The sequence below is a fragment of the Pogona vitticeps genome, chromosome 3, assembly GCF_051106095.1.
Source record: "Pogona vitticeps strain Pit_001003342236 chromosome 3, PviZW2.1, whole genome shotgun sequence".
In the NCBI taxonomy this organism is placed as follows: Eukaryota; Metazoa; Chordata; class Lepidosauria; order Squamata; family Agamidae; genus Pogona; species Pogona vitticeps.
In genome coordinates, this window is record NC_135785.1 from 179,208,660 (window position 1) to 179,280,748 (window position 72,089).

At 41.7% G+C, this 72,089-nt stretch overlaps 1 long non-coding RNA gene across 1 annotated transcript; it reads right to left on the minus strand.

The window, feature by feature from the left end:
• Positions 1-19,441: 19,441 nt before the first annotated feature.
• On the minus strand, positions 19,442-53,101 carry LOC144588155 (uncharacterized). The gene is made up of 3 exons (XR_013543526.1): positions 51,516-53,101; positions 37,797-37,909; positions 19,442-20,996 (listed from the first exon to the last, which is right to left on the minus strand). It is a non-coding gene; the product is annotated as an uncharacterized LOC144588155 (long non-coding RNA).
• Positions 53,102-72,089: the final 18,988 nt, after the last annotated feature.

Consider the following 72,089-nt stretch of genomic DNA (forward strand, 5'->3'; position numbering starts at 1 on the left):
AAAACAGCTTTATATTTTGAAGATACATTATCCCTGTGCTCTCTGCAGTTGAGAGAGGGCATCATTCTGATTTACCCTCTAACACAGAGTACTCTTCTTCCTGAGGTACTGGACATTCCACTATTTCTAACAAAAGCTCGTGTTTCTCATGGACCATTCTAACAGGGACTTGGAGTCATGCTGCAGATTCTGGGTCATCCTCCAAACAAGAACACTCCAGTAGAGTCTGGGCAAGTTCTGTCACAAGGCTACTGTCATAGAGGTAGCAGAGCCACAATATGAATATCAGCTGTATCAGTTAGCAAGCATGACTGAATGACTGATGCATACAGTATATTTTCAAAACACAAATATAACCACTTTAATCCCCCTCGTTTCATATGGAGTAGTAGAAGGGGGGAAAGACTACCATTGCCTAAAAATAAGCTCCCTACAGGATGATGTACATGAGCTCCCAGCACACATTGTTATAATTTCACAGATACTGTTTGATTCCCTGTTTCCATATGTCAGAAATATTTAAAACCGCATGAAGTCTTATTGGATATGCATTAGAAGAAGTATGTTTGGTGACTTCCCCTCAAGAATCAGTAATATTTGCTATAATTACTTGTCATTTTCTTAATAACGCTGATGTTTATCCAGTTGATGAATGAATAAGTGCAATATCTGAAGTATTGTTCTACTGTCTCTCTAGAGCTAATTTGTCAAAACATCACAAAACATATCACTAAAGCAGTGGAAATCTGGTGGCAAAATGTCATTGTTTTTCCGGGCTATTCAAAATGAATAGCCTGACCTTCACAACCATCCATTTTGGGCATCGTTTTTTAATTAAAAGTGTGAATATAGCTCATAAAGCTTAATCTTTTCCCTAGATAAGTGATGAAATGTCTGCAAATAATAAAAGTGGTCCTGGAAGCACATAATATGAAATTGATCTATCTTCCTCCCCCCCTGCCGCATCCCAATATTGCCCTCAGCATTGGCCTGTGTGTTGCTAATGATGAAACCAAATTGTTAATTGCACCTGGGCACCAGATTCCTACTAATGAAGTTTATACCGACCATGTTTCTAGGCACCAATATTAGGAGATGTGTTTTCACCATTATGAAAAGTAGGTGCTTAATCTCTCAAGAGGAAAATGCCTCTTTGCCAGTCACAGACAACCCTCCCCTCACCCCCACTGATAATTTTTAAAGGAACAAAACATTTGCAGTAGTTTGTTCCAACTCTGTTTCATATTTTTGAGATTCTGGCCTGAAGAACCGCCCCCAGAGAGTGCAGCTTGGGGAGAGCGTTTTGGTCCCATGGAGTCTCAAATGTGGGGTTCCACAGGGGTCGATTATCTCCCCAATGCTGTTCAACATCTATATGAGGCCGCTGGGTTGGGTCATCAGGGGGTGTGGAGCATCGTGTCATCAATATGCTGATGACACCCAGCTCTACATCTCCTTTTCACCAAATGCAGGTGACGCCGTCCTGTCCCTCCAGCGCTGCCTGGGGGCTGTACTGCAATGCATGCAGGAAAATGGGCTGAGGCTGAACCTGGACAAGGCGGAAGTTCTGAGGGTGGGTGGCCCTGTGGATGGTGACTCCCTCATGTTTGGGGGGTGGCCCTGTCTGGGAAGAGTGGGGTCCGCAGCCTGGGGGTACATCTGGACTCGACGCTCACCATGGAAATGCAGGTGGCGTCGGTAGTCTGCAGCACCTTCCACCTTTTGCAGATTGCCTGGCTGCGACCTTACCTCGACACTCACTACCTTAGTACATGCACTTGTAATCTCTAGATTAGACTACTGTAACGCGCTGTACATGGGGCTCCCTTTGAAGCTGACACAGAAGCTTTAGGTGGTGCAGAATGCAGCAGCCAGACTCCTTACTGGAGTGAGAAAATACCAACATATCTCTCCTACTGTGGCCATGCTGCACTGGCTGCCCATCCGTTTCCGCATCGACTTCAAAGTGTTAATGCTTACCTATAAGGCCCTAAACAGTTTAGAACATCGATACTTGGCGGAACGCCTGCTCCCACCTAGATCTACCCGGATCACCCGCACGAGCCAGGAGGTGAGGCTGAAGAGCCTAACGCCGAGGGAGGCCCGGAAGGAAAGGACACGAAATCAGGCCTTCTCGGAGGTGTCTCCTTGCCTCTGGAATAACCTTCCTCTGGCGATCCGTGCCGCCCCTACGCTGGGCACTTTCAAGAGTCAACTAAAAACATGGATGTACATTCAGGCCTTTCCTCCTGTCAATACTTAATTTTTTCTTTATTTTTTCCCATGTATTATTTGCTTTATTATTGTATGCATTTGGATTGTTTGTTTTTATTGTATATATTTTTATTGGAAGCCACCCAGAGTGGTCGACCAGACCCGATGGGTGGGATATTAAATAAATAAATAAATAAATAAATAAATAAATAAATAAATAAATAAATAAATAAATAAATAAATAAATAAATAAATAAATAAACTGCAGCAGTGTGCTTCTGACACATTTCAAAACCATATAGGCCCCAAGCATATCAGATCATTATATAGAATCACATGGTTCGAAGTGTGTGATCCCCATTGGCTCCTCCTGAGCCCAGGATGGTGAGGCCAGGTCCTCTGCCATAGGTTACAATTATTCAGCATGTAACAGGTGCAACAGGTTTTAGTGGTATACTAAATAGTTCACAGAGGTTCTCTTTCCTAGTCCCTTCCCCAGTTCCCGTTAGTCCCTCGTCTTGGGCCCTGATTAGGTTAACTGGATCCAAATCCTTAACTGTCCACAGCTAGAACTGAATTGAAATCTTATGGCTGGTATGCCCAGGAGGATACTGACCCTCCCACCACAGCTCTTCCTTTCTCTCCTGAGCCAGCTGCACCAAAAGCTGGTGTGGACAATACTGCCTCCAGTGTTGCTTTTGAGTGTGGTGGTATGTCCCTGTTGAAGCATGGGGCCATCTAGACTTTCTTTTAGCTGGTCCTGGCAAGGTGGGTATAATATTGGGCTCACTATTCCTGTGAAAATATGTCATGCAAAAGGCTGGGCAGATGAATCCCAAGCCGGAATTAAGACTGCCAGAAGAAAGTGAGTAGGAATTAAAGAACATCTTAATGAGGGTGAAAGCAGAGAGGACAAAAAATAGTCTGAAGCTCAACATGAAAAAAACTAAGATCATGGCCACTGGTCCCATCACCTCCTGGCAAATCGAAGGGGAAGATATGGAGGCAGTGACAGATTTTACTTTCTTGGGCTCCAGGGTCACTGCAGGTGGTGACAGCAGCCACAAAAATAAAAGATGCCTGCTTCTTGGGAGGAAAGCAATGACAAACCTCGACAACATCTTAAAAAGCAGAGACATCACCTTGCTGACAAAGGTCTGCATAGTCAAAGCTATGGTTTTTCCTGTAGTGATGTATGGAAGTGAGAGTTGGGCCATAAACGTTGACCGCTGAAGAATTGATGCTTTTGAATTGTGGTGTTGGAGGAGGTTCTTGAGAGTCCCCTGGACTGCAAAGAGAACAAACCTATCCATTTTGAAGGAAATAAGTCCTGAGTGCTCACTGAAACTGAGGCTCCAATACTTTGTCCATCTCATGAGAAGAGAAAACTCCCTGAAGAAGACCCTGATGTTGGGAAAGTGTGAAGTCAAGAGAAGGAGGGGACGACAGAGGACAAGATGGTTGGACAGTGTCACTGAAGCTACCAACATGAATTTGACCCAACTCCGGGAGTCAGTGGAAGACAGGAGGGCCTGGCATGCTCTGGTCCATGGGGTCACAAAGAGTCAGGCACGACCTAACAACCAAACGACAACAACAATTCATGGCCTCAGGTGACAGTCACCCACACATCAATACAGAGGTACTACATCATGAAGAGTTCATCCACCCTTTCCACCCTTGAAGCACAGAATACTAATGGTTGTGCTTCTAGTGCCTCAAAACAGTCCCTCTACTCTTCCTTTTACTTGTTCTTTATTCCCCTCACCCAACTGGTCCCAAATGCTCCCACCAGCTATCCCAGTGCCTTTCTTCTGGATCTGTGGTTCATTTACCCCCCCCTTCCCCTGCCACCTCTTCTACCCTCCATTAGGCTACACTGGATCCAGGTTTTCAGGGATATCCTCCAGTGGGCAGGTGGATGATGTGGGCAGACCAATTGGGTCTATATAACTATCCTTTTTCTTCAGCACCATGGCATCATGAGTGTTGGCCTTTCAAATGCCCATGCATATGCATATGCAGATGTTGAAATGGTACAGAGTAACAGAGTCAACACTGGAGACAGGGTCAGCCCAGCACCTTAGTCATGCACCGTTCCTCATGTGTACTGTTTATATATCAATAACCCCTCTCCCCCAAAAAAAGAATGGCATAAAGACTACATCCCTGCGGTATGGGTGGGTTCTTTGATTCCAAAGAGGTAGCAAAGTGATGACAGAAACTAATCAGGCAGTTTAGAGGCACACAAGATTCTTTGCCTCCACGTGAGTGGGAGAAAAGGCATGCTATGTTATCCTCATCAGTGTCTCCAGAATTCACACTGACTGCCTTTTAACAAAACTAATGCTGTTTCACTTTAAAAAGCAAAGTGTGCACATGCACACACACAAGCATGCAGACACACAGCAAATGGATAAAGGCAGGGCATTTGCTCATGAAAAAAAGTAAATGACTCCCATTGTCAAGTTTAATGTTTGAACCCCCTGCAACAAAACAGCAATAATTGGAGGGGAGGGGGTCGCAACTTGGTTTATTTGCAGGCAACTATTTGTGCTATTTTTTTTCTTAAATTGTGCAAACATTCATTATTGCTCTTTTGTCAAGAGTGCCACAAAATCCCTTCCTTTCTTGTATGCCAGAGGAGTAATTTGTTATTTTTTATTCTTGCATGGGAGGATGAGACAAGCATCACTATTTGAATTGCTTTGTAATTCCATCCCATGAAAAGAGAAGTGTATGTGACCAAGTAAAACTACCTAATTGTAAGCTGGAGTTTTCAAGAACTCAGGGGTTGGGTTACCATTAATTGTAAATTTCTGAATAAATTCCAAAGTATTTTTAGACCAGCCAAAGTTGGATTAAGTAAAACTAGTACTAGACCAGAAAGGAACCTGTAAGAAGCAACTCCCAATTCAGTATTATTAAGAGACAGAAAAATACCCAGTGTGGTGTATTGCTAGAGCAGTGATTTCCAATATTAGGTCTCCATATATTCTTGAATTACAACTCCCAGAAATCCTGGCCAACAGAACTAGTGGTGAAGACTTTTGTGAGTTTTAGTCCAGTAACATCTGGGGACCAAAGATGTATTGTACTAGAATGATAGAGGATCCAGGAGGCCTGGATTTGTCCCCCAGCTCAGCCGTGAAAGTCAGTTCCTATTTGAGAGCACGTAATATAATAAATAAATAGAAGCAGTTCAGTGAAACCACTGTATAAACTAAGTTGTACAGTACTCTTTTTGGTAGTAGCCTTAAAGGGTATTGTAAAATCATGGTTCTTTTCCTATTGTATTCTGCTACTATACTTGCAATTTTGAAATGATTTTGACTTAATTTGATTAAAAATCAGAATATTAAAATGAGAAGGGAAGTCATATAAGTCTGTAACAGTAACATCCATAACAATGGAGGGTTTTAAAAGGAAAAGGAAAAAACCCAATACATTTTAATGAAAATTAAAAGGGGTATGTTTTCTTTTAAAAAGTAGGGGAGAAGGAAAAAAGTGCAGTAAATTTATATAATGTCTTATTAGCAGAGTCATAATACAGTGCAAATGTGGATTGCTGATTCATAATCATTTACAAGCTAAAATCAGTTTAATTTACTGTATTTGTTCATGTATAAGACATCCCCCACTTTTCTAACCCAAAATTAAGAAATCTATGCAATGCTTAGCAAAAGGAGGGGGAAAGGGATCAAAGCCACCCCGCTACTGCACAATCGTTTTGATCCCTTTCCGCCTTATACAGCCATGGGATTGCTTTGATCCTTTCCCCCTCCTTTTGCTAAGACCCATGGGATTTAGCAAGCAGAAGGGAAAGCAGGGATCAAAGTAATCCTGCAGCTCTTTGATCCCTGCTTTCCTCTCCACTTTTTATTCTCTCCTCAGCTTACTTCCGTGTATAAGACAACTCTCAATTTTTAGTCTAAACATTCTACACAAAACTATCATCTTATACAAGGAAAAATACGGTAAACACATCAGAGAAGTGACTTTTGCATTCATGTTTAAAGTATTTACCAGTAACATTTTCACCAAAGTCAACGGTGATATTTTCTGGGAAGTACGAAAGTTATTTCAGACAGACTGGGCCCATCAGCCCATAGAAGCATTTTTTATCATTGTAATCAATGTTACACATAATAGTTTTACAAGTGCTTAACTTCATTTGGTAGTATCAGACTCATCCTTTCCATATTTCAGGAGCTGAAGCCTTTCAAACATACAATCATGCTTGATTTCAAACTTCTGTCTCCACTGTTAGAGCACTTCTCTTGTTTCACCCTCATCCTGTGCACTGTCTTCTTATTCTTTAGATGACAACTGCAGAGAAGCATATCCAGAATGTGCTAAGTGAGGATATTGCTTACCATCTTACCTGAGACAATGTGTCAGCCAATCAGAACATGTCCAGCCTCAATGACAGCAGGCATTCCCATCCCACCACTCAGACCATCATAAGTAATAGGCTGTATCAGCAGTGATAAATCCAGGATAACCTATATAGAGTGAAATCAACCATTCTTAAAATTTTCAGTTAAGGCGGAGCCAAGAGAAAGGTAAGGAACTCAATTGTTTGTAAAAGTTTGCCTGGTTTTGCTTATGTAATTTGTAGTCATCAAGTTGACCATGAACTCGTCCAAATACCAAAGTGTTCTAGAGTCAAATGTGAAGCCATCCATCTGACAGCTAAAGCTTGGCCGAAATTGGGTCATGCAACAGGACAATGATCCCAAGCGCACCTCCAAATCTAAACAGAATGAGAGAAAAAGAAAAGAATCAAAGCGTTTCAATGGCACAATCAAAGTCCAGACCTCAACCCAATTGAAATGCTATGGCAGGATCTTAAAGATCCTTTTGTGCATAAACAAATGCCTGCAAATGTCAATGAACTGAAGCAACATTGTAAAGAAGAGTGGGCCAAAATTGCTTCACAACATTGTGAAAGACTGATAGAGTCATACAGAAAATGATTACTTCAAGTTATTGCTGCTCAAAGTGGTTCTACAAGCTATTGAATCATAAGTTGTATTTAGTTTTTTACACATGGCTTCTCCAATTGGGCTTTATTTTTATAAGATAAATCAGGACACAGTGTAATATGTCATGTGCTGTTGTTCATCTAAGGTTGTATTTATCGTACCTCATTTTCAGACCTGCTATGGACCAGATGATTTTTATTATGTCCTGATATGTAAGACCATAGAATTCAAAAAGAGTGCACTTTCTTTTTAACATTACTGTATTTAATGTACATATATAATGTATTTAAGGGCCAAAATCCTATTCATTTTCATATATAGTCATGGTACACCTTCATCGCATAATCAAGCATGTGACTAGTGATATGAATGAGACATGCACCAGCATTACATTCACTTCCTGTATTTAATCATTGGAAGTTATGCAAATACAAGTTGGATTCTGGCTGCAAACAGAACTTTTAATTACCTAGAAATAGAATCCTAAATATTCCTCTTTATTTCTTTAAATATGCCTCCTTCAATAAGAGTAAAGCAGAACCTCAAACCTAGGCAAACATATTTATTTTAAGACATAAATTAATAAAGCTTTTAAGTTTTAAAACATTGGATGGAATCCTATTGGCAATTTATGAGGTTAAATCATTTCTCTGCCCTAGATGGGCTACACTCCCCCTAAAGGACAGGGTCCGCAGCTTGGGGGTGAAACTTGACCCAGGTCTCACCTTGGAAGCTCAGGTGGACTCGGTGTCCAGGGGTGCCTTCTTACAGCTGCGGAGAATATATCAACTTTGCCCTTACCTGGATGAGCAGAGCCTGGCACAGTCACACATGCATTAGTAACAACTGGACTGGACTATTGCAATGTGCTATACATGGGGCAGCCTTTGAAGACGGTCTGGCAACTGCAACTGGCACAAAACCAGTCTGCGCGGCTCATATCACCCCGGTTCTGAAAAATTTAGACTGGCTGCTGGTTGCTGTTCAGGCCCAATTCAAAGTGATTACTTTGACATATAAAGCCCTAAATGGCTTAGGACCTGGTTACCTAAAGGACCACCGTCTTCCATATGAGCCTGCCTGTCCTCTAAGATCAGGCCAGGAGACCCTTCTGAAGGTGCCATCCTTGAAAGAGGTGAGGGGGTGGCATTGTCAAAATAGGGCCTTCTTGTCTGTTGCCCCCTAACTTTGGAACACCCTCCCTATAGAGATCCTCCTGGCTCCAACACTTTTGGCTTTTTGGCACCAGGCAAAGACCTTTCTGTTTAGCAAGCATTTTAATTAAATAGTATCCTTTAGCTGGCCATATGAGCAGCAGGATTTAGTAATGATAAATTGACTGTTTTAATATCGTGTACTATTATAATATTGCTTATTTTTAATTGTTTTAATGTTTTCTAGTTTTAATATTGTTGTACACCGCTCAGAGAGCATTGGTAATGGCGCAGCTAAAATATCTTGCAAATAAATAAATAAATAAATAAATAAATAAATAAATAAATAAATAAATAAATAAATAAATAAATAAATAATCAGGTAGTAAATTGCCACTAAGTATCGACGTGTCAGTCACATCCTCTGCCATCTGCCAACCACACAACAGGGCAGAAAACCAGAAGCACAAAAAGCATATTTTAAATTTCCTACTAATATTAATTATTTCAGTATAAATCACCAATACGATTCCAGTTATTAAAATGTTACCAAGAAGAAGTATCAGAGAACTGCAACTCTGTGGTTTCCTTATGCCTAAACAGTCCCTCACCATCAAGACATATGATGCAGAGAACAGACGTCAGATGCCAGGAAATATTTGAATACCTGTGTAAGACTTTTTCGTTAGCCAATTGATAAGAAATTCTAGTTTCAAGCATCAAAGAAGGCTATAAACATCAAACAAGTTAAAAGGAGAGTATGTACTGTCTTGAGGACTGTTCCAAATTCATGAAAGCTGCTGGAAAGCTGCCAGGTAACTGCTGTTCAGCTGTGTCTTTTAAAAAAATGTAGCTTCTGAACTAGGTTGTTCATGGTGTGCTTTGCCCATCACAACTGTATCTGCTAGAAGACCGCCATTTTGGAAATGTTTCCTTGTTTTCATCAAACAAAGAAAAATGCATGAGTAGCTACAATTTGGTAGCTTTTTCTTGAACTCAGTGTATTAGTGGTTTTGCATCAATCATTTTCAAATCATTGTTTACATAGGTGAATAGTTTCTCTTAGATCTTTTTTGGATGTATTTTAGGACATTAAAAAAGATGACCTCATCATCATAGGCATCCTTCAGTCTCGAGAGACTATGGTAACGTGCTCTGTATGGAGGACTTGGAACAGCATCTAGTGTTTTGACGCTGTACGAGAAGCTGGAGTGTCCTCTCCAGAGCACGAAGCCTGGGTACAATAATATGGAGGATAGGCTGTTACCCAACCAGCAAATCCCCCCTCTCCACATCACTGAAATAGTCCAATGGTAAGGCAAGAGCCAATACAACTGGTTTCAGCAATGTCGCAAGAGTTGACAGAAACTGCCTCCGGGACTCCGGCTCCGGATTTTGCCTCAAGGTTAACTCCTGAAGCCTTTTCCGTCAGTGGATATGGCCACAAGGCAGTGGAGATTTGAAATCAGAGTTTTCCTTCTCTTAGATGGGCTGCCTTCCAAGACTGAAGAGTTCCACCTACCCTATCAAGTAGCATAAATATAGAGTACAACTGCATGGATTTTACAAGATGCAGCATTAAGATGGCAAAGTAGCATTTATTATCTACTATTGGAAGATGCAAGAGAACATAAACAATATTGAAAAGAATCAAACAGCTGGGAATAAAGTAAAATGGGAGCCCAGAATATCACTGCATGTGAGGAAGAAAATGTAAGTGGCTGTGAGGAACTAAGCTCTGTGGGAACTGCAAAGAATTAGGGAACTGGTACTTTTTTTGAGATACACCTTGTACAGAGACTAATGGGCAGAGAGACTTTTGTTGTTTAGTTGTTTAGTTGCATATTTCTCCTACTCTGGCCATGCTGCACTGGCTGCCCATTTGTTTCCACATCGACTTCAAAGTTTTAATGCTTACTTATAAGGCCCTAAACGGTTTGGGACCTTGATATTTGGCGGAACGCCTTCTCCCACCAAAATCTACCTGGATCACCTGCACAAGTCAGGAGGTGAGGCTGAGGGGCCTGATGCTGAGAGAGGCCTGGAAGGAAAAGACACAAAATCGGGCCTTCTCAGCAGTGGCTCCTCTCCTGTGGAACAATCTCCCTCCAGAGATTCGCCTGGCCCCCACACTGGGCACCTTTAAAAGTCAATTAAAAACATGGCTGTATATTCAGGCCTTCCCTCCAGCTAATATTTGATTTTCTTCTTATTTTTCCTTTATTTATTTCTTATTCTGTCTATGTATTGTATTTATTATTGTATGATTTATGTAATATTTTGTGTTATTTTATTGTTTTATGTTATATTGGAAGCCGCCTAGAGTGGTCGTATAGACCAGATGGGCGGAGTACAAATCAAATAAATAAATAAATAAATAAAATTTAGTCGTGTCTGACTCTTCGTGACCCTATGGATCAGAGCATGCTAGGGCTATCCAGTAAAATCTCTTAGGTCATGCTGACCCAGATTCTGAACTGCATTTGAATTCTATTTGAGACAGCTTGATAGCAAAAATGTAGGCACAGATTGTTATATCTCTTTTTAATCAAACATCAGATACTGGATCTAACTAGATATCTTTAGAAGCCTTTTGAAGTTCCACACAACTGCTGGTGCACCACAACGCAGCTGCTGCAGAGTGGCTCATCTCACCCCCCCCCCAAGAGGATTCCATGCTATGACCTGAAACTGTAGCTGAACTCTCAAACAGACAGGATATTTCTGTGAACAATCTCACACCTTCACACCTAATGTACTCTTCCTTGGTGCAGTATTTGTTTCCAGTATGCTTCTGTAAAAGGATGCAAAACTGCACAAAAGGAACTGGCTGTTGGTGGGGGAAAAGGACATGCATGTCTCTTCTGCTGAGCTACTTGTGCTGACACTCCCTGACCTTGATGGAATTGCCTGTCTTTGACTACTAGGGTGGAAATGCACAATCAAGCACCCACCTACATGAGGAGTGGGCAGCACTCCCCTCCCCATATTTGAATTTTGTCCCTTCCATGTGATGCCACTGTTATGTCATCAGTGACACACAGGAAAAAATTATTACTTAAAAAAAAAAACTATGGGAAGCAGAGTTGCATTCCTGGAAGACTCACAGAAGTGTGGTCCTAAATAAAAGCAAAATGCATGCCCATTGCTCACCACATGCCTTGTTTCAAAGGGAAATGATGGCCTCCTTTGCTCCCGGAAGTTGCCCAACTCTCATGACAAACCTGATAGGCCGAGGACCAACCTGTGGACTGAGGAACCAATAATGCCAGTGGAGGGGATAATAGGCTCAAGAACCTCGGAATGCCAGAGAACTCTGAAACCAAGACACTGGAAACTCCCAATCCCCAAACAGCAGAACCTCCTAAGATGAACCCACACCCAAGACCGAACGCTCATGAGCTTGACCATACCCAAATGCCATTTCCCCATCCTTAGTCTGCTTCCGTCATTTAGGCACAGTTACTCATTGCAAAGCAAAGGAGTTCTTTCTCTAGTTTTCAGGAAAAGATGCTGAATGAAGTTGGAAATAAATTGATTAGATTTGCTCCATTTCAGACTCTCACTGCAGCAGAGTGCATCCTGCCTCACAAGTACATGATGTACATTTGTGAGGTTGGTAGCATGTTCTAGAGAGGAAATTCCACCAAAAAACACACACCTGGGTACATTTTAAAGAATGTATGCAAGTAAGGATGCGTATGTTTGAAAAATTAGCATGAGTACGTTTTCGCCAAAAGAGAAAGTGCATTTAAAAATGCATACATTGGTAATATTTATAAGCCACAAAAATCCAAAAGGTCCTGCTTTAAGACCCATGAAGTCCACAACAATTTAGCCATCCATCTACTGAAAAGTGCATGTCCTGTTGAAGCAAACATGACTGTTCCAGAAAACACAAACAGGATCAGTCAAAATGACATATAATGGTCACTTTGCACTTTGAGTTGTCCTGCTATATGCATCCTACTGTGGCCTATATCTCGCAATTCTCTTATAAAGCAGACCCACTGGTTTAATGGGAATTCAACAAGTCACAACTCATGCAAGTTTTTCTAATTCAACACATCTTCACTAGTGTAGACTGTCTGACATTGGGTTTAGACCGGTGTGGCTTGTGGCATTTTTCTTTTATGTGCAAATATGTGCACCTTCTCCAGTCCCCAGGTTGATTAAAAATTGTAGGAGGGACAGCATCAAAATAACAAATCAGCTTAGGGAAAGAAAGGAAGAGAAGAGGAAATGGCAGGATTCCACCAGGCTTTACAAAAGCAAGAATTTGTGGAGCCAAGATGACAACCTTAGCCAGCAACTCTGCAATAACCTAAAAGATCCCTGATAATGTCTGCATTGAAATACAGTGGTACCTCGCTAGACAGTTACTCCGCATGACAGTTTTTCACTAGACATTGACTTTTTGCGATCGCTATAGCAATTCGCAGAACAGTGATTCCTATGGGGGAATTTTGCTGGACAATGTTTGGTCCCTGCTTCGCAAACCAATTTTCGCTAGACAACCATTTTGACAGCTCCCTCCGCGGTCGCAAAACAGGTGTTTTCGGGACCTAAGCTTCGCAAGACAGCTATTTAAACAGCTGATCAGTGGTTCGCAAACTGGCTTTCCTATGGCCGATCTTCGCTAGACAACGACGATTCTTCCCCATTGGAACACATAAAACAGGTTTCGATGCATTCCAATAGGGAAATGCTTTTCGCTAGACAATGAATTCGCTAAACAGCGATTTCAGTGGAACGGATTATCATCGTCTAGCAAGGCACCACTGTATATGAAACAATGTTACAATATCCTTAAAGTTTATTTTTTTTAAAAAAATCTATCTAATATCATTTATTTCTAAACCATACTTTAAAGTGTTTTTATGATTTATGTATGCCCATTTGGAGTGCGAGAGAAAGGAACATGCTTTCTATGATGCTAAAAATAACTATTAGAATGAGATTTTATCTCATGCACAGGGTAACAGGCAATGAACGAGAGAAAAACTGGGTTGTATTTTTGTTAAATTGACTTCAATTAAAGAGAGAGTCAGAGAGAAATGGGAATGGGGAAGGACTACATTCATTTTGGTAGAATATCAGCGATGGGCTGTAAGATGTTTTAAGAAATGTCAAGAACTCTTTTTGTGCTGGATCTTCCATCTTTCTGATACCAGCCCCCTGGCTTTGTTGCAGAATGAATGGCTGCCAAATAATCTGATGCCCTTGAATTTGTTCTCTGAGAAGACAGAAAATATTTAAACCTGGAAAGATCACAACAGTTCAAACAGTGATGAAGCATGAAAGGGCAAATACATTACGTTTTATCACTCCACTCTGAAAGGCATATGTGCCGGGTGTATTTCATCAGCTGCACAATGCCAGTGATTTTGCATATTAAAGCCCACAGAAGGTGCTCAGCACTGTATAATCACTCTGATGTTAAATGTGTTGCAAGACTGACAGATGTTGAATCTTTTCACTTCTCCTATAATGATTTCAAAACAAAGAGCTCTTTTCTGCAACTCATAAGATGCCTCATTGATTCCAGTGATATTACTCATGCCAGTAAGAATTATTCACACAAGCAAGGTCCATGGCAACTATTTTTCTTACTGCTATGTTCCCTAAACTGAAGATATACAGAATTTCAATCAAACTTCCCAGTGTGTATGTTTGCTTCCCCAAAAGTTGCTCACAGATGAAGAAAGCTTGATGCAGGTTCAGTGCCCGATGATTCAGGACAGTGCACACTCATTTCCTGCTGCCCTATGATGGGATGCCATGCATTTTTTCCAAGAGGGTGGGGTGTGAAAATGTCTGCACTGCCACCACATTTATTCTTCTAAACATACCCTTTTGTCAGGTAAATGAAATAACAATTTTCTTCTGTACAAGAGCAAGATCCAAGGGTGGGGTGAAAGCAGGGGGGAAAGGCCACTAGGAATGGAATGAAGGAAAAGAACAAGTTTCAAAAATGAAAATTAATGCTACCCGATGAATTTTTTTGCATCCTTGGCTGCTTTCTTAGGTCAATTTACAACAGGTTGAAAAATATTTTTTAAAAAAACAAACAAACAAACCAACTGTAAGAACTAGAATTGTGTATTGGTTTCAGAACCAGCCATCCAAACAAAGTGAAACAGTGATGTTTGTATATTATTTCAGCAGATATAAGTTGGTTTTAAAAGTCCCCAGTTATGCTTTGGTCTTATAGGGCACCCCTACAAATCACTGACATTTGCCTCAGCATATGCAGGCTTAAAAATGCTGAAATTTGAACAACACTCCAAACCAGTTGGTGTAGCAAAACATGGATGCACCAAAGCAGAATGAGGTTGACACTGACTCTTTATTACACATAGAAATGGGTGTATGTATGGATGTGGGATGAATGTGAATATCCAGCTTCTTCTCTATGGGGATGAGAGACTGGGGTGGGGGAAGAAAAATATCCTTTTCTTCTCTTCCTGAAGTTATCCTCCTTGAAGAGAAATCTGTCTGAAATGTCATGGGACTTCTTGGCTGTCTTGCACTATTCCCCTCTTGAAAGAAAAAAATGCCCTTGCCTTTGTTTGCTTTTAGAAATTAGCTTAGGAATTGAGGTTTATTGGTTTGGAAGAGGAGACAGCTTTTCTATTGACTGTTTTCTATCACGCTGAGAGCACTGGCTCAATCTTCTCTCAATGTCCTTTGTAAATCAAATATGGTTCTCCCCAATTCTTTGAAAAACACTGAGGAAACCTCTCTGTTTACTGGATTTTTTTCCCTTCATTTTTTTGTGAAACAAAACAGTTCTGTCATTGACAGATTCCCATTTCAGCTCCTGAAGGCAGAGGCTTATTCTCATCCCTATCCTGATCTCTTTGGGCCACAACCCCAGAATAAAGACACGAGACAAGAATTATGGATTAAAACATGGGCCACACTTTATAAAGTATAATCAATTTTGCCATCCTTTGGCAAAGGGGAGGCCTGCCGTAGTGTGGAATCAGGTTAAAGCGCAGAGGTCTTGAAGGACCCCCTAAGCAAGAAATGGGCGAATCCCTGGCTCCAAATTTAAAAGACAGCGAGAACTCGGCCTGCCGCAATTTGACCACTCCCTGGACCTCAAGCCAGCTTCTCCTTGTTGACTCTTGGTCCGCTTGTGGCCTCAACTGCATCTTTCCCCCCAAGCACTGCAATTGCATGATCCACAGTGCTGGTAGGTCAGATGGGCTACAGCTTACCTGAGTTGCTGGAGGGTCAGATGGGCTACAGCTTACCTGAGTTTGCAATGGGACTCACCAGAAAACCTGTTATATCCATACTACCCGCCACAGTATAGGGACTAGCTATGCTAAGTCCCATGCCCACCATCGAGTCAATCAAGCTCAGGAAGCAGGCCTCCCTTGATGTCTTCCAAGAAGACATTCAAACCCAAATCGGACAGATGTACACCATCATTCTGAAAAACTCAGGCCTATCCAAGTGGATCCTCTGGTGACCAATCACTGATCCAAGGCCGCCGCAGACTGCTCTGCAGACCTCCCGGTTAACACTCCTGCGTGCTGTGTTAATGGAGAAAAAATCCTGCCATTTCTCCATGCCAACTGAGGGACGATCATTGACCACACAATATGCATGGCTGGATACGTGGCCTTCAACCACTTTTAGGTCATGCAAAACGTCCAGGATCAATGCCTTTCCACGCTGTCTGGCCAGATCATTGCCACCCAGATGTATTACCAATAAATCTGGTGGAAATTGGCCAAATGCCACTGCCCTGCATAGCTGACTCCATAGCATTCCATGCAGCCATCTCCAAACAATGTGGGTTCTAGCTCTGAGGCCCAAGCTGCTCCACCATGGTTCAAGCCGCCTGACAGCTGTTATAACAACCTGGGTTGGGAGTGGCTGAGGTTTGCCCACCAGCCAGGATGAAGTGAAACTGACCTGTTACATCTTGGTGTGGAGATTTAAGGACACGCTTCTACGTGCTTGCCCACTTTCCTTTGGGGCTTACTATCATGTGTGGTGGAAATGCGAAAAGTCAAAAGATTTTGGATACAGGTGTGGGAAATGGCAAAAGAAATTGTTCAACAAAAACTAAAATTTAAACCTGAAATGTTATTATTGAATATCATGCCAGAAATTATTGATAAGAGAATAAAATATTGTCTACTGTATATACTTACAGCAGCTAGGTCACTCTGGGCCCAAAAATGGAAGAGCAAGGAGACCTCAACGATGGAGGAGCTTCTAAAGAATCTGTTGGATAGTGCAGAACTAGATACGCTATAGAAGCACTACGGGATCAACCAAGAGATTATGTAAACTAAAGCTGGAAGTTGATATATAATTGGGCCCAGGAAAAGACAGGAATTTAGGGGAAGATTTTTCAAAGCATTACAGTACTTTTTTTTAATGAGTCTTGTCTCTCTTGTCATGTCCAAAGTACAATAGACTTGGTTTAGTCACTTTACTTTCTAAGGAAATCTGATGCGGAGTCAAAAAAAATAAAATAAACCAAGTAGATAATGGGTTGGACTGCTGGTTATTCTTAGCAGCATTAGCTAGACATAAAAATGCAATAATGAGCCAAGGAAGAGACTATGTGAAAAGATAAAGAGATAATGTAAACAGTTTATATAAATGAAGTTGTAAGATTTTATGAACAAGAAAGCTATTATTACTGTAACAAAAAAGGGATTGTTCCGTTGTGCTATTTTGAATGGATTGAAATAAAGATTTAAGAATTTTTTTTAAAAAAAAGAAAACTTCAGACTTGATTTTGTCTAGAAACCATTTATTTGTCTTCTGAGCAATCCATGGTATTTGCAAAGTTAATACCATATCCCTCAACATCACATTTCAGATGTGTCACTCTTTTTTCCCATCAGCTCTCTTCATTGGCCAACTTTCTCATCTGCATATAATAATAGGGAATACCATGGTACAGATGGTCTTCCCCTTGTTGTCCAGTGACACATCTCTACATTTTAAGGATCTTTTCTAATTGCTTTGCAGCTGCCCCTCTAGAGTCTGACTTTTCTGATTTCTTGACTGCTTGACGATTGAACCATATAGAAAATCCTCGTTTCAATTTCTGCATTGTCAGTGTTAAAGTTATGTAATAGTGGTGCCTCATCTTGAAGTGGAGGTATGAAAATGCCCGTCTGCTGACACTATGGACTATGCTAGTTTTCACATTTTGAACCATGTTGCATACATCAGAAAAGGTCCTTTCTAAGTGATCAGCTGTTGTGAGATAATGAAATCAGATACCATGAACAGAAATACAGATGTTTTCAAGTTTTGGATAATAGGTGTGTGTGGAAACACCTGGCCATATATCCAAAGAGCATGTGTGTTATTGTCATCAAGTCACATCTGACCCATAACAATCCAAATTGGGTTCTTCCCCAAGCTAAATGAAATATTTAAGAAGTACCAGTGCCTCCGCCACCCCATGAGCTTCCATAGCTGAGCAGGGATTTGAAACCAGGTCATGTTTCAAATGCACACATTGTAGGAGACCTACAATGCTCCATGTTACTACCATATCTAAGATCAAACACTATTCTCATCCCCTCAACCCAAATGACAAGGGAAGATTATACAATATACACAACTGTAGCAAAATTTCAGAAATTTTTTTATCCTTAGTGGCATCTTTATATATATTTATATGGACCACATTTGTACACACAGCTTCTCCAATATACAACTGATTATATATATATATATATATATATATATATATATATATATATATATATATATATATATATATATATATATATATATATATATATATATATATATATATATATATATATATATATATATATATATATATATATATATATATATATATATATATATATATATATATATATATATATATATATATATATATATATATATATATATTATATGATTTTATATGATTACATATACAATCCTGTTGCATCCCACCTCTTAGCTGACATGTGCAGCTCCCATGCTAGATATCTCTCTCCTTTACATTGTTGATTTTCTATTTTATACAAAGAGGTATCTTAGCAATCAAATAAAAAAACCCAACTTTTCCAAGGTTATTTCCCTTGTTTTGATTTATGGACAACAGTGATAGAACCGGCGCTGCGTCATCTATGTGATGTATTCGTCCCTGCAAAGTATCTCTGAAAGGCACACAGCAATGAGAGGACTTGGAGATGCTGCCTGAGATTTCCTTTATGTACATCGGTCCTCCAAATGACAAAGGTGAGTTGGGAAGCCACAGAGGTGTTTTAAAATCTGTGCTAAAGGATAGTGAGAATGGGGAAGATAGTATCAAGGGGGATTTATGTGCTTGCATTTGCTTTTTGTCTCACTTGTTTGTTGCTACCGAGGGGACACAATAAAGTGAAGTTTAAGAGGAAAGAATCGAACAAAGCAGAGCTCTGTGCAACTTTCCTGATGTGGAAACTTGTAAAGAAGCCCTCTTCCCTCTGGAGAGATATTAAGTGTGCTCAGATTTTATTGGAGAAATCTGTCAACAATACAAAGTGTGAGTCCCTATTCTGTTGCCCAGCTATCATGATTTTGAATTATCCTACAAATCTAAGCACCCCCAAATCGCTTATAAACATACTGAACTGTTGTGCCAGAAATGCTTGGCAGGCACTATCAAGTCAATGAACGGCTTTGCTGTGTGACTTTAGCAATGCCGCCGTGGAAACCACAAAGCAGATTTGAAGCCCAGCAGAACAACACTGCAAGTTGCTTCACCAATACTTTGTCGTTTAGGGTGGGTAAGATGCTGGTTGATACTGGATTTCGACGCACTGCAGCCCTATATTAAATGTTGGTCATTTCAAGACAGCACCTGTACTTAGCAATTATGTGGAGCAAATGAAACAAGCTGGTAGCAGAAATCCCACTGTGACTGCTTTTTGTGTTGTTATTAAGGACTGGATGAGCCATTCTATAAGATAAAGTACCAACAAGGAATGACATTGTAGAAGACAACTAGCAACAACAAGCTGCCTTAGGTCCTTTTGGAGAGAAAGGAGGGCAAGACATATTTTAAATAAATAACTAAATAAATATATTCGCGGAGGCTTTTACGGCCAGGATCTAATGGTTGTTGTGGGTTGAGGGGGCAGCCCATGGCCACTCCATCTGTCTGTTCATAGAATTCATTATCCCACTGGAAATAGCTGGTTGTTAGGCAGTGTTGGAAGGAGCCCTTGATGTCTTCTGGAAAGATCTGCTGGATGAGCTTCAGGGTGTCCTTTATCGGTACCTTAGTGAACAGGGATACTACGTCAAAGCTGATCAGTCTGTCCCCAGGGTTGAGTTTTAGCGTGCTGATCTTGCTTATGAAATGTCCGGAGTCTTTGATGTAGGATGAGGTTTGTCCAACTACACCAGAGCACAGAGTGCTGTCCTCTGAAGATGCCAGCCACAGAGACTGGCAAAACGTTAGGAAGAGCAACCTTCAGAACACGGCCAAAGAGCCCGAAAAACCCACAACAACAACTAAATAAATATTTTGATAAGCTGCAGACAATAATGCAGTGGCACCCATTATCACATTTATACAGACCATATTTGCATGCACAGCTTCTCCAATATACAACTGAGATAGCATAAAAGGGATTGTCAGTCATCCTGAGGTAACAGCTAATAATCCATTTTTTAAAAATGGGCTGTGGCTAAGACGACAATGATCAGAAACAAGTCAGCATAGAAAGTCGAAAAGAGCACACTTCTTCCTTTTTAAAGCTGGTATTATCTACTTGAGTACATAATGATAATAATTAATATTTTACAATTGCACTCCTGAAGTTCTTTTCTTCCAAGTAATCCAGATTTCTCTACAACTCTTAATGATTTTTCATTACATTACCGTATGAATGGATTGGGAAGAGAAAGAGTTTAATACCTTGCTCACCCTGAGAAGCTGGATCTCTGTAAGAAAAAAAAGCTATTACTCTGCAGTTTGAGAATGGCTTCAGGTCAGCTATTCCATCAAGCTGCCTACTTATTCTACCATTGCTTTTAGGCATTTATTCTGCTACAGCAGACAATACCTCTGACTCTTCCATCAGTTTTGGCAGGGAGTTTCTGGGAGAATATTTGGAAGATTCTATTCAGAATGTAAGCTGCCCAGAGTAGATTCATTGAATCTAGATGGGCAGGGTGAAAGCTGGAAAAATAAAACAAATTAAAAGAGAGAAGGCAATGAAATGTATCCCCCCCCCGCCCCAAGCAATGGTTAATTTTTATACCATACAGAGTTGCACCAGACAACCTCACCATCAACAACAAACATCATGGCTTTGTAATCTATGCCTCAACATTATTACACCTTATATTGAGTCAGATGAAATAGAAGTGGCATCTGCTATTGAGACTGAACATTTCACACAGTAAAACAAAATATAAATTAATCAGGCTGAAAAATGTTGACACCTTCCGTCTCTAGGTAAACATGAAAGCTTGCCTCTGATTATCTCTCTGGGATGTGACATGAATTGGAGACCTCCTCAGAAACAGATGACAATTTCCCATCCACAACAAGTGTGTCTGTCTTGATGCTGTGATACAGTTTAAGCCAAGTGTGGCTGATCATTGTGTAGATGCTTCAGAGTCTAGCGGTGTTTACTTTCACCTGTTTGGAACAAGAAGGGGAAAAGCTCAGGAAACAAATATTGTGCACTACTAAGTGAACTCCAGAAACTGCATATACATAAATCACATTGAAATCTACAAGAAATAAGCAGACAACCACTTGACTTCCTGAGAAAATTACAAGAGCTTCTGTTTTATTTTGCTGAATTATGAAAGAAAAGATCTACCTCATCACATAGTATCCACAACTAATTGTTGTGGGGATGCTCACAGTGGGAAAACTGGGCAGTTATGATTTTTTTTCATAGTTACAGCTGTTGTTTTGGTATTTTGGAAAGAGTCCAGCAAAGATACTTTGGAAAAAGTCAAGTGTAGCCATGCTGTCCTTAAAGAAAACAAGAGAATCTGTGACCTTCTCATTAAATTTGCCCGTTTGTTTCATACACCACCTTTTTTTACCACCTTCTGGGGAAGCTCATAGCAATATACAGTAAAAATAAAACAACAACAACAACAAATATCAAAGTAAAGGCAATAGCTTAGGACAGTAAAAGCTGTAAAATTAGGTGAGACAGCATTTTGAAAATGCTGGAGACGTTCAAAAGATATTGGCCTTTTTGCTAGAAAGGCATTAAGACTTGGTGCCAGATGAGCTCCCTTATGTAGAATGTTCAGAATTAACTTGTCATAAGAGACTCTAGTCCTCTGCCATTCAGTCTCGGGGGGAAAAAGAAGCATTTAGAGGAAGGACTCCAAGGATATTCTTAGTACATGGTTAGGCTCATGAGAACAAGGTGGTCTATTAATCTAGAGCAGGGACATATTCAGCCTTCCAAGTGTCCCCATTTAGTCTTTGCTCCAGGCCCCTCCCCTTTGCCAAAGCTGATTGATTTGTCACTGAAAACTTGTCATAGAAGAAGAGGGAAAAGAATTTCCACTCAGATTTATTGCTGCAAGATGCTTGAAGTTGTAATTTCCAAGTGTTTCATTTAACCTTCCTAAAATGAAACGTGTGGAGTAAGAGAAGCCAGCTAAATTGATAGCCAGCACCTCAAGGTGCCTGAAACTTTAACAGTGGTACCAACAGGGAGCATCTTCTTTGTCCTTTTTTTTTTCATCACACACATCTTCCTTTTTGTTGATATATTAAACAGCCACCCTACTTGGTACCCCATCTTTGCCCACTGCTGGCATGGCGCTCTCAGAATGCTCCTTCATATGAAATGTACTGGCCAGGTTTTTAAAAAAAAACTTCCCCAGCTCTGCTCCAAATGGAACATGTTTCATTTATTTAGGCAGAATCGTATCACATGTAATGATTTCACTTCTTTCCACTTCATGAGGAAATCTTTTGCTAATATTCAGGTCACTAGAGAAGTAACTTCCCTGAAAACCTTGAGGTCTAAGATTTGTGCAAGGGGTGGAGAACAGGGAATTACTGATAGAAAATCTGATGCAAATTTTGAGAAATACTGTAAAGTAAATGATGTCAGAGGGTAACTCTTTCAGATATCCTTTATGACCTAAACAAAAATTGCAATTATTTTCCCTTCAGATGCCATTTTCCCTTGGGCTTTTCTGGAACTCTTTGCTCAAAACATCTTCTCCTGCGCCCACTTTGAAGTGAATTCTGACAGAAATTTATCAAAATGCATCTAGATGTTTGACACATTAGCAAATTAAGAATGAACAGTGGAGGCATCCTGACAGATATTTGCATGTTTGATCTCTCCTCAAATATATAAGACTTATTACAGTCCTTCTGATTAATTTTTTTAGGTGTTCTATTTTGAGAAAGGGGAAAAAAATCATGATTCGTCTTTATTAATTGAATGTCAGTGTGTGACAAGAAATGAATTATTCTGGTTATCAAAATGCATTAATATTCATGTTATATAAAGGAACAGAAACAGCTGGGTTGAAGTTTGGTGTATCCTCACCCACAGTGCAGAAATTACTGTATCTTGATTTACTCAAATTAGTAATTAAGAAAGCGTATAATTGCTCCAAATTACCAGACTTGCAATTTGCACACTTTCTTGGAAATGAGGATTGACAGATTCTAGACTGTAAGTTAAGTACTTAGAAACCAGAGAAAGTGACTTTAACCATTTCAATAAGAATATAATGTTTGCATTAAGGAAGTAGGCCAGGTTAAAACTTGAAAGAAAATTGAATACCAATTGAATAGCAAAGCACAATGGTCCTCTGATCTGATGTCTCTAAAGAGAACAGATATAATCCAGCCATGATTCAAATCCTTGTTAGTCACATAAATTCAAATGTAACAGTTGAGCTCATGTTCAAGGCTTTTTCACTGAAATCATTTACATGTGCTTAACATCAACTCATTGACACCAAGTAGCTCATTAGAGACCACAATTCAGATGATACCCACTGAGGTCAGCTAGAGTATTCAGGTATGTTCTTCAATGTCTTCCATGAGAGCTAGTAGAGTTTCCAAATGAGCCCTTGCTGGATCATGCACATTTTTAATAACTGTTTTGTACACATTTAGTAGCACCTACAATCCATCAATAGGGACGTGGTGGCGCTGTGGGCTAAACCGCAGAAGCCTGTGCTGCAGGGTCAGAAGATCCGGCAGTCGTAAGATCGAATCCACGCAACGGAATGAGCACCCGTCGCTTGTCCCAGCTCCCGCCAACCTAGCGGTTCGAAAGCATGCAAATGCGAGTAGATAAATAGGGACCACCTCGGTGGGAAGGTAAACAGCGTTCCGTGTCTAAATCACACTGGCCATGTGACCACGGAAAGATTGTCTTCGGACAAACGCTGGCTCTATGACTTGAAGAGCGGGATGAGCGCCGCCCCCTAGAGTCGGACACGACTGGACAAAAATTGTCAAGGGGAACCTTTACCTTTACCTTTACCTTACAATCCATCAATATAGTTAAAGTGAAGTGCCCATAGAGGTAACATGACTCTTTTCTCTTTGTGTCCACCAGAATCAATGAGAAGCACACTCTTGATCCAATTCCTTACGCATGGGCAATGATCCCCATCATGTAAGGAAGGAAAGCTAGAACTCAGTACTTGATGAAATAAGGCTTCATGGATGCAGAAAGTTAGCTGATGGTCAAGTGGAATATTTACTTTTCTTCTAGATCAGGGTGGGCAAAATGCAGCTTGTGGGCCAATGGGAGCCACATGTGACCCTATCACCAACCTCTCAACATCTTTGCAAAGTAAAATGTTTTAAAACCATTGTTTTTCAATTTACCATTAAAGAGTTAAAGAAAGTATGGAAGCAGGTACAGCCCTTCAACATTCAGGGGTGGGTGTGGCCAGTCTGCAGAGCTCTGGGAATTGCCTATCCCACTGCAAAGCCTGCTGAAAAACTCATAAACAGTGTGATCAACTACACTAGCACCCATGTGATAGATGAAAGTGAATTTCACCATTAGGCCTTCCCTCTGACAGACATTCAAAATGTAGAGCCTAACCAGCAAAATCATTTGCGTAAAGAGCTTTCTTTGAATATTTACGATACATACGATACGATATAACTTTATTGGCATTATACAAATACACAGGGGGAAGAGACACAATCAACACCAATGAGGAAGTACAAAATCATGAAAAACAAAAATGTTACCTGGAGAATGGGGCAAAGAGGAGTTCAACATCATAAGGCATCCATTAGGTTCAAAATTTCGGTTAAATAGTTTGCCTCTGCCTCAGTGAGGGGAGCACAGCGATCACTCAGGAAGATAGGGAGAAGATCAGAAAAGTAATCCAAAAAGGAGGTCAGCCAGTTGTCTAAAAAGACATTCCGAAGAGAATAGTGTGCTGGGCATCTAAACAGAATATGGTCTAAAGTGTCGGACAGCAGGTGGCAGAAAAGGCAGAGTTTTTATCTTTTGGGGTTTTGGAAAAAGGCCAAAATGCATGGCCGACGAGAATATATTAAACCGAGCTAGCATGAAAGCTCTCCACTGTGTGGGATTAGTCAATAAACTGAAATTATTTAATGGGTATTGTAAAACAGGAGATAAATCAAAAAATTTTGGAGATCATGTGGGATTAAGGAGTTCACTAAGATGTTCAAGCTCCCACTGATATAGCTTGGTTTTGATATAAGAATGAGTGAGAGATAATTCCAATTTGAAGAGTGATTCTATTGGACAATCAATGGATAACAGTTTAGAGTGGATAAGTTGAGTCCATTTGGGGGAGTAAGAATCTCTTAGCAGAGCACAAAGTAATGAATCCAAGGGATTGGTTAAAAACAAACGAAGTCAGTATTTAAAAGTGAGGGACCAAGCCAGGGTTGAGGGTAGATGGATCCCTAATTCAAGTAGGATAGAGGCAAGACAAATGGATTTTGGAAAGCCAAGGATCTTTCTAAAGAAAGAAATCGCTAAGCGGTCAAATTCGGAGTGGACAGATGCGTTTGGTATTTTTTTTTTTTTTTTGCTTTCTAGCAATCAGCATCGAACTCGATAGATAGATAGATAGATAGATAGATAGATAGATAGATAGATAGATAGATAGATAGATAGATAGATAGATAGATAGATAGATAGATAGATAGATAGATAGATAGATAGATAGATAACAGCTAGTTATAGCAGTACAAAATATAAACAGTTGATAATCACAATGTTCAAGGAACAAGGAGGTATAACTCCTACTTAACTGTTGTATAAAGCTAAAAAAACAGAGACAAGGAGATAAATAAGTACGCAAATGTTACTGGAGCTCCTTGGCAGCTATCAGCAGCAAGCAGCAAACCTCTGTTTTCTCAAAATAGGAAAGTTAAATGCAGAGGAATAGGAGTAATATACTCCAAGTTGAGACTCAGGCATAAATTGAAAGTCAAGGCAGTTAAAAAAGGATAAATAAAAGTTAAAACATCAAACAAAGCCTTGTCAGAGCTCTTGGCTAGAGCTGCTTGCATGTTGCCTGAATATTTGTAACAGGATCCTTAGAATGCCTATCTTTCATTTGTGGGAATTCTTCTGAATTCAGATGTGTGGTTAGGGCCAATGCAGGCATTAAAGTCACTCATTATAATTAAATGTGCTATGAGGAACTGGGTCTCCAAAATGAGTAAGTCGTTTGAGAGTTCCTCCCAAACATTATCATGATAATAGTTAGAATTCCAGGGTGGGATATACTGTGCATTTATCATGACATAAGGGATTTAACTGTAGAGATATTACCATAAACCAGGTTTGTAAACAACTAATCTGCTGGCTTCCTCCATTCAGCAAAGTCAACAAGCTAGACTACTCCAGGGTTACCAATGTCCTCTAGAGGAATTTTTAAGGGCTACAGAGGTTTTATAACCCTTTGGAAAAAGATGCCCAGTATACCATGTTTCCTGAAAATAATATATAAAATATATAAAATAATATCAAACAATTTAAGCTACATTCTTAATTATATAATATTTTGTTGTAGTCCAAGAGACACATTTCAGTGAATCCCCTGGGCCTCTTTGTTGTCAGAAAGAGCCACATGATCTGTTTGCTTGGAGTAACTTGAGTGATTTGATGAAGTGAAGGGTCCAAACACACTGCACCATTTGAGCTGAGAGTCACTTGCTGAGCAACAGTTTCATCTCGATAAAACACTAAGTCTGGTGGAGAGTTCAACATTTATATCAATCACCACTATTTTCTGATTTTTTGATGGCTCAGGCTGCCAGTTGGGATTTAGTTATGCAACAAGTTAGATTCAGTTAAAATGCTTTCAGTACTGTTTGATTCTACTGGGATGCCTTCCAAATTTGGTAGGTTAGTCCTTTCTGGAGAATTCTTTGTGAGATTAATCATGGCTTGGTTTGGAACACTGCGTACAATTCTGGGGCCTCTAGAATAAATAGCATTTACAATGTAGTTCTCCACTTATCTAGATGTAATTCACAGCAAGTCATAGTGGCAGCTTTAGCATTATATCTACATAACTTCTAAAGTCAAACTCCCAGGCAAACGTGGACGTATATGCTCACAGAAAATGAGAAACAAAAGGAAATAAAAGGAATGTTCATAAAAGTGTCACATCCCTAACTTGTCACTGAATTTTGTCTAAAGTCAAATCTGAAGTCAATTTTGCAGGTTTCTCCAGTGGGTAAACAGGAATGCATCAAACAATGAAACCAAAATAGTTTTGAGATAATTGGCTAGAATTTCTCAAGAGATGTTATATGTCTCTAATTGTAATCTTATTTTTGCCTGGCTTTTCTCTAATTGTAATCTTATTTTTCTCTGGCTTTTCTTCTTGTTAAGAAGACAAAGCTGAAGCAGAGGAAAAATCTTCTGATCGATTTTGTTTCAGGCTGATTGTAATGTTTATTTTGTGTTTCTTTCTCCATTTATTTCATGTCCAACAACTATTCAAGTGCTTGGCTGAATGCATGGGGGCTGCAACTATATAGGGAGACAGGGCCACAGACACTGGCTTACTGCTATCTTATTATTTGTTCTTATAATTATTATCATTATCATTAGTGATGGGAATGAACTGCAGTTGTGGTTTGACCACGTTGAACACTGTGCCTGCACAGGTGTTGTGCAGCACTGTGCACTTCCCTTTCCCACCCCCTCTACATGCTCACCCACCCTCCAGGTGATGCATGCTTCCCTGCCTGCCTTCCCAGCATGACTGCCCACTCACAGATCACAGTTGTGTTTCTCTCCTCTGCCTCCTCTGGCAGTTGCCCACTCAGATGAGGAGGTGGGGCAGGGAAATCAATAGCACTGCCTTTGAATAGGCAGCTTCCAGAGGAGGCAGAGCAGAGAAGCACATGATGTGGTCCATGAGTGTGCGATGTATGATGTTTGGCCTGGATTAGGTGAAGAACCAGAGAGAGTTAGGACACAAAAGATGGAGACCAACAAAACCCAGAGGGACTATGGGACTTTGTATTTCTAACTAAAAGCCTTCATTGTGAGAGATTCAACTTTTGGACTGCGAATGTTTTGAACTACGTTGACAAAAACCATCTGCTGAGGGAGTGGAGCAAACTCAAGGGTTAAGAAGAGCCTCGTAGGAGGATCCTCCTGAGCAAAGCAGATTCCACACCTGTCCACTAAGTGATGGAAGACATATTAAGCATTCCTTACTTTACAATAAGTATGTATCTAGGGGGAAACAAAGGAATCTCTACTGTGCATGTCTGTGAGCAATCTGAGATAAAGATCATGCATGCTCTACTAAAAAAAACTGCCTAAATAGAAGATAAGAAGAGGGGTCTGGGAAAATATTAGTTTGTCTGTTTGCTGAGACCAAAAGGCTTTTGGAACTAATTACTTTTTTTGGAACTTGGACAATGCAAATAAAGAATTCTTCTCTCTCTTTGGTGAGTATGTATGTGGTATGAATGTGCTGAATGCATGAAACCCCTTTATTTAGAATTGTTATCAATAAGTAATAAAGTATATTTATTTTTGCATTTATTAATGTGTCTTGTGAGGTTCTTTGCTGTTTAATATTGTTCTTTCTGGGATACAAAAGAACCAGTAGTCACTCTTTTGTGACACAAGGAGGGGAACATGTATTGCCTGGGGAATGGACACGCAGGTAGAGGAGGAAGGAGATGGGGATGTGTCGTGCCCATATAGTGCTTCCGTAGGTGTGGCACTGAATTTGGCCGAACTGTGGTTTGTGCCCATCTCTAATTATCATGATTGGCATGATTTAGTTATATAGTGTCATCAATGTACACATATGTACACTGAAAAGTTAAAATGAAATAAGAAAATTCTACCTTGAACAATATACTGTCTAAAGCACAGAATAAGAAACATAAGTAGGAGGGGGAGCACAATATGTCCACTGGCATAATGCAGCTGGAGTAAATCTTGCTGGTGATTTGCCACTAATATTGCCTCAACATTGATTGTTGTGTGCCAGCAAGTCATGTGACTCAGCACACAACAGCAAGTGCATATGATGTCTTCTTAATCTGTGGAAGATGGTTAATAAAACTTTCACCAACTATGCTATGCCAGCATAAGAACTAAATAGAATTTTGCCCATTTTATAATAATTCAGTTCTTCAAATAATCTCCAGTTTATGAATGTGGGATATTGTGCTTCTATACGTGTAAATCAAAAAGCCACAAAATAGCCTAATATTGCTACATAATGTTGCCAGTGTGAAAAAGGGTGCCAAACTTTATATAGCAAATAGCAGCCTGAATGTTGATGACACTAATGGCAGCCATCCACATGGTTTACAGGCAGGGTCCGAGTTACCACTAGGCGAACTAGGTGACCACCTAGAGTGCAGACCCGAGAGGGGTGCAAAACTGACCTCAGAGGGTCACAGAACTGACCTGAGGGGCGCCGAACTGAACTCAGAGGAGCGCAGAACTGACCTCAGAGAGGCACAGTTTTATACAGTGAGGGTACTGCAATGACTGCAAAGGAAGATAATGTTGTGTCCAGCTTGGATTACACTGATCCTGCGAACTGGCCTAACTATTGCAGTGATAATTTGCGACAGCTTATAGTACAATATGGACCACAGCAAGCTATTTATTTATTTATTTATTTATTTTATTTATTGGACTTATATACCACCCCATAGCGCTACAAGCACTCTCCGGGCGGTTTACAATTTTTAATTATACAGGCTACACATTGCCCCCCCAGCAAGCTGGATACTCATTTTACCGACCTCGGAAGGATGGAAGGCTGAGTCAACCTTGAGCCGGCTACCTGGGATTTGAACTATATCATGTGACTTTCCAAAAGACTCAAAAAAAAAAGAAGATTTTCTCCTATAAACTATAAGAGAGGACTAGCAAATGGTGAAGAGGTGTGTCATCAATGGCTGATATATTCCACCTCGAAAGGTGTGGGTTTTTTGTTTTTGTTGTAAGCTGTTCAACAAAGTAAAGAGTGCATCAATGCTACAAGGACAAGGTTGAAAAGACTGTAAGAACATTGGAGCAATTCTGTCTGCACATGAGAGAAATCCTCTCCATTTAGAAAACTATCAGACCAGGAGAGAACTTGAATTGTGCTTATATAAAGGAAAAACAGTTGATGAAATTAACCAGCAGAAAATTTAAAGGCAAGAAGAACAACATTGGCAACAAATCTTGGAATGCTTGATTATTTTGGTCAGACTTCTTGGCGTGCAAAACTTGGCATTTTGTGGTAATACTGAAAAGTTGTATATTGCTAACAATGGAAATTTTTTGAAGTTTGTAGAACATTTAGCCCTTTTTGATCTTATCATGAATGAACAAACACACAGAGTTAAAAATGAAGAAACAATTGGTCACTACTTAGGAAAAGATATCCAAAATGAACTTATACAACTTCTAGCAGGTGCTATAAAGCAGAAACTTTTAGCAGATATAAAGTCAGCCAAATACCAGTCAGTTATTCTGGATTGCATATCTGATGTTAGTCATACAGAACAAATAACAATGATTGTACATATTGTCAATGTGATCACACCATCAGATACTGAGATGTCCAAACCTGAGGTTATGATAAAAGAACATTTCTTGGGATTTGTTCCACTAAAGGGCACTACAGGTGCCTTTATAACAGAAACTGTTCTTAGACAGCTTGAGCAAATGGGATTACCAATTGAGGATCTGTATGGAGAAGGTTATGATAGTGGGGGTAACATGAAAGGTAAAGAAAAAGGTTACAAAAGAGAGTCCTAGATATAAATCCATGTGCCTTTTTTATGCTCTACAATGCACACTCTTTAAACCTGGTAGTCAATGATGCCGCTAAATGTTGTCTGGAAGCAACAAGTTTCTTCAGTTTGATTCAACAGATCTATAGTTATTTCTCTGCATCAAGCTGGCATTGGCAAATTCTAACTAACCATGTATCAGGCACAACTGTTAAGCCACTGAGTCAAACAAGATGGGAGACTCAGATCGATGCATTAAAACTCCTGAGATATCATCTTGGCAGTATACTGTATATGATGCTTTAATAGAGATCTTTGATGACACAAGCCTAAAGAATTTATCTGGAAAAACTTCTCAAATTGAAGCTAAGCCCCTTGCTGATGCAATTTGTAAGTTCAAATTTGTGGTATCCCTAGTTACATGGTACAACTTTCTTTTTAAAATTAATCTTACAAGCAAGCTGTTACAAAATAAGGAAAATTATTGAAAATTCAGCTACAAACCAATTGCAAGTGATTAAGAACTACCTTCTGTGCTGTAGTTGTGATGCGGGTTTTCAACAAGTTTTGATGGGTGCTACTGAGATTACAAAGGAGCTAGAAATAATACCAAACTTTGAGACAGAAAAAGTTACAAAAAACAGAACAAAAAAGCAGTTTGAATATGAAGCACAAGAGGAGGCGCCACAAGATCCAAAGCAGAAATTCAAAATAACTTTCTATTATGCTGTCTTAGACATGGCCATACAATCTGTTGAAGAGAGATTCCAACAGCTACAGCAATATAATTCCTTGTTTGGCTTCCTGTATGACATATATAAGTTCAACAAAAAAATGTACTGAAGATGTACTTAAGGCCTGCAAGAATTTGGAAAAATCATTGATGCACAATGGAAATAAAGATATTGATGCTGAAGATCTGTGCTGTGAACTTATAGCAATAGCTCGAAGACTTCCAAAGTCTATGCCACCACAAGGAGTACTTCTCTTCATCGTGCAACAAAAACTCCTGGATAATATGCTTAATGTTTCTCTTGCTCTAAGGATCTTTCTTTCTTCTCATTCTAGGGGACTGGAATGCTAAAGTAGGGAGCCAAGAGATAAAGGGTATAACAGGGAAGTTTGGCCTTGGAGTTCAGAACGAAGCAGGACAAAGGCTAATAGAGTTTTGTCAAGAGAATAAGCTGGTCATCACAAACACTCTTTTCCAACAACACAAGAGGCGACTCTATACATGGAAATCACCAGATGGGCAATACCGAAATCAGATTGATTATATTCTCTGCAGCCAAAGATGGAGAAGCTCTATACAGTCAGCAAAAACAAGACCTGGAGCTGACTGCGGCTCTGATCATCAGCTTCTCATAGCAAAATTCAAGCTTAGACTGGAGAGAGTAGGAAAAACCACTGGGCCACTCAGGTATAATCTAAACCAAATCCCCTATGAGTACACAGTGGAAGTAAAGAACAGATTTAAGGAACTAGATTTGGTGGACAGAGTGCCTGAAGAACTTTGGATAGAGGCTCGTAACATTGTCCAGGAGGCAGCAACAAAAACCATCCTAAAGAAAAGGAAATGCAAGAAAGCAAAATGGCTGTCCAACGAGGCATTAGAAATAGCAGAGAGGAGAAGGGAAGCAAAATGCAAGGGAGATAGGGAAAGTTACAGAAAATTGAATGCAGACTTCCAAAGAATAGCAAGGAGAGACAAGAGGGCCTTCTTAAATGAACAATGCAAAGAAATAGAGGAAAATAACAGAAAAGGAAAAACCAGAGATCTGTTCAGGAAAATTGGAGATATTAGAGGAACATTTCGCACAAAGATGGACATGATAAAGGACAAAAATGGGAGGGACCTAACAGAAGCAGAAGACATCAAGAAGAGGTGGCAAGAATACACAGAAGAATTATATCAGAAAGATGTGGATATCCCGGACAACCCAGACAATGTAGTTGCTGACCTTGAGCCAGACATCCTGGAGAGTGAAGTCAAGTGGGCCTTAGAAAGCCTGGCTAACAACACGGCCAGTGGAGGTGATGGCATTCCAGTTGAACTATTTAAAATCTTGAAAGATGCTGCTGCTAAGGTGCTACATTCAATACGCCAGCAAGTTTGGAAAACCCAACAGTGGCCAGAGGACTGGAAAAGATCAGTCTACATCCCAATCCCAAAGAAAGGCAGTGCCAAAGAATGCTCCAACTACCGCACAATTGCACTCATTTCACATGCTAGCAAGGTTATGCTCAAGATCCTCCAAGGTAGGCTTCAGCAGTATGTGGACCGAGAACTCCCAGAAGTACAAGCTGGATTCCGAAGAGGCAGAGGTACTCGAGACCAAATTGCTAACTTGTGCTGGATTATGGAGAAAGCCAGAGAGTTCCAGAAAAACATCTACTTCTGCTTCATTGACTATGCAAAAGCCTTTGACTGTGTGGACCACAACAAACTATGGCAAGTTCTTAAAGAAATGGGAGTGCCTGACCACCTTATCTATCTACTGAGAAACCTATATGTGGGACAGGAAGCAACAGTTAGAACTGGACATGGAACAACTGATTGGTTCAAACTTGGGAAAGGAGTATGACAAGGCTGTATATTGTCTCCCAGCTTATTCAACTTATATGCAGAATACATCATGCGGAAGGCTGGACTGGAGGAATCCCAAACTGGAATTAAGATTGCCGGAAGAAATATCAACAACCTCCGATATGCAGATGACACCACTCTGATGGCAGAAAGTGAGGAGGAATTAAAGAACCTTGTAATGAGGGTGAAAGAAGAGAGTGCAAAAAATGGTCTGAAACTCAACATAAAAAAAAAACTAAGATCATGGCCACTGGTCCCATCACCTCCTGGCAAATAGAAGGGGAAGATATGGAGGCAGTGACAGATTTTATTTTCCTGGGCTCCATGATCACTGCAGATGGAGACAGCAGCCACGAAATTAAAAGACGCCTGCTTCTTGGGAGGAAAGCGATGACAAATCTTGACAGCATGTTAAAAAGCAGAGACATCACCTTGCCAACAAAAGTCCGAATAGTCAAAGCTATGGTTTTTCCTGTCGTGATGTATGGAAGTGAGAGCTGGACCATAAAGAAAGCAGACCGCCGACAAATTAATGCCTTTGAATTGTGGTGCTGGAAGAGACTCTTGAGAATCCCCTGGACAGCAAGGAGAACAAACCTATCAATTCTAAAGGAAATCAACCCTGAGTGCTCACTGGAAGGACAGATCCTGAAGCTGAGGCTCCAGTACTTTGGCCATCTAATGAGAAGAAAAGACTCCCTGGAAAAGACCCTGATGTTGGGAAAGTGTGATGGCAAGAGGAGAAGGGGACGACCAAGGATGAGATGGCTGGACAGTGTCTGCGAAGCAACCAACATGAATTTGACACAACTCCGGGAGGCAGTAGAAGATAGGAGGGCCTGGCGTGCTCTGGTCCATGGGGTCACGAAGAGTCGGACACGACTAAACGACTAAACGAAAGGATCTTTCTCACACTTCCAGTGTCAGTGGCTAGTGGTGTATACAGTTTCTCAAAGCTCAAGCTTATAAAAACATATTTACGCTCAACAATGCTGCAAAGGAGACTAGTTGGTTTGGCAACTATATCAATTGAACATGTCAAAGCATCAGCAATTGACTTGAAAAAATCAGTGACAAAATTTGCAAAAGAAAAGGCATGCAAAATGAGATTTTGATGTGGCAAAAATAGAAACACTTAAGAGACATTACATTTCATAGGATTATTCAAAATGATATGTGCGCTAATACTGTTTTGTATTATCTATCTATCTATCTATCTATCTATCTATCTATCTATCTATCTATCTATCTATCTATCTATCTATCTATCTATCTATCTATCTATCTATCTATCTATCTATCTATCTATCTATTTATTTAGCTTATATGCCACCCACTCTACCCAAAGGTCTCTGGGTGGCTTACAACAATTAAAACACAATTAAAATGCAATAAAAGATAAAACAATTAAAATACAATTAAAATAAATACTCTAAAAATTGCCATCAGGACCCACAGTTGATGTTATTTCAATTAAAAGCCTTCTGGAACAGGAAGGTTTTGACCTGGCACCGAAATGTCATCAGCGTCAGCGCCAGACGAATCTCAGTTGGGAGGGCATTCCATAGTCTGGGGGCAGCTGCCATCTACAAGCGGCAGCTTGTCTACAAGCCGTCCCTCTCACCTCCTTGAGGGACGGCTCTTTCAAAAGGGTCCCCTGGCTAGATCTTAACTGCTGGGTAGGCTTATATGGAAGGAGGTGGTCCTTCAGGTATTTGAGAAAGAAAATTGAGGACTGTTCTATTACTTGTTTTCTTAGTTTTTTTAAAAAAATAAAATTTTCACAATTTCAACTTTTGTATATTCTGTTTTTCCTACAATTTGTCTGTTTTTGAAAATTGGTTGTGGGGGGGGTGCAAGTAGTCAGTCTTGCCTAGGGTACAAAAAAGCCTGGCACCAGCCCTGTCTACAGGACACACTCTTCTGCTTACTACCATTTACAGAGCGACACCAAGGAAGGGAAAATCCAGAAACTGACTCTGGTTTTCATCAGTTAACCACTTCTCAACAAAACACAAAGCAGTTGTCAGGGCTGTTTTTCAAGAAGTTTGAATGGAATGAATTCACATGACTTTCTTTTTAACACAGTAGTACACCAAAGTAACCACATATTCAAATTTAGCTCGTTAATCCAAAAATTACTCTTTGAGTTAATCATTGTTGGGAACAAAGAATTCATATTTTCTCTCCTCCTGGATCTCCCTATACCTCCCTATACCTTACCAAAGTAAGCTTGCAAATGGGCTTTGTCAGAAGCATTTTTACAGCTATGAAATTCAACTAACCCTCTGGTAAAACATGTAAACAATCCATCTCTATTAAAATATAAGACATTATTCACCATTTTTCCCCATGTCATCAATATTTCATGGGAAGATAAATAAACCAAATGGCTAATCTCTCACTGGAAGTAGCCAGGTAATTTTTATCTGCCAAATTGCCACATTATAAGTGGCTGAATAAATGATAAATTGTGTCATGTTTTCTAAAGAGGCTAATCTGATTTGCTGAATGCATCATATTTATAGAGAGAATATGCTAAGAAATCTATTTTCCCCCAGCTTCACATCGTAATCCAAACAGGATCTGAAGAATTGGTTGCCTGAATCTGCCTTTAATTGAAATTTCTACTAATTAACTGGCTAACTGACTTCTGTGGGAGCTGAAGCATTTTAACAGTTATTACTAATATTTTTTTTTGCTGGTAGTAATTATTCCTGTATTATATTTGCATTTATTTATTTTTTGAAAACTTGCTTGAGAGGACTTCTTTACTTAGAAGGAAGTCTATAGCAGAGCTAGGAAAGTTGCTTTAAGATAGAATTAGTTACACTTACAGTTCCAAGTCCTACAAAGGCAGCTTAAGTTATACATATGTGATTTTTTTAAAAAATACAGCTCTTTATATTCCCATTTTTTTTAAAAAAAGTTATTTTCAGTTACTTTTAAAAATCCATCAAATCCTAGTTGCTGATGACCTACAGTATGAAACAAAACACAGCAAAGGCAACATTAAAAATAGTTAAAGACAACAGAGGCAGCAATACAAGCTGCAAGATGAGCAAATGCACATAACTTTAAAAGTAACATCTAAAGTTGTAACTGCACTGCAAAGAAAGTATATTTGTCCCTTGTAAATTGACAGTAACAGGGTAACTTTGTTATATCTGTGGAATAAAATAATCACGAATAACATTTTGTGACATTAGTAACTCACTATCTCCGGTATATAAATGTTTTTAAAATACCAATATTACAGCAGTTGTGCTAGAAGGAAAGTAATAAGTAAAACATTAAATTCAACATGAAGAGGCAACTTGAGGCTTGAGATCCTCAACACTGTACATTTTGGTGACTCTATTTACTGCAGTTTCCTCTGATATCCCCACTTGATGGTACCAATGTCGTAGTACCTTCTTCTTTCCCACGGTGTACCATGCATGGTGTTGCTTGAGGGACTGTGGAAATTTTATGTGGTGGCTGTGTATTGGCAGCCAACCAATGGTGAGCACAAAAAAGAAAAATAATCACAGGATAACCTGGAGAATATTGCATCATGGGTACCAAGGTATTGGAATGTGCATGGTGATGCCAAGCTTGAGGTGAGCTACTGTAGCCTATTGACTTTCTTCAACTGAATTATTGCACCAGAGGAACCAGATTTGAATGCAATTTGTTGTAGACAACAATGAAAGAGGTGGGAGCCATGTATCTCATTGTATATATGACCATGCTATGTCTTATTGACTACAGGCAGAGACAACAAGGAGTAGGAGTGATTAATGATTTTTCCAGTACAGTTACAGTAGTGCCTCGCTAGACGATGATTTCCCCACTGGAATGCATTGAAACCTGTTTAATGTGTTCCAATGGGGAAGAATCGTCGTTGTCTAGTGAAGATCAGCCATAGGAAAACCGCTTTGCGAACCGCTGATCAGCTGTTTAAATCGCTGTCTTGTGAAGCTTAGGTCCCGAAAACACCTGTTTTCCGAGTGCGGAGGAAGCTGTTAAAATCGTCGACTAGCGAATTTGGTTTGCGAAGCAGGGACCAAACATTGTCCAGTGAAATTCCCCTATAGGAATCACTGTTTTGCGAATTGCTATAGTGATCTAGCGAAAAAACTGTCATGCGGGGTAACTGTCTAGCGAGGCACCACTGTATGGGGTTTTGAGAGAAGGCTAAGGGTGAGAAGCGCAATCCCCCAAAGTAAGGTCTAACACTTGCATGAAAAAAATACACATTTTCATAACTCATTGGCTTAGATATTGGGCTGTGCAAGCAGAGGCTGGGAGTTCAATTCCTCACTGTGCCTCTTATGAAGTAGAGCCAGCTTGTGTGGCCTAGGGCAAGTCCCAGAGCTCTCCCAGAAGAGAGTCTTGTCTACCTGGAAACCCTGAGAAGAATCACCATAGGTCAGAATTGATTTGATTGCTATTACTGCTGCTTCATCATCATCATCATCATCATCATTATTCAAAACATAACTGGGCAAGCTGTGATTTATCCTTTCTCCTTCCTTCTGTTTTACTTTTATAGGTCAGGCTGACAGCCGGCTAGGAATTGGGGGCTAACAACATGTGCAGAGTCATGTTCTTAGGCCTGGAACAGGATATATATTTACTTAGCTTATTTTTCCAGTTGATTCAGTTTCAGACTTCACCTCTGGTTTGGCTGGTGCTTAGCTGCCTTGCCCCTTTCAGTCTCGTTTGTGATGTTTCATATGCTGGGATGAATCTAAATCACGGCAAGGAAAAATTGTATATGAATTGACAGATGCTGAGTGACAACGGTCAGAAATGTCAACTGGGTCAAAATTTTTGGCATGTAATCTGTTGGCAACATGATTACATTTAGGGCTGTAGGTTGAAGCTCCAAAATGTCGTTTGCCATTAGATAATTTGATAAGTCACTCATAGTACTCAGCTCAATACCCAGTGCCAATCACTTCAAGAAATGTGGCACTCCATTTTGTCATTCAGTGCAGTCACCAGAAGAAAGAGAGAGACAGAGTAAAAAAGGGAGGTTTTCTAGTGCTCAATGCTGTTTCATATAGCCACTTTTAGCAGACGATTTCAACCTTTGGGGGGAAAAAACATTTAAATAAGATCCATTCAGGAGTAAACATCTTTATGCTGCCTTGGTATCAGTGAAAGACCCTAAGAACACACAAGTAAGTTATTATGTGCTACTTCAATATGAGTATTCATCACTCTGTGACTTACATGTGTTGCTGAGAACTGGACAGAAGATTGGAAGGAAATACTCTCTTTGAGCTTTCTCCATAAAATAATCTTCAGAGGCAGAACTTTCAACTGATCTGGAGTTTAGTATCATATCATAGAATTGTCGTAGGGTTGGAAGGGACCTTGGAGGTCTTCTAGTCCAACCCCTGCCCAAGGCAGGATATCTCAAACATCCCGGACAGATAGCTATCCAATCTTTTCTTGAAAACCTCCAGCAATGGGGCACCCACAACATTGGGAGGCAAGCTGTTCCACTGCAGTAGTACAGAAGTAGGTATTTACTGTGATGTTGTTTCAAATTATATTCTGTCCCATAGTGCTACAGCAGTCTCTGGGCAGTTCATATCATAATTATGGTAACAACAACTTGCCCCCCAGTGAGCTGTGTACTCATTTTACTGACCTCAGAAGGGTGAAAGGCTGTACATAAATCACTTGATGCAGTAAATAAATGAGTTTAAGGTTGCAATCCTGTGTACACTTCTATGAGAATAAGCCCCTCTACATTGTAGGATTTCTTTCTGTATGGATATGCACGGTATTTCACTGTTAAATAGTAAAACATTTAAAATCCCATTGGTTCCGTCTATTTTAATTGCTATCAGCCCTGGTTAAAATTCTGTCCACTGCAGCAGGTCCTGTAATGAAAGGAACTTGCATCTCATTAAAGGTAAGGTTACACATTGGAAACTCCTGTTTTTATTCCTCCAAAGTAAAGAGAGTCCTTTTGTTTTCACTTTCATTGAAAAGACTTCTTGAAACAGGTAGAAAGCCAAGGAAGGAATAAGAAATGAGGTAGAAGGAGACAGCATTGAGTAGATGACTTTGAGCGTAATGCTAAGGGGCAATAATTATGCAAAACAAATTCTCTAGCCCTTTCTCTTCTCTGTTGCATCTTTCAGAATTTGCACTGTGATTTTCTTTTAGACTATGTGAAACAAGATATGTGTGTTGAAGTAGAAAGATCTAGTGGTATTGTATCAGGTGTTCAGAGGAACACGATAGAAATAGAACTCTTTGAAATCATGTAATATATGTTATATCTGGAACACTACACTTACTGCTATGCAAGTGAAAGAATCTGATAAGGAAAATTAAGGTGGTGTATGGGAAACTTCTGCTTGTGGCTGCATTCTGCTCCAGTGACATGCATACACTCCTGGCAGGAAGCGGCAGCTGCCAGCAGGCGGGATAACCCCTTATTCTGCCCTTTCACTTGGAGGTAGAGCATAAGATCAAAGGGTTATTTCAGCCAATACTGGTTATGATTAGGTACCTAGTATCCTATCTGAATTCTAACAGCATACTATGTAATCATGCTAAGTAAATAAAATCACTCTCAGGGCGTTGCTGGTAGGCTCCGCTGGCTCAGACACCCATTGTTGACTCATTTGTTCTTTCTCTAAGGCAATTAGCCTTCTTTTGTTCCATGATCACCCGCAGTGGTGCAACTGCAAAATAACAAAATTTATTTATTTACAAGATTTTTAAAGCTGCACCATTACCAGTGGTCTTTAAGCAGCGTACAACAATATTAAAACTTTAAAAACATTAAACCATTCAAATAGGTAATATTATAATAATATCCCATATTAAAAACAATCATTAAACATTAATATTAATAAATCCTGTTGCTCATATGGCCAGCTAAAGAATACTATTTAATTAAAATGCTGGCTAAACAGAAATGTCTTCCCTGGCACTGAAAAGCCAAAAATGTTGGAGCCAGGTTGATCTCTATAGGGAGAGTGTTCCAAAGTTGGGGGGCAACAGCCGGGAAGGCCCTATTTCGACATGACACCTCCCTCACCTCTTTCAGCGATGGCACCTTCAGAAGGCCTGATCTTAGAGGACGGGCAGGCTCGTATGGAAGATGGCAGCCCTTTAGGTAACCAGATCCTAAGCCGTTTAGGGCTTTATATGTCACTTTGGGGAAGGGGCGGAGCAATGGGCAGCGAGAACAGGGTAATTCCTAGGGCTCTGGGAACCCCTGGGTTTTACTCTGAGTCAGCAGCCCCCCAGGTGAAGGGGAGGCAAGTTTTCCACAGGAGAGTTGACTTGCAGCAGGTAGGGCTTAGAAACCTCTGAATTTCAGACAGCAATCTGTTTTCCCAAGAGTTTTCCCTCCTATCAAGCAACTGACTCGAGAGAATGGCATTATGGTGAGTAGCTGCTTGGAGAGGGAAGGTATGAAGATTTACGATCTAACTGCACGAACAGGGACTAAATGAACTTCTATTTAGCTTCAGTAAGTATAAATCAAACATTTTTGGAGGCTGATGTTAAGGAGAAAGACTAATCTTAAAGCAGCATGGAACTTTGTAACCCTGAAATATTGGAAAATTTTTACTGCGTTACATTTGAGAGAAATGGAAAACAAAACTGGCTAAAGACATTCCCTCTCTCAACCCCTGTCCTCCGACGAGTGGAAAAATTGGTATACTATAAATTAGGAACTTAAGAAGTCCAGATAACTTAACCTAAGTGATTGTGTATTGAGCTACAAGAGGTGGATTATAAATCAAACTGACCCTTATCACAGTTGGATTTGCGACTGGAGTGGTTTCGGTAGGATTCTGGCCTAATAAATTATGAGGCAAACTGAGTAATTGGCTTTCTTGACTTTTTGGCTCTGGACTGGGGGGAAAAAAGACATACCAAAGTTGATCTGGCCACAGAGAAATCAGAAGAAACTTTTCTTTTGGCAGTAGAAAAGCATTTTGATATTTGAAAGCCACATTTAGGAGATAGAGAGCCTGATTCATCATTAAATCTACAATGGAAGATTACTTCAAGAACTATAGTTAGGAAGTTCAATTGAACATTATCAATCAAATTAAGGCCCAGATCTCAGAAGTTAAGGCAATATTCTCTGGATTGTATGCCAAGGGAGAGAATAAGGAGACCGAAGACCAACTGACCGAAGAAGTGGCATCATTAGAGAGAAAGACTGTTTTTCTTAGAAAGCAGGATGAAATGCTGAAAAAGGAGAGTAAAAAAATAAAGGGAGGGGCAGGTGGATAAATGGGGAAAGTACATTAAGATTACTCTGATGGGAAAGAATGTAGAGGAGGAGGAATATGTGAGGGCGAAGCTGCATGGGGGACAAATTTGTGACCATAGATTAGACATATATGAATGGCTCCGGAGGCAAGACATTAACTATACTGGGATAACATGAGTAAACCGGAGAGAAAATGGTCTAAAGAGATTTTATAGATGGCACTTTAAAACTGATAAAAAGGAGGCAAGAGACTAATTTCAGATTTATGATATTGTAAGAAATTTGGAATTCCTGGTCTATATATGGAGCGGATAAGCACAATTAAAAATGGGAAAGTTACTTGCTGAACATAACAATAGAAATCATTGGTTTTGAGAGGCACAAATATACTTATAAATAATTTAATATGGTTAATATACTCATTAGCAATTCTGGCCATGTTTGCATTTTAATGGTAGATAAGCACATTTAATTATGAATTTAGAAATGTTTGTGAGGATATAATACTAGATGTTATTGATTCTAAGGCACCTATATAGAGATATTAAACATATGTGATTTATAATTTGATTATGTAGATAAGATTAGACACATATATCTTTTTGTTTTTTAGAAATTTTTGATAATTGTAAAGTATGATACTCTGATATATAATTGGATAGATAAAAATGCAGGAGAAAGAATCTATAATAATTAATTATTATAAATTTAGGACAAGATCTTATAGATGGTATTCTGAAATAGAAATCATGGATTGAGAGGCACATATATATACATAAATTAACACGGTTAATATATCTGTAAGCAATTTTGGAAATGTTGATTTTTGATGATGATAAAGTATGATACTCATATAATTGGATAGATGAAATGCAGGAGAAAAAATCTATAATAATTACTATAAATTCAGGATGTTAGATATTGAACTAAATATCTGAAATATTTATATGAAATATAATATGCATAGATGCATATGGATATAGTATGGTTTAGTATGGGAGTAGGGCAATAAGGTTTGATGTAGTCAGAATCATATAATGGATAAGACTGAATGTGAAATACCTCCCCACTTATACGTTTTTGTTTGTTCTGTATGTGTGTGTTATAAAATAAAAAATAAAAAGGGAAAAGGGGAAAAAAGTAAGCACTTTGAATTGGGCCCGAGCAGCAACCAGCAGCCAGTGTAAATTTTTCAGAACCGGGTTGATATGAGTTTGTGCTGTGGCACCACATACCAGCCGCACAGCCCGGTTGTGTGCCAGTTGCAGTCACCAGATCATCTTCAAAGGCTACCCCATGTATATCGCATTGCACTAGTCCAGTCTGCTTGTTACCAGTGCATGTGTGCCAGGCTCCGCTCATCCAGGTAAGGGCGAAGTTGATATATTCTCCACAGCTGTAAGAAGGCACCCCTGGACACCGGGTCCACCTGGACTTCCAAGGTCAGACCCGGCTCAAGGAGCACCCCCAAGCTGCAGACCCTGTCCTTTAGGGGGAGTGTAGCCCCATCTAAGGCAGGGAAATGGCCCTTTAACCTATCTGGCAGAGCACCTACCAGCAGCACTTCCGACTTGTCTGGATTGAGCCTCAGTTTATTAACCCCCATCCAGTCCATTATCAAGTCCAGGCATGACTTCAGAATGGCAACTGCCACACCTGGTTTGGTAGAGAATGAGAGGTAAAGCTGGGTGTTGTCATCATATTGCTGACTCCTCAGTCCAAACCTTCTAATGACCTCCCCCAGCGGTTTCATGTAGATATTGAATAGCATGAGGAACCCCATGATGCAACCACAATGGATCAGAGCTACTGTCCCCCAACACCACCTTCTGGACTTGATCAGCCAGGTAGGAGCAGAACCAGTGGTGGGATTCAGCAGGTTCGCACCAGTTCTACAGAACCGGTAGCTAATGTATTATTAGTTCTGCAGAACCGTTTGTTGGCCTGCTGAATCCCACCACTGATCCTGGCCAGTGGTGGGATTCAGCAGGTTCGCACCAGTTCTACAGAACCGGTAGCTAATGTATTATTGATTCTGCAGAACCGTTTGTTGGCCTGCTGAATCCCACCACTGAGCAGAACCATCATAAAACAGTGCTTCCCATTGTCATCCCAGCCAATCTGTCCAGAAGGACACCATGGTTGATGGTGCTGAAAGCCACTGAGAGGTCCAGGAGAATCAACAGGGATGTATTCCCCATGTCTTTCTCCCAGCAAAGGTCATCAAACAGGGTGACCGAGGCAGTCTCTGTCCCATAACCTAGCCTGAAAACGAATTGAAATGGATATAGATATCCATTTCATCCTTGTAGACTATTGCCCCACCTCCTCCGGGTGACCCTGGTGTTGGGCCAAGTACCCAGGGGGACACAACTGAGATAGAGGAATTCCTCCTTCTTCTCCCACCCAGGTCTCAGTAATGCAGGCCAGGTTGGCCCCTCTCATCCAAAATTAAATCATGAATGAGGGTGGTCTTATTTTTTGCCAACCTGGCATTTACCAACAGTACCATGTGGCCTGAGGGGTGGCTGATATGGTTACCTAGTACTGTTTGGCTGGGAATAGAGCTAGAAAAGGGGGTAGGTGTAAAGCATCTAACCTCCTTTCTCCTATGTGGGCATGCTCTACTCCTACTGCCATATCTTCCCCGGCCATATGTCATTTCTATTGGTTGCCCCAGAGGCCCCTCAATACTCCCTCCTAATTTCCAAGCTTATTCCCCAGTCAGTTCCCTCAGGGAATCTGGCAGCCAGAAGCAGCTCAGCCACAGTCTCGCTGTCTCTCACACAGTGACCTGTAGAAGGCAGATGGTATTTGGCTCCCCTGAGCATGGGAATGCTGGTCCATTAGGGCCCTGAAAGCAACTCCAACTTAAAGGCTTCTTCTCCCCCTGAGCCATGTGGCTGATGTTAACTTTCTAAGGAGGTTATTAGATAAATATATATATTAATGGAAAATGGAGGTAATAAAATTGAGCAAATTGCACTAACATATACATTTTCGTTACCCCATCATTATTCCATGACTAGTTTGATCGCACATTCACTTAGGGGATAATATTGGGAAAAGGAATTTAGTAATGCCTGCCTCTCATTTTTATTCTGCTATTTTAATCCCAAGTACAGTTTCTATAGCTACCCCATCATCACTGCCACAATAGAAAAGCAATTGTTCAAGTACAGGGCACAGCAGACAAGGGCCTAATATAGTTATTATGAAGACAGGTCAATTCAACACTTCAAGCAACACTTTAAAACACATGCACTGTACAAAGATGACAGGAAATATGTAATGGTTAGATTTTTCTTTACGTCCAATTCCTCTCTGCAGCTCAATCTGGACATCATGTGATTATTATCTACTTGTACTTTTTTGGTTCAGATACATTAAAAACCAATTACAGGCATACTGCCTAATAAAATAACTGTTAAAATTAGATATAAACACATGTTTCTGTGACACATGATGTATAAATGTAATGACATGAGACACCATTCATTTCCATGAACAAATACTTTGCTTCCAGTACTGAAACAGGGGTGATTGTCTATCTAGCGCTAACCAATTATTCCTTTCAGCCGTTGAAATTAAAAGAAAACTCTGCATCTCTGCTTAGTGTTCTAACCTTCTCTTTTGTCAGTTGGTGGCACTAGTTTTGTTGCTGTTGATCTGTTCAGCTGGTTCCTAATACGTATGCACCAAAGAAAGCAATATATACGTGCGTGCCTGCTGACAGAGGGAACAAGAGACCATCTGCCGGCCACAGCCCACTGGGTGAGAGGCAGTGGAACTGTGGTCGGGCCCCTGTTGGATGCCAGCCCTTTCTCAAGGGAGCTGGCTCAACCTTCCCCTGTGCTGGCAGGATCAGGCCCTGCTGCTCCCGGCTGCCTCATCCCCTACCAACACCGGCCACCTGGCCCAGGGGGAGAGAAAGGTTTTAACCGGAGCTTCCTTTGGGACCTGACCGGACGAGCGTGCCTGCTGACAGAGGGAACAAGAGACCATCTGCCGGCCACAGCCCACTGGGTGAGAGGCAGTGGAACTGTGGTCGGGCCCCTGTTGGATGCCAGCCCTTTCTCAAGGGAGCTGGCTCAACCTTCCCCTGTGCTGGCAGGATCAGGCCCTGCTGCTCCCGGCTGCCTCATCCCCTACCAACACCGGCCACCTGGCCCAGGGGGAGAGAAAGGTTTTAACCGGAGCTTCCTTTGGGACCTGACCGGACGAGCGTGCCTGCTGACAGAGGGAACAAGAGACCATCTGCCGGCCACAGCCCACTGGGTGAGAGGCAGTGGAACTGTGGTCGGGCCCCTGTTGGATGCCAGCCCTTTCTCAAGGGAGCTGGCTCAACCTTCCCCTGTGCTGGCAGGATCAGGCCCTGCTGCTCCCGGCTGCCTCATCCCCTACCAACACCGGCCACCTGGCCCAGGGGGAGAGAAAGGTTTTAACCGGAGCTTCCTTTGGGACCTGACCGGACGAGCGTGCCTGCTGACAGAGGGAACAAGAGACCATCTGCCGGCCACAGCCCACTGGGTGAGAGGCAGTGGAACTGTGGTCGGGCCCCTGTTGGATGCCAGCCCTTTCTCAAGGGAGCTGGCTCAACCTTCCCCTGTGCTGGCAGGATCAGGCCCTGCTGCTCCCGGCTGCCTCATCCCCTACCAACACCGGCCACCTGGCCCAGGGGGAGAGAAAGGTTTTAACCGGAGCTTCCTTTGGGACCTGACCGGACGAGCGTGCCTGCTGACAGAGGGAACAAGAGACCATCTGCCGGCCACAGCCCACTGGGTGAGAGGCAGTGGAACTGTGGTCGGGCCCCTGTTGGATGCCAGCCCTTTCTCAAGGGAGCTGGCTCAACCTTCCCCTGTGCTGGCAGGATCAGGCCCTGCTGCTCCCGGCTGCCTCATCCCCTACCAACACCGGCCACCTGGCCCAGGGGGAGAGAAAGGTTTTAACCGGAGCTTCCTTTGGGACCTGACCGGACGAGCGTGCCTGCTGACAGAGGGAACAAGAGACCATCTGCCGGCCACAGCCCACTGGGTGAGAGGCAGTGGAACTGTGGTCGGGCCCCTGTTGGATGCCAGCCCTTTCTCAAGGGAGCTGGCTCAACCTTCCCCTGTGCTGGCAGGATCAGGCCCTGCTGCTCCCGGCTGCCTCATCCCCTACCAACACTGGCCACCTGGCCCAGGGGGAGAGAAAGGTTTTAACCGGAGCTTCCTTTGGGACCTGACCGGACGAGCGTGCCTGCTGACAGAGGGAACAAGAGACCATCTGCCGGCCACAGCCCACTGGGTGAGAGGCAGTGGAACTGTGGTCGGGCCCCTGTTGGATGCCAGCCCTTTCTCAAGGGAGCTGGCTCAACCTTCCCCTGTGCTGGCAGGATCAGGCCCTGCTGCTCCCGGCTGCCTCATCCCCTACCAACACCGGCCACCTGGCCCAGGGGGAGAGAAAGGTTTTAACCGGAGCTTCCTTTGGGACCTGACCGGACGAGCGTGCCTGCTGACAGAGGGAACAAGAGACCATCTGCCGGCCACAGCCCACTGGGTGAGAGGCAGTGGAACTGTGGTCGGGCCCCTGTTGGATGCCAGCCCTTTCTCAAGGGAGCTGGCTCAACCTTCCCCTGTGCTGGCAGGATCAGGCCCTGCTGCTCCCGGCTGCCTTATCCCCTACCAACACTGGCCACCTGGCCCAGGGGGAGAGAAAGGTTTTAACCGGAGCTTCCTTTGGGACCTGACCGGACGAGCGTGCCTGCTGACAGAGGGAACAAGAGACCATCTGCCGGCCACAGCCCACTGGGTGAGAGGCAGTGGAACTGTGGTCGGGCCCCTGTTGGATGCCAGCCCTTTCTCAAGGGAGCTGGCTCAACCTTCCCCTGTGCTGGCAGGATCAGGCCCTGCTGCTCCCGGCTGCCTCATCCCCCTCTCAACATGAGCTACATGGCTGGGAGGGAGAGAAGGGGCTTTAGAAAAGTTTTGTTTTATATATGTTTTAAATGTTTTTAAATTGTTATTAATTGCCATCAATGAAGAAGAGACCCACAGTGGATCTAATGGAACAGGAAGGGGGGAGGGTGTTGGAGGGGGCAGCCATTGAGGTGGTGCTGGGTAGGGGAAGGAATGGCGGTGGGGGTAGGACATGCCCGCGTAGGAGAAGAGAGGTTAGATATCTTACATCTATCCCCTCTTCTAGTTCTACCCCCAACCAGATGGTATCAGGCGACCATATCAGCAAACCCTCGAGCCACACGGTGCTGTTGATGAACGCCAGGTCAGTACAAAATAAAACTGCCCTCATCCATGATGTAATTCTGGATGAGGGGTCTGACCTGGCGTGCATTACTGAGACCTGGGTGGGAGAGGAGGGTGGTGTTCCCCTCTCCCAGCTATGTCCGCCTGGGTACTCAGTCCAGCACCAGGGTCGCTCAGAGGGTCGGGGAGGGGGAGTTGCTATAGTCTATAGGAGCTCTATCTCCTTGACCAGGCTTCCTGTCCCTTTGAGAGGAGGTCTCGAGGGCCTGTATTGTGTGTTGGGCTCGCGAGACAGGTTAGGGATTCTGTTGGTGTACCGCCCACCCTGCTGCGTACCAACAGTCTCCCTGCCTGAGCTGACAGAGGTAGTCTCGGACCTGATGTTGAGGACTCCCAGGCTGTTGGTGCTGGGGGACTTCAACATCCATGCCGAGGCTGCCTTGACTGGGGTGGCTCAGGACTTCATGGCCACCATGACAACCATGGGGCTGTCTCAATGTGTCATCGGTCCGACGCATGAGAAGGGCCACACCTTGGACCTGGTTTTCTCAACGGGACTGGAAGATGGTGGTTTGGATGTGGAGGGGCTGGTCGTGACCCCATTGTCATGGTCAGACCACTTCCTGGTCAAGTTCAGTCTATTAGCGTCTTCTTCCCTCTGCAAGGGTGGGGGATCTATTAAGATGATCCGCCCTCGGAGACTAATGGATCCAGATGGATTCCTGAATGCTCTGGGGGATTATCCGTCTGATATGGTCGGCGCTCCTGTCGAAGCTCAGGTCACCCTATGGAATAGGGAGATGACCTGGGCAGTTGACACGATTGCGCCTAAGCGTCCTCTCCCTGCTCGCCGAGCCCAGACAGCTCCTTGGTATACTTCTGAACTGCGGGCGATGAAGCGAGAGGGGAGACGGCTGGAGCGCAGGTGGAGGAAATCCCGCTGGGAGTCCGATCGAACACGACTTAGAGCCCATTATCGGGCCTATTTCGTGGCAATACGGCTGGCGAAACGGCAATATTTCTCCAGCCGTATTGCTTCCTCAGAATGTCGTCCAGCAGAGCTGTTTCGGGTGGTCCGGGATCTTCTTCAACCGGGAAATCCGGTGGAGGTCCCGGACTGCTCATCAGCTCGCTGTGATGAGTTTGCTATACATTTTGAGGGGAAAATCGCTCAGATTCGCAGTGGGTTGGACTCCACAGTTACTGCAGAATCAGAGGATGTGTCCAGTGCGCCGTGCTTAGGTCCAGTATTAATGGATGAGTTTCAATTGTTGAGACCTGATGATGTGGACAGGGTGCTTGGATCTGTCCGTTCTACCACCACTCCGCTCGACCCTTGCCCATCCTGGCTAATTGGAAGATCAGCCAGGGGGGTTCGCACCTGGGTCCAGGAGGCCGTGAATGCCTCTCTGAGAGAGGGAGTGGTCCCTACCGCCTTGAAAGAGGCGGTGATTCGACCACTCCTTAAAAAGCCTAACCTGGACCCAAGGCTGGTGGTCAACTACCGACCAGTGGCGAACCTCCCTTATTTGGGCAAGGTGTTGGAGCGGGTTGTGGCCGGGCAACTCCAGGCGCTGCTGGATGAAACGGATTTTCTGGATCCATTTCAATCGGGTTTCAGGCCGGGTTTTGGTACAGAGACTGCCTTGGTCGCCCTGTACGATGACCTTTGCCGGGAGAGAGACAGGGGGAGTGTGACCCTGTTGATACTCCTGGACCTCTCAGCGGCTTTCGACACCATCAACCATGGTGTCCTTCTGGATAGGCTGGCTGGGTTGGGAGTTGGGGGCACTGTTCTACAGTGGTTCCACTCCTTCCTGGCTGACCGTGTCCAGAGGGTGGTGCTGGGGGACAGTTGCTCTGCCCCATGGCAGTTATGTCATGGGGTTCCTCAGGGCTCAATACTGTCCCCCATGCTGTTCAACATCTACATGAAACCGCTGGGAGAGGTCATCAGGAGGTTTGGGCTGAGGAGTCAGCAATATGCTGACGATACTCAGCTCTACCTCTCGTTTTCCACCAATCCAGGTGAGGCAGTTTCTGTGCTGAACTCGTGTCTGGACCTGATAATGGACTGGATGAGGGTTAATAAATTGAAACTCAATCCAGACAAGACGGAAGTGCTGTTAGTGGGTGCTTCGCCGGACAGGCTGGAGGGCCATTTCCCCGCCCTGAATGGGGTTACACTCCCCCTAAGGGACAGGGTCCGCAGCTTGGGGGTGCTCCTGGACCCCAGTCTAACACTGGAAGCCCAGGTGGACTCGGTGGCCAGGGGCGCCTTCCTTCAGCTGCGGAAATTATACCAGCTACGGCCCTACCTGGACGAGCGGAGTCTCATGACAGTCACACATGCACTGGTAACATCCCGCATAGATTACTGCAATGCGCTTTACGTGGGGCTGCCTTTGAAGACGGTCCGGCGATTGCAACTGGTCCAGAATCGAGCTGCGCGGCTGGTGAGTGGTGCAGCTGCCACGGAACATATCAAGCCGATTCTGTATAAGTTACATTGGCTACCAGTTGCTGCCCGGGCCCAATTCAAAGTGCTTGTTTTGACATATAAAGCCCTAAACGGCTTGGGCCCTGGATACCTGAAGGACCGCCTCCTTCCATATGAACCTACCTGGCAGTTAAGATCTAGCCAGGGGGCCCTTTTGAAAGAGCCGTCCCTTAAGGAGGTAAGAGGGACGGCTTGTAGACAAAGGGCCTTTTCGGCAGCTGCCCCCAGACTATGGAATGCCCTCCCGACTGAGATTCGTCTGGCGCCGACGCTGATGACATTTCGGCGCCAGGTCAAAACCTTCCTGTTCCAGAAGGCTTTTAATTGAAATTATATTAGCTGTGGGTCTGATGGCAATTTTAATTGTATTTTAATTGTATTTTAATTATTTTATCTTTTGCTATATTGAATTTTAATTATTGTAAGCCGCCCAGAGACCTCTGGGTAGTTTGGGCGGCATATAAATTGAATAAATAAATAAATAAATAAATAAATAAATAAATATACAAGTCTGTAATTTCAAAAAACTGTAAGTGAAGAAACAAATGTATTCTTTCTTCTACAGATGTCTCAGAGTGAGTTATTAAGATGTGCCGGTTAATGAGAAAGGGATGGACTCTAAGAAACTTGCAGCTATTCTCCACTGTGGATCTCTATACTTCTACTTTATAGCAAAAAGAAAATGTTACCAGAAACTGAAAAGTCTGCAACAGTTTGAGACCTTGAATATAATAACTGATGTCATGGTTTATTCTTTCTTCTTCTGTTCTCACATAGTTACTACTTTTGATGTCTGACCAAAGTTTATTTAATATGACTAACAAAGTCATAATATTGTTGAAACCTACACTTATTGTATGCACATTCCATACATGCACATCTTAAAAAACCCTGGGTCAGGGCATAGAACCCTGCTAGGTTTTAGTGAGTCTCAGAAAATCCATTGGTGCATGCTTCTGCCAGCTCTAGTTTCGACCTCTACTTTTGCCAGAACTGCATTTCAGATTATCTATATTTAAATTGAGGTGTAACAATATAAAGACAAAGGGAAAGACAACAGGGGATCAGCACACGTTTGATGAAAGGGGAAAATGCTTTCAGGCGCACTAAAATCAGTGGTTCCCTTTTGCAGTTAATTAGATTTTTCTCAGCAATCAGCAGACATGAAGCATGCAGGTGTTCCTTTTAGCAATGCAGGTATTTTGCACCTTTGGGCCACCTTCTTCCATTTTGGAAAGCAGTGGCATACTGTTCAATAATGAACACACATTTCTAAGATTTTGTGCTGTCTTAGTTTTGAAAGAACAGAACTTCTAAGGAAAGAACTTCCATGAAACAAGAGGCATTTTACCTTTCTTTTTTTTTTCACAGCTGGTGCTCCCATATAATTGAGAAAATAAAAATATTAGAAGAGAAAGATCAGCTATATCAAGGCAGCAAGGTCCAGGGATGCAAGGCAGGCACCACCAGGCAAGGCAGGAATAATAACACAACCAGAAACCTTCATTGCTGAGGCAAAGGTCTGTGGGGAAGGCCAGTTCTCATATAGCCCAGTCCTCGTGCCCCAGGTGGCACAAGGAAGTGGCCCAGTCCTGCAATCCTTAGAGCAGTTCTCCCCAGACAGATGGGGCTGATCCTGCCTGCACCAAGGTTGCCAGGTTCCGGCATGGCCCCAGTCCCGACAGCGTGCATTGGACACCTACATACCATATACACTAGATGCTAATTTTGAAAGGCTTGTTAAAATTCATTGGGTTGCAACCACATTGAGGTGCCTAAGATTTATATGTTCATCAGAGGAAACAAAGCAAGGGAGTGCAAAAGCTATGAGTGAAAAAAAGAGCCTGCTTTGGTTTAAGAAGTATGCATCACACAAGAAAAAGCCGGTGAAGCTGAGCAGGGCTGTGTGATACACTAAAATATTAGCATGATCTAAGGTTATCAGAATCTGTAAAGCACTGATTGCCCAGGTGAAAAAGAGGACAGGGTTTTCCTATCTTTCATAGTTGTGAAGAGAAGAAGAAGGAAATCAGCAAATGTAACTTGCATTAAAGGCACACCTGCTGAGATATCTTCTTTTTCTAAGCAACCATTACAGGTACAAGAACCCTTTCTTCTTTTTCATCCAGTGCCCTAGGAAAAAGTCTTGTGAATGAATCAAAAGGCTGAGACCAATTTATAGGTGATTGTTTAGTTATGGGGGATACCGAGTGCAACCCAGTTTACACTGAAGAAACCACGTATCTGGTTGTTGTGGGTTTTCCGGGCTCTTTGGCTCTGTTCTGAAGGTTGTTCTTCCTAACGTTTCACCAGTCTCTGTGGCCGGCATCTTCAGAGAACAACACTCTGTGCTCTGGTGTGGTTGGCTTTGGGAGTGCAGTATTTATGGCTGTGAGATGGGCCTTTGTCTTTTTCTGTAGATGGGTGATTAGTGTGTATTGTTGTGCTAAGGAGAAGAGATTATCTGTTCCTGTGGTTGATGGCTGTCATTAGCTGGCCTTTTGTGTGTAGTGATCCCTTGTCCTTGTGGCTGGGTGGAGTTTGTTGACCTTTTGTACGCTGTATTTTTGAGAGCTGGGAGCCAAGTTTTGTTGAGCTTCACACTTTCCTCTTTTCTGTTGAAGTTTTGCTGGTGCTTGTGGAGAAGAACATAATGAGAAGAACATCTTTCTTTGGTGTCAGTTCTAGAAGGTGTTGTAAGTCTTCATAGAACTGGTCAATTTCAGCCTCTTCAGCATTGGTGGTTGGTGCATAAACTTGGATTACTGTGCTGTTGAAAGGTCTCCTTTGGATTCTTATTGAAATCATTCTATCATTTTTTAGATTATATCCCAGTACAGCTTTTCCCACTCTTTTGTTGACTAAGAGGGCTACTCCATTTCTTCTACGGGATTCTTGCCCACAATAGTAGATATGATAATCGTCTGAATTGAATTCGCCCATTCTTATCCATTTTAGTTCAGTGATGCCCAGGATGTCAATGTTTATTCTTGCCATCTCCTGTTTGTTTGTTTGTTTGTTTGTTTGTTTGTTTGTTTGTTTGTTTGTTTTATATCCCGCCTATCTGGTCGGATTAGGACCACTCTAGGCGGGTAACAACATAAAATAATACAATACATATATATAAAACTATTTTTGCATAGCAGAAATATTAAACAAGATGGGAAAAACAATAGGAAAGGGAAAGAAAAAGGCATCAGGAATTATCTGATGGGAAGGCCTGCCGAAACATCCATGTTTTTAATTTATTTTTAAATATTTAAATATTTAAAATAAACCATTTTTACCTTGTTTTAATTGCTCTACTCTTCTCTGAGATCATAAGATATGGGACAGAATACAAATGTAATATATACACACACACACTTTTGCCTGTCAGCAGAAAGACAATAAAGAAGTAGCCAACCTAGCTGTCCATGGCAGGGAAATCCAGAACCTTGAAATAGCTATTGAAAAGAATCTATGCCCTAACCCTATGTGCCATTAAAGATAGCAAGATTGTTTGACCACATCCAGCTTACCAAGGTTCATAGATCTTACATTCCAGATTCCTATGCAGTATTTTCATTGCAGCATCAGACTTTCCTTTCACTTCCAGGTGCGTCTGCAGCTGAGCATCCTTTTGGCTTTGGCCCAACCACTTCATTAGCTCTGGAGTTACCTGTACTTGTCCTCCACTCTTGCTCAGTAGCATGTTGGACGCCTTCCAACCTGAATGCACAATGGTATATTCCACCATTTTTAATCTTCCACCATCATATCTTTTAGCCTTTTGTTTCTGTCTGTGGAGTTTTCTGGACAAAGATACTGGAGTGGCTTCCCAGTTCCAGCTCCAGGTGGATCGCATTTAGTCAGAACTCTCCACTCTGACCTGTCCATCTTGGGTGTCCCTGCACAGCATGGCCCATAGCTTCTCTGAATTACTCAAGCCCCTTCGCCACAACAAGGCAATAATCCATGAAGGGGAAGACATAGTTAGCTACTATTCACTACCTAATGTTTTCTGAAAAGGTGGAATATACCATTGTGCCTTCACATGCACATACCCTTGCACCCCCACACACATCCAAAGGAGGTCCTTAAGGAAATCTGGGCATGCATTTAGGAGGAAAATGCAGAAGGACCATCTGAAGAGGAATGACTCTTCTATATGTCATTCCTCTGCTTTTTCAGAAAAAGAACAAGCAATAGCTGTGTGATCCTTTACACAATCCAAAAGAAGAGGTGATACCTTCATTTAGACTGCTAAAAATCAAACATTCAACACAAGCTTCCATGAATAAAATTTACTTCCTCAGGCATATGGTAGAAAAATCAAGGTTCCTTAATTACAGGGCATGGGGAGGAAGGCCACATAGGGAATCAGACATCCTCATCCTAAAGCTTGGATAAATTTGTGTTAAATCACCAAGTAGTAAATAGCCAAAGTTGAATTAATTTTAAATTATTATTTTTCTTTTGCAAGTAGATGTTATTCTCAGTTGCAGTCCAGTTCTTCAGGGTTCTGGATTGCATCAAGACTCTCTAAATGTAATGCAAGCTGTCTTTCCCAGACTGTCATTCTCAATTTGAAGAGTTCAGTCATAGAGAGGAATGGATTATTGTGTTCCACCAAGCTAATACATTCATTATGAATGGCTGAATAAAGTTGTGTTTGGATTCAGTATACTTATCAACGATATGTCTGTATCTCCCAACCTTTTAGAAGCCAGTCTCCAGTCCTTTCTAATGTGAAGGGTATGTTTCATCCCACTACCAACAACTTGCCACCATAGATACAAACAGTCTACGAATTATGGAAGTATACGAAATATAGATAAAATTAAACACAGATTAAGACTCTAGGATAATTAGAGTATTTTTGACCAGAAGCAGACTACTTCAATAGCATTATCTTGGTCATTTGCTAGATCTTCTTTTGTACATGTGGTAGGGCATAAATTGCACGCACTTGAGTGCTGTATTGATTGAATTTCTCCACAGTCACGGAAAATTCATCCAGTACTCAAGTAGCCCCATTTAACTTGATTATTGGTCGTTGTGGGTTTTCCAGGCTGTTTGGCCATGTTCTGAAGGTTGTTCTTCCTAACGTTTCACCAGTCTCTGTGGCCGGCATCTTCAGAGGACAGCAACCTGTGCTCTGGTGTCCTCTGCTGTCCTCTGAAGATGCCGGCCACAGAGACTGGCAAGGAAGAACAACCTCCAGAACAGGGCCAAAGAGCCCAAAAAACCCACAACAACCATTAGATCCTGGCCTTGAAAGCCTTCACAAATAACTTGATTATTCTTTGATCTTCCTGCTTCACTTTGAAGTCTATTAAATGACTTCCAGATGGTCCAGCTAGAGTCTTCTCCTGATGGGAGGCACTTTTCAGCATTCCACCATTTGGCAAGGTGTGCTGTTTTTGTTCTCCATAGGTTTAGCCCAGCTGCTTCTGGCTTAATATTTAAAGCTTGGGATGTGTGCAGAAAACCTTCTGTTGATTTTAGCCACCTAGGGGGTTGGTGTCCATGAAGTGGAATGGGTTTGGTGCTGTATTCCCTTATTTCATTCATTACCACTACCATTGGGAGTGGGATTTCAGGGGGAAAAGAGTGGCTGGGATTGGGGTGGGTAAGTGGCATTTTACTGAGTGAAACAGTAAAGGGTTGGTGTATAATCTACTGGGAATGTGGTTCATGGGAAAATCTTATCCAGAAGAGATTAAAATTCAACTTTAAAAATCAGAGGACCTGATATGAGACAGGAGTTATGTATTTTGTTTGTTGACAGATATAGTAGAAATACCTTTCTAGATAGAAATTGTTGTTACACAGTATAATGTATTTTTCCCTCAAACATATGACAGTGTCCATGCAAGTACAGTGATTACCCACATACGCACTTAATGTATGAATAAGTTACCAATTGTAGTTTATGGATCACACCTTCATTTCAAATTGTAAGAGCCTATTTCAAGCCATTCCTTCTTGCATCATTCATCTTGTTGAGAATGGCCCATCAAAGAGAAACCTTTTTATGCATATTGCATAGAGCTACTGGGGACGGTCTATGACCTACCCTCTTATTTCTGTCTGACAGATGTATTTCTTCATAAAGATTATTATCTCCTCCTTTTCCCCATTTTCCATCACTATTACGCTCTCTGTGTGATGCTCTGTAAAGCAAAATCATATTTCTTCCGGCAATCACTTTGCTTTCCTTCATGCAATAGTTTTCTAACCAGGAGGAGGTATACCAAATGCTTTTTACATATGCAAAGGAAACATATATTATTTTCAGGACTAGGGTTTTATCAGCTGTATAACAATGAGCACCCTTATGCTACAGGATGAGAGAAAACTGCTCAAGATTTTCCAATTAAATCAAAGACCTTTTTGATGCATACTCATTTGCCTTCAAACACAGATATAAAATGCAGGGACAGCACAACATGCCAAAAAAAAAAACCATACCCCCCCCCCCATGTTTATTTGCAGCAGATACACAAACTGAATGCATTTCTATTCTTCAGGAGTATGGATATCTAATATATTGAGTCTGAAACAGCTGAAGACTGCATCAAGCAAAAAGGGAAGATAAACCAAACCACCCTGCAATAAGCAACAAACATTCCATCTAGCTAGGTTTACTGCTTCTTCTGAACAAGAGGGAATCACTTGCAAACAGCCTTCATATGATATTTCTGGCTGACACGCTTAATTTAGAGAACCAAAAGATTTAGAAATATGTTTTTTGAGAGAAAATATATTTAAAATACACATAAGCATATTTTTTTAATTACACATTAATGTAGAAACAAAATGGGAGGGGGAATGAGCATATACAAAAGAGACAAGTACTTGTTCCTTATTACTCCCTGTTCAGGTATTTGTTTCTGTACTGTAGTGGAAGGTGCTCTGGACAAATGCTCCAAACCCAAATCTTCACACCCACTCTCTCTGTGTTAGCATGGGAGGGGGGGGGTAATGAAAAGCAGTTGCTAACCCATGTGGCTGAACGCCATCAGTGATCTCTCTGGAATCAGAATCCCTGATAAAGCAGGAGTTCTAAAGCATGAAGCTCTGAAATGAATTATTTAAGCATTGTTACAGTTCCTTTTCGTGTTGTGCTGCAGGTTAAACCGCAGAAACCTCTGTGCTGCAAGGTCAAAAGACCAGCAGTTGTAAGATCGAATCCATGCAACGGCGTGAGCTCCCGTCGCTTGTCCCAGCTCCTGCCAACCAAGCAGTTCGAAAGCATGTAAATGTGAGTGGATAAATTGGTACCACCACAGTGGGAAGGTAATGGTGTTCCGTGTCTAGTCACACTGGCCACGTAACCACAGAAGCTGTCTATGGACAAACACTGGCTCTACAGCTTGGAGACGGGGATGAGCACCGCACCCTAGAGTCGGACACGACTGGACTAAATTTCAAGGGGAACCTTTACCTTTACCTTACTGTTCCTTTTTAGACCATCTCTACCAATATGGGAAAGTTAAGAGTAAGCCAAGTAAGGTTGTAGTGCATATCTTGGCAACTTCTAATAGTGTAGCTAAGTGAATGCTATACTTCTGTCTATTCTCCAGATAGTCCATCCTTTTCTTATTAACTGGCACTAACAGTCTCAATAACTCACTCTGAGACATTCTCCAGAGAAAGGATAAGCTTAATTTAGGCACTGTTCCCTCAAGCTGCTGAGAAAGAATAAAAATGTTTAGTTACGTACTTACAGTTGTGAACAGATCTACAGCAAACTGACTAATAAACTACTAACTGATTTCAACAGACAAAAGAGAAGGGAAAAGAAGACTCAGCAGAGAGGCTGAGCTCTCTTTACATTTCAAGGCAGAAAGGAATGATTGATTCTCGACTGGACCCCAGTCCAGAAAGGTCCCTCCCAGTTACTCAAACCACAGACAGCATATGAAGTTGTAGAAACTCCAACACTTATTTGTCTTTATTTCAGACTGGACTTTCTCGGAACAAAGTGAGCCTCTGAAGTACATACATTTGTGGATGTTTGCGTGTGAAATTCCACCATGAAACATATTTGAACAATTTTGTTCATGAAGTTCACTAGTGGTTTTGCTTAATAGTTTTAATCTTATTCAAATTAAACAAGCCCTTATCAAAACTGCACTTTCAAAATGCACATTAATATCTTTGTTTCGCCTTTCTCCCAACAAAATGTACCCAAACCTGGCTGGAATGTCTAAATAAATTAAGAAGAATCCCATTTGATTCCCACTCTTAATTCTCGTGCTTCTTCTTTGCTTCACTAGCAATCCCAGTCTCATTCCACCACCACCCCCTTTTCGTCAGCTTCTAACAACTCATTCTGCATCTTCTGCCAACTGAAAACAGCATCTTGAATTCTAACGAAGGGAAAATTAATTGAATGAAGGCAGAGTGTGACTGATGAAAAACTAAAATAACATCAGAGAAGTAAAACATGTAGAGAGCTCGTACAAAACGAAAATAGCATGAAAACTGAGGTAACTTTAAGCGAGGCAAAAGTAAACATTACAAAAAACAGCTCATGGGAAGATCTGAAGATAGCACTTTCCCTAAAACAGTGGCTCTACAGCAGAAGAGCTGCACATTTATCTCCTGATTTATTCTGTTTGGCAGAATAGAAAATGAGGACCAGCATGTTCAAAACTGAAAGAATGTAGTTGTGGGAATCAATGGGCATTGATTCTGAAGAAAGCCATATCTAAGTATAGTCTGCTTTGCATTAAGTAAGGGTCCTAGACAAGAAAATGAAAGATACTGTATTTGTATTGATAGTGGCCAGAAATAGATATCAAATAATTGCCTAAACTCCTATATCCTTTAATCAAAATTTTCCTAGATATTTTAGAGTTCACATATGTAATTTGAAACATTTGAAAACACATATCAGCTCATACTTCAGCTGAATTTTGCCTTAATTATCTTAACTATATTATTACACTTTTCTTTGATAATAAAATAAATGTCGTAATTAAATACATTGCTATTGTTTCTATGTAGCCACAGATTGACAAGCTGGGACCTTTTTCTTCTTCTAAATACCACTCCTCCCTCCCTCTCCCCACTCCCAAGAACTGTTTCTTTCTATATTTTGAATATGCCCTGTCACATTTGCAGGTGTCACTTTCTTGCTTGAAAACCTCACAGCTGTATCCCTGTGCATGGGAGGAAAAGGTAGAGCACAGCACAAAGGCTGTGATTTCATATCCCTTTGCTGATGACTTCCATCCTGGTTTAGGTGGGCCACTGTGTACGTGAGGGGAAGTCACTCTTGCACTCGGTTACACATGATCCCTACTGGATGTGTGCACCCGCTTCAACCAGACATTGAATTCTGGAGTGAATTGGAGCTATTTGTCTTGCTCTAGCACAGGATGGATTGGAGCAAACCACCCAGGCCTTCCCTTAATTGCACCAGAAACATTTGCCATTCACCATGTCAGGCAGATGCTGAAGTTTTGTGAAATGTTTTGAAAAAGAAAAGGAAGTAAAGAAACTTCAACAGAAATCATCTTGCTCTACTCTGTGTGAAGATGAAAATGCAGAACAATGTTCAGAACGATCCCATAACCAGGCACTGGATGAAATAATGTTAAATATCTAACTGTGTTCAAAGAAGGAGGAGGCTATATACCGTATTTTTTGCTCCATAAGACGCACTTCCCCCCCCAAAAAAATTAGAGGGGCAAAGTCTGTGTGTCTTATGGAGCAAAGACAGCGATTTCGCCCCCACTGGCCCCATGGGGGGGAGCATCACAAGGGTCTGAGTGAGCCTTCCAGGACCCTTGCGACGCTCCCCCACCCCCCCATGGGGCCAGCGCAGGTGAAATTGCCAGCTTCTGGGACTCTTTTAAGGCTTGGGAAGCCTCAGAAGAGTACCAGAAGGTAGTGATTTCGCCCCCTCTGACCCCAGGGGGGCAGGGTGAGTCTCTAAAGGGTCCTGGAACACACCCTAGGACCCTTTAGAGACTCACCCTGCCCCCCGGGGGTCAGAGGGGGCAAAATCACCACCTACTGGGACTCTTTTGAGGCTTGGGAAGCTTCAGAAGAGTCCCAGAAGGTGGCGATTTCGCCCCCTCTGGCCTCGGGGGGGGGGTTGGATGAGCCTCCAAAGGGTCCTAGGGTGTGTTCCATAAGACGGACCTCTCCATAAGGCTCACCAATTTTTAGGAGAAGAAAACAGATTTTTTTTCCCTGTTTTCTTCTCCTAAAAATTTGGTGTGTCTTATGGAGAGGTGCGTCTTATGGAGCAAAAAATACGGTACATAGAATTTAGTAACACTGGAAGCAGATTGTGATACTATGTAACAGAGGCTCATGAACACTGTAGATTTGGATCATCAGACAGACAGACAAAAAACTACACATAACCAAAATCCACTTGCTTCACTTAGGTATACAGCTTAGTTTGTAGCCTGGCAGTAAATTCTGTAAGGTCAATAGCAATCAACATAGAGTATCAGCAAGCTATCACCTTCCAATCACTTCACAAACACTTGGGTCTATACACAAACCAAATCTGTCTGTTTCTTTATCTTAGGTTATATTATATTCCAGTGATTGTTTTCCCCTGCCTCCAAGATGGTGAGCAAGCTATTAACCTGAAATGTTCAGTAAAAAGGAAATTAAGAATGTTAAATGGAAGCAGAAAATATAGATATAGCTTCTGTAAACAGCAGAAAGTGAAGAATTAGATATTTGTTGTGAATTACTTCCCTAAGGAGATCATCTGTCTTCAATCATTAGGTTTTTTTCTGGTCAAAGACTAAGGAACCAGTTCAATTAATCTCATTAGCAGATGAACAAATTATACACCATTCTGGCTCACCACTAACATTATAAACATCATTTATCATTTCCTTTAATTATTTATTTAAATTCCAATTTGTGTTGTACGCACATGAATTAAACAGATTGAATTTTCAAGTGCCCTCCCTTCCACAGTCAATTTTCACTACCCTTTCTCCATATATTGAACTACATCAAAGGTAGAAGATAGCAGAAGGGAAACCCTGATCTGATTCAAAAGAAGCCAATTAACAAATCTCATTTGGTGTTAATTGCAACTGCAGTCCTCATCTGAGTTTAATCAACACCTCAGTCAAGCAATCTAAAAAGTCCAAGAGATAGACATCGATCCCTTTCACAGTCAGAGCTGCATGGGCAAGCAGCATCCTATAACTATCTTCCATTTCCAACAAACTAGATTGTTTCCACTGTGTTCAAGGCTAGTCCACAATATTTGATCTGCCATAGCAACTGAATAGGGAAAACAAGGCCCACATTCACACATCTTACCAGATTTTCATGCAGTGACCTGCCCTGACTGCTCCTTCACTGGATTCACATAATAAAGTATCAGGCAACATGCAGCCTTCAGCCTAATTTCAAAGGTTATCTGTGAGAAATTGGTCAGAGAATGAATTAAGGGTTAACTACATCTCTCCCAGCAACCAGGGGCTAAAAAAGAGGAAGAGAGACAAGCTCTGTCCAGGCATCATGCTTGTTCCTGGGTAGAGCTAAACAAGTGGCAGGGAGCAATAACTCCCATTTTTTATGTCCCCACCCGACTTGGGAGTCAGCAAGTCTTTTGTATGTCTGCAAAGTAATCTGGGAATATACTGAGGTGAATGGGCTCATTGGGTATTCTGACTTATCAGGGCTTCTGGTCATCCAACTACTGTTGGCATATTCAATGGGATACACATAGAAGCTCCTTTACAAGCCTTTGTGTTAAAGAGACAAATGTCTTGCCTACCTCTTTGGTGGGGTAAGGACTAATAAGTCTCCCCTGTCCCCACCACCCACTTGGTCATATATGGGTTAAGCATCGTGTCAGACAAAATGCCTGACACTAATGATGTCAGAATGAGGTGGGAAGGAGAGGAAGAGAGAAATGATATTTTTTTTAAAAGACAGTGAAAAGGAAATTGGCGTGTGAGAGAATGCTGAAGAAAAGCAATGACTCCCACAGAGTTGGCTTCAGCCCCACCTATACAGCTTCCAACAAGGTGTTTAATATCTGAAAATTGCAGCTAGTCCAGGACTTAGGACATAAAAGGCTTCCTCCCCCAATTCCCTAGGAACCCGAAGGCTTTCCCAAGTCAAAAGGGTTTGCTATGGAGCCTTGGAATCTGAGGAAAGGGAATAGGAAGCTTTTAATTATGTGCCCTGCATATATTTTGGTGTCTGGTTCCTCTCCAGTCCAGTCCAGAGCATTGGCTCAATCTTCAATCTCTTCTTCACCAACTGCCCTGAGTTCTTCCTCTATCTCCCTTTTTATCCTCTACTTGTTGGATAAGCTATTTGGTGGTTTTTTTCCTGGCCTTCTTGTCCCTCTTGGTACATCCTGCAGTTTGGTCCCAGAAGACTGGTCAAATGTGGGTAATATCCAGGACCAGGGATCTGTGTCCACAGTATAGCTTTGGCAGAGACTCATGGAGAACCAAGGGGACATGAAAGTAGATCTTTCCTGTGTGACAGAGTTCACCACTCACAGACTCTTAAACATAATTGTTCATTGATATATCCTGTGAGTGCACATATATCTTAACACTCTTTCCCCATAGAGAGAAGTACACATACCTTCAATAAAATAATGGATCTATATGCAGTAGTTCTCATATTTGTACCCCAGCTGTTTTTGAACTATAATTCCTAGAAGCCTTCACCAATCTAGACAATGATCAGTCTTGGACATGTAAGCAAAGAACATCTTGAACCCTTGGTTTGGAAATAACTTATATTTGACTGGAAACTCCTTGAATATTTCAACAACAGCAGCAGCAGCAATCATTATGTCAGACTGCACAGGGAAGCCATTGAAATCCACAAGCACCAGCAGAACTTCAACAAAAAAGAGGAAAGTTTGAAACTCAACAAAACTTGGCTCCCAGCTCTGAAAAACACAGTGTGCAAAAGGTCAGTGAGAGACGTGGTGGTGCTGCGGGCTAAACCGCAGAAGCCTGTGCTGCAGGGTCAGAAGTGACGCGACGGAGTGAGCTCCCGTCGCTTGTCCCAGCTCCCGCCAACCTAGCGGTTCGAAAGCATGCAAATGCAAGTAAATAATAGGGACCACTTTGGTGGGAAGGTAACAGCGTTCCGTGTCTAAGTCGCACTGGCCATGTGACCACGGAAGATTGTCTTCAGACAAAACGCTGGCTCTATGGCTTGGAAATGGGGATGAGCACCGCCCCCTAGAGTCGAACATGACTGGACAAAAATTGTCAAGGGGAACCTTTACCTTTACCTAAAAGGTCAACGAACTTTACCCAACCACAAGGACCAGGGATCACTACACACAAAAGACCAGCTAATGACACCCATCAATCACAGTGACAGATAATCTCTCCTTATCACAACAATACACCCACAACAAGACACACTAATCACCCATCTCCTGAAAAGGACAAAAGCCTATCTCACAGCCACAAATACTCAATTCCCAAGTAAACTACACCAGAGCACAGAGTGTTGTCCACTGAAGATCACCACAGAGACTGGTGAAACGTTAGGAAGAACAACCTTCAGAACACGGCTAAAGAGCCCACAAAACTCACAACAACCTCCTTGAATACCTTTATATAAACTGCTTTCGCACAATGTTATCAAATGTAATGCAGAAAACATGTTGGGTGAACACTGAGGAAAACATCAGCTTCCTTGCCTGAACAGTTGTTCAGATCAGAGGGATCACTTTCAAATTACAGCAAGCACCTCATTGAGACAGTTGCTGAAAAACAGCAGCTTCCAGTCTCCCACAACATAGATAATTTAGTTTGGGACTGTTACAAATTTGGATTTGAAGCAAACCCAGCTGTTTGTAGAAGGTAGTAGTTGTTGATTGTGTTTTCGGAAGTGAAAGATTATGCTTTGATTATTGTAAAGTAGCATGAACTATATTGCCTGATGAAAAATTCTTGCTGCAGCAAAATGAAAGAGATATCTTGACATTGTTAACTATATTTAAGATCTCTTTGAGGTCAAAGGGCACATAATTTAATTGTAAATGTATGAAAAACACAGGAAAGCAAAATTGTGTAGAAGAGAACTGGAAATCATATATAATTTTTAAATTTTAGCATTTAATACTGTGTGTGTTTAGTCGTTTAGTCGTGTCCGACTCTTCGTGACCCCATGGACCAGAGCACGCCAGGCCCTCCTGTCTTCTACTGCCTCCCGGAGTTGTGTCAGGTTCATGTTGGTTGCTTCGCAGACACTGTCCAGCCATCTCATCCTCGGTCGTCCCCTTCTCCTCTTGCCATCACATCTTCCTAACATCAAGGTTTTTTCCAAGGACTCTTTTCTTCTCATGAGATGGCCAAAGTACTGGAGCCTCAGCTTCAGGATCTGTCCTTCAAGTGAGCATTCAGGGTTGATTTCCTTTAGAACTGATAGGTTTGTTCTCCTTGCAGTCCAGGGGATTCTCAAGAGCCTCCTCCAGCACCACAATTCAAAGGCATCAATTCTTCGGCGGTCTGCTTTCTTTATGGTCCAGCTCTCACTTCCATACATCATGACAGGAAAAACCATAGCTTTGACTATTCGGACTTTTGTTGGCAAGGTGATGTCTCTGCTTTTCAAGATGCTGTCAAGATTTGTCATCGCTTTCCTCCCAAGAAGAAGGCGCCTTTTAATTTCAGGGCTGCTGTCTCCATCTGCAGTGATCATAGAGCCCAGGAAGATAAAATTTGACACTGCCTCCATATCTTCCCCTTCTATTTCCCAGGAGGTGATGGGACCAGTGGCCATGATCTTAGTTTTTTTGATGTTGAGTTTCAGACCGTTTTTTGCACTCTCCCCTTTCACTCTCATTACAAGGTTCTTTAATTCCTCCTCACTTTCTGCCATCAGAGTGGTATCATCTGCATATCGGAGGTTGTTGATATTTCTTCCGGCAATCTTAATTCCGGCTTGGGATTCTTCCAGTCCAGCCTTCCGCATGATGTATTCTGCATATAAGTTAAATAAGCTGGGGGACAATATACAGCCTTGCCGTACTCCTTTCCCAATTTTGAACCACTCAGTTGTTCCATGACCAGTTCTAACTGTTGCTTCCTGTCCCACATATAGGTTTCTCAGGAGACAGATAAAGTGGTCAGGCACTCCCATTTCTTTAAGAACTTGCCATAGTTTGCTGTGGTCCACACAGTCAAAGGCTTTCGCATAGTCAATGAAGCAGAAGTAGATATTTTTCTGGAACTCTCTGGCTTTCTCCATAATCCAGCGCAAGTTAGCAATTTGGTCTCGAGTTCCTCTGCCTCTTCGGAATCCAGCTTGTACTTCTGGGAGTTCTCGGTCCACATACTGCTGAAGCCTACCTTGTAGGATTTTGAGCATAACCTTGCTAGCATGTGAAATGAGTGCAATTGTACGGTAGTTGGAGCATTCTTTGGCACTGCCTTTCTTTGGGATTGGGATGTAGACTGATCTTTTCCAATCCTCTGGCCACTGTTGAGTTTTCCAAACTTGCTGGCATATTGAATGTAGCACCTTAACAGCATCATCTTTCAAGATTTTAAATAGTTCAACTGGAATGCCATCACCTCCACTGCCCTTGTTGTTAGCCAGGCTTTCTAAGGCCCACTTGACTTCGCTCTCCAGGATGTCTGGCTCAAGGTCAGCAACTACATTGTCTGGGTTGTCCGGGATATCCAAATCTTTCTGATATAATTCCTCTGTGTATTCTTGCCACCTCTTCTTGACGTCTTCTGCTTCTGTTAGGTCCCTCCCATTTTTGTCTTTTATCATGTTCATCTTTGCGCAAAATGTTCCTCTAATATGTCCAATTTTCCTGAACAGAACTCTGGTCTTTCCTTTTCTGTTATCTTCCTCTATTTCTTTGCATTGTTCATTTAAGAAGGCCCTCTTGTCTCTCCTTGCTATTCTTTGGAAGTCTGCATTCAAGTTTCTGTAACTTTCCCTATCTCCCTTGCATTTTGCTTCCCTTCTCCTCTCTGCTATTTCTAAGGCCTTGTTGGACAGCCACTTTGCTTTCTTGCATTTCCTTTTCTTTGGGATGGTTTTTGTTGCTGCCTCCTGGACAATGTTACGAGCCTCTATCCAAAGTTCTTCAGGCACTCTGTCCACCAAATCTAGTTCCTTAAATCTGTTCTTTACTTCCACTGTGTATTCATAAGGGATTTGGTTTAGATTATACCTGAGTGGCCCAGTGGTTTTTCCTAATCTCTTCAGTCTAAGCTTGAATTTTGCTATGAGAAGCTGATGATCAGAACCGCAGTCAGCTCCAGGTCTTGTTTTTGCTGACTGTATAGAGCTTCTCCATCTTTGGCTGCAGAGAATATAATCAATCTGATTTCGATATTGCCCATCTGGTGATTTCCATGTATAGAGTCGCCTCTTGTGTTGTTGGAAAAGAGTGTTTGTGATGACCAGCTTATTCTCTTGACAAAACTCTATTAGCCTTTGTCCTGCTTCGTTCTGAACTCCAAGGCTAAACTTCCCTGTTGTTCCTTTTATCTCTTGGCTCCCTACTTTAGCATTCCAGTCCCCTAGAATGAGAAGAACATCTTTCTTTGGTGTCAGTTCTAGAAGGTGTTGTAAATCTTCATAGAATTGTTCAATTTCAGTCTCCTCAGCAATGCTGGTTGGTACATAAACTTGGATTATTGTGATGTTGAATGGTCTGCCTTGGATTCGTATTGACATCATTCTATCATTTTTGAGATTGTATCCCATTACAGCTTTTCCCACTCTTTTGTTGACTATGAGGGCTACTCCATTCCTTCTACGGGATTCTTGCCCACAATAGTAGATATGATAATCATCTGAGCTGAATTCGCCCATTCCTGTCCATTTTAGTTCACATTTAATACTAACAAACCATTTTTCAAACTGAACTTTCCAAGCTTTATACCAAACTGTGTTCTACATATGTAACTGATTGTTGAGGTGGGCTAAAATGCCCTTTTTATTTTATTTTATTTTATTTTATTGAGTTTTTAATGCATTCTATGTGGGGCTGCCTTTGGAAAGTGTTCAGCAACTTCAGTGGGTCCAAAATGACGCAGTCAAGATTGCTGACTGGGACTGGTTACAGGGAATACATAACTTCTCTTCCTACAACAGCTCCACTCATTGCCAATCAATTTCTGGGCCCAATTCAAAGTGCTGCTTTTGGCCTATAAAGTCATAAAAGATTTGGGTCCCAGCCATCTAAGATACTGCATCTCCCTCTATGAGCCTGCCTGGGTATTAAGACCATCAGGGGAGGCCCTTCTCTTTGTCCCAACATCGTCACAGGTGCACTTGGTCAGAGGACGGCCTTCTCTGTTGCTGCTCCCAGACTTTGGAACTCCTTCCCACAGGAAGCTAGGTTGGCCCCATCTTTGCTGTCCTTCTGCAACCAAGTAAAGACCTTTCTCTTTAGGCAGGCTCTTCCTTATGGCATCATGAGATGGTTTTCTTTTTGAATGAATTGTTGTGCTCTGTTGTTGTTGTTTTTTAAAAATAAGTAAAGGTAAAAGTTCTTGACATTCAGTCCAGTCGTGTCTGACTCTAGGGCACGGTGCTCATCCCCATTTCTAAGAAATAGAGCCAGTGTTTGTCCAAAGAGAGTTTCTGTGGTCATGTGGCCAGCGTGACTAGACACAGTACACTGTTACCTTCCCATTGTGGTGGTACCTATTTATCTACTCGCATTTACATGCTTTTGAACAGCTAGATTGGCAAAAAATTAGTACAGGGGTGCCCCGCTAGACGCTTACCTTGCATGATGTCAAAATCACTTGATGATGACATTTTTGCGATTGCTATTGCAATTACAAAACGATGATTCCAATGGGGGAAATCCGTTTTACTTTGATTAGGACCCTGCTTCGTGAACCGTTTGTTCACAAAACAATGTTTTTTCCGGCTCCACAAAATGACTTCCCTCCCTTCTCAAAATGGCTGCTTTCCAGTTCCGCAAAATGGCTTCCTTCTGCAAAATGGCTTCCCTCCCTTCTCAAAATGGCTGCTTTCTGGACGGAGGCTTCGCATTACAGTGATTTTTAATAGCTGATCGGCGGTTCTCTATGGGCAATATTCGCTGGACGATGAGGTATTCCCCCCATTGGAATGCATTGACTGGTTTTCAATGCATTCCAAAGAGGATTGTTTTTTGCTTGACAGCGATTTCGCTTAACAGCGATTTTGCTGGAACGCATTATCATCGTCAAGTGGGGCACCACTGTATTAGTTTTATTGACGATTTTTAATATGACACTTGTTTAATTCTTTTTCTAAAATATTTGCATACTCACTGTTTTTAGCTTTTAAATATTGTCTTGTAATAGTTGTAAGCTACCTTAGATCCTTTTAAAGAGAAAAGCAAGTTAAAATATAATAAATAAATAAATAAATAAATAAATAAATAAATAAATAAATAAATAAATAAATAAATAAATAAATAAATAAAAATTCAACTGGGTTCTTAATAGTATTTGTACATTTCTGGTTCTGTGTGGGGAAAAAAGCCAAGGGGAACCACAAGCCGCAAACCGGGGCGTAGATTGAATGGTGCAGACAAGACAGAAGGGCTTCTGGCAAAGGCAGTAGCATTCTGCAGAGTTGCTTTATTTTTACTCCCCCACTCCTTCCTCACCTGCCAGTCCTGATCGCATCAATGCAGGAGGGACCTTAAAACAGCAATAAGCACAGTTATTTTTATTCCTTCTTAAAAGTGAAATCCAGGAGCCTGCTCTTTTCTAAATTGTCCCCACCGTTTCCCTCTCTGCTCCCACTTCGCCTTCCTTGAATCTAAAATTAGTGCCGTTACAGCCAACAAGATTTAGATTATTTAATCAACAGTTTTGCAGAAGGAAAGGCAGGAAAGGTTCATTTCTAAAGTAAAGAGCATCCTCTTCTCAGTTGTGATAAATCTTCATTAGTTTTCCTTTATTTTCCCCCATTTTGAACTTTGATTAGTGAGTGGTAAATACAACATGAAGAACTTGTGGGAGTATCACTCAATCTTGTTAATACTTCAAGTTTCCTGCTCTACCCTGCAGTTGCCTCAGAACATCCCTCTATATAAACATTTCTGGAAAAACACAAATGATAAACACAGAATTAAATTTTCATACAGTTCTTTGTTTTGGGAGCTTATGGGAAAGAAACATTGCTTTGTTTTCACACATCACATCACTGTTACAGTGGAATTTCTGCCATAGACCACTGATACATGAATAAGCAAATTTATGGCATTTCTTGAAGAGGTATTATTGGTCTTATACTTAAGAATCAATAACATGTAAAGAATAATTTAATGTGCAAATTCATCTGTACTGTTTGGAAATAGTTACACTTTGCCTAAAGCTATGTGTAAAACATCAAACAGGATTCATTGAGCTGTATTCTGTTTGAACTATGGATGTGTGAGAAAAATTGTTTAGTTTACATTTCAATGAGCACTCATCAAATTCACATTTACTTAACCTAAACTCAAACCAGACTGCAGTTTGCCATCAAAATCCATACTATTCTTGAGTTTGTAATGCAAATTGCAGACAAGCCTACTTTTTGGGGGGGGGGGGATGGGGGCGGTACCTGAACTGTTTTATTCATAGGGTAATCACTTTTAAATTGCATTTATTATTTTAAAATGCTTAGGAAAAGACATACATCAAGAACATTTTTGAAAGATAGCTTTTCAAAAAAGATAAAAATAAGTGCAGTCTGGTGTACAAACATCTTGGAAGAAATCTAGCATTTGGAAAACGAGGGTCTGATCTGAGTAAATCTCCATATTTGAATAAGTTTAGGATATTTATTGGAACTGTTCAGCAGGTCAAGGTATATGTCTGGCAGCTGTTCCCCTCTTGTCTTCTCCAGCATGAGGCCAATTTTTGTCTCACCCTCTGTTTGGATTTCAGAGAAAAGACCATTAAGCTCCTGGGAGCTTAGTGGGTGTGTATCTATGGCCATGAGCCCAGTTCTTCTAGACTGGATGAAATCTATTCTCAAATTCCCTTCCAAAATGGCTTCTAGAATCTCAACTGACTTTTAAATATTATTTGCACTTTCAGCTCACCATTCTGAGAGAGTGCAACATTTTTTTTAAAAAATAGGAAATGTTAACAAAATATTGCAACAACTCCATTACTAATGTCAGCTGCTGAAAGAAGGGTAAACAAAATTTGATTGATAGGTGAATTCAACTATTATACTCAAAAAGCTCTTCCTGTACATCTCTTCTGAACTAGCCACTGAAACCATTGTTTGGGTTGGATAGAGAAGAAAATATTGGACATATATTGGATTTTTAAAGACTGTACTGAATTTACTCCACATAATACAGAACACAAGCAAAGGATTCAGTGAAGTTATCCATGTCAAAAGTCTGCAAGTGTGCAGCTACACACAGATGGGTGGGCTGTTGCACTGAGCCTGAGGAAGTTACTCTTTTGGACTACCAGTAGGATAATTCTGGGAGCAGTATTTTTTTAAGGAAGTTCTCCAAGATCTGTTTTTGCAGATGTACTAAACATATATATAAAGCCTGGCCCTCCCCCTACTAAGAAAATAGCATTCAAGTTCACACATACCTCTTTGCATGAAAGAACAATATTATGATTATCGATTTCGTTTTTGGTTTATCCAATTTTGCCCTCCCAACCCTGGAATAAAGACACAAGACAAAGATTATGGATTAAAACATGGGCCACACTTTATTAATCATAATCAGTGTTGCCATCCTTTGGCAAAGGGGGAGCCTGCCATAGTGCGGAATCAGGTTAAAGCACAGAGGTCTCGAAGGACCCCCTAAGCAACAAATGAGGGAGTCCCCAGCCCCAAGTTTTCATGGTCTTAAAGACAGCGAGAACCCAGCTGGTCACAATTTGACCACCCCCGGACCTCAAGCCAGCTTCTTCTTGTTGACTATTGGTCCGATTGTGGCCCCAGCACATCTTTCCCCCCCAAGCGCTGTAATTGCATAATCCACAGTGCTGGGAATTCAGATCAACCATAAGATATGCATGGCTGGATCCGTGGCCTTTAACCATCTCAAGTCGCACAAAATGTCCAATATTAAGGCTTTTCCATGATGTCTGGCCAGGTCATTGCCCCCCAGATGTATGACCAACAAATCTGGTGGAAATTGGCCAAAACCGACAGCCCTGCACAATTGGCTCCACAGCATCCCACACAGCCTCTTCCATACAATGTGTGCTCTGGCTCCAAGGCCCAGGTTGCCCCCCCCATGGGGATGCAGCCGCATAACGCGCTGTCCAATAAACATAGCTGTGGCCTAAAATCAAAACATGTTGCCATGAACCCATTATCACAACAAACCAGCCCTCTGCCTAGACATTAGGAAGTGTTCTGATATATCTATGGTTGTTGGATGGTGACCACCTACCCAAAAGTTTAATTTCATCTGTATTGCATCCTAAGGCAGCAGCTGTGGATGCTGCCCCAATTCTAAAAGAGTGTATACCAAGTGGTGATCCCTGTACACCAACCCTATCCAGCACTACGTCTTGCTTGGCCTTGGATCGTCTAATGAAAATTTGTACCATTCCATCCATAACCTTAACATCCTGCCATTGCAGAGCTACTCTGGATTTGTCAGTCTTTCCAGCAGCAACTACCTCACTAATCCTAAAGGCCCCAAAAATTTCAACAAAGACGCTGCTCTAAATAAAATAATTTCGTACTCATCCCTACACAGAGACTCCCACTGCTGACAGGTGCGTTTTAGCAACGCAGGTGGTATTGGAGCCCTGGTGTCCTGCACTCTTCCTCTTTCTTTGGACCACCCTTCAATGATTTTCCTAATGTGGTAATCCGAGGAATACTCCTGGTACCCATTAATCCTAGCATAGGAGAGCATTGATAACCTACCCTGAATAGTTCCAGGTGCCAACCCCCTTCTATTCAGATACACAATGAATTGTTGAAGGTGATCCACCAGTGCAGGCCA